The sequence below is a fragment of the Corapipo altera genome, unplaced genomic scaffold (assembly GCF_003945725.1).
Source record: "Corapipo altera isolate COAL_440 unplaced genomic scaffold, ASM394572v1 50, whole genome shotgun sequence".
Taxonomy (NCBI): Eukaryota; Metazoa; Chordata; class Aves; order Passeriformes; family Pipridae; genus Corapipo; species Corapipo altera.
The window spans coordinates 10686033-10746980 of NW_020884889.1; the positions used below are offsets into that span (position 1 = coordinate 10686033).

Here is a 60948-nt window from a genome sequence, read left to right on the forward strand (position 1 = left end):
TTCTTTCATACATCATTCCAAACTGCTCAGATCCTACTTAAAAAAGGCTTGCCTTTAAGAAAACACTGTGCTGACTGACAGAAGACAGAATGTTTCTTTCCCTTTCCTCTATGATTTAATTTTAGCATCAGATAGTTAACAGGCAATTCTACAGGGCCAGAACTAACCAACACATATGTAAAGTACATGTACACCAACCATCTATCTGTGGCACTGCTTCCTCCTCCAACATTCAGTGTGTGTCACTCACTCTGAGAAACCCTGCAAGGTGACACCAACAGAGGCAGCCTGGCCAAAATAAAGCACAGGCACACAGCAAAGTTGTCTTGCAATTTTTCTCCATACTTGTATTTGTCATTAGATATTAAAATATTTTGGTTATGTTTCTATTACACGGAAGAGATACATATGTATGTATAAAGAAAATACAGGTATATAGATACATATCTGAAGCACACTTCTATGAGATAGAGAATAATCCTGAAATGCTGTAAGTAGATATAGGTCAGTTAAATACAACAAAGTGGTGCACATTGACTAAGGTCAAAAGTAACTCTTTGGCACACACTCTAAATACATTTTTCTTGATTAGAGTATGAAGAAAGATATGCTGAGACAAGAAAAATTACTTTATAACTGAAGGTTCTCTGGCATCTGTCCATTCCAAAACAGCAAAACCCACATACTTCTGGAAAGAAAGCGAGCTAAAAGCCTGGCTGGTACCAATAGAGAAAGCTGAAGATCTTGTCTCCCTCTTGAGACTGAGGAAGGCAGAAATCTTCCATAATCAGTTGTTGACATAGAAAACCCTGTGCCTAAAGAGGTGATTCTGACCATGTAAATGGCAATAGCCTTGTGTATTCTATGGGGCTTGTACTCTTTCAGTTTTACAGGTGGGAGAGGAGTTGTTTTGCAACCATCTGTGTCCCTGGATATTTTCTGTAACTTATAAAAGCTCATAAAATGTCTGAAAGGCTTCTGTTGTGTCTCTCTAGACACCCATTCTGACAGGATATGTCCTTCCTAGCACATAACACATTACACGATGTTGCCTCCAAGGATGCTTAGTCCTTTTTCCAAGGCAGCTACCAGAGTATTCCTTGGGAAATCATTCTGATCTATTCCCCAGAATTGCAATTTACTAATTACTAGCAAGGAGGGACAAATAAGAACTTTGGGACACTAAACTAGAAACTGAAGAGTAAATGTTTGAGAACAGCAGAACCGAGATCAAGGCTATACAAAGGGCTTGAGTTTTTGGGGTTTTGACTAGTATAGATTGTCAGAATAGCACCTGGCAGACCTTGCCCCCAAACAGTTACTATAGGAAACAAATCCAGCATTGTTCCAGCCTTTCCTCACACCTTTTTTTCAGTTCTTCTCCTGCATATTCCACTCCTGGGCTAATCTTCCTACTGCTTGTTCCAAAATGGGGAGGAGAGAATTTAATGGAAGTGAAAACTCATTTCTCCTTTAATCAGTTACTGTAACCACAAGAAAAATTTAGTGAATATTTTGATATTTTTAGTAGGTATGTTAGGTTTTTGAAATAGAAAGTTTAAGGTCTGCTGAACGCTGAGACAGAAATACAAGCAAAAAGAATTTACAATTACACCTCACCGGGCAACCTAACCAGGCTGAAAAGTAGCATCATGGGATGTTCCCTCACATCCAACATCACATCTGGTGAGGCCAGTGGTGGTTCCTACCACTGGCTGGAGCAACGAGTCAGAGGCTCCTCAGTTGCCATGACAAATATTTTACCAAATGAATCACAGAACTTACTCACAGCCAACGCCATCTGGCAGAGTTCTGAAACACTGGTGGTTGTAATACCTTATGGATACCACCCTTTCTAAATACAGCAGCAAAGACTATTTCCCTTCCCACTACATTCAGGCAGCAACTGAAGAAATTTTTGAGGCATGGACAAACAACACTCAAAACATACCTGTGTATTTTTGCTGCTCTTTCTGCAGTAAGTGCACTGTCCTCATCAATTAAAAAAACCCAAACAAACAAAAAAAGAAAACCACAACCAAAAAGTCCCACACTAAAACCCAACAAATTAATCACACTGTCTGCACTGGCTTGTCATTTTTTCTCCCACTCCCATCTGTTCAGTTGCACTCAGCTGTAAACAAGAGAAAAAGCCAGCAACATTCAACCATTCTGTTCCTGAAGTTGGAGCAGTCAAGAGACCATTTAAAAATGGACTCATATTGTACATATTTTTTTTACATGCATTAGCAAATTACATTTATATTGTATATATGTCTTTTACCACTAAAAAAATCACGATTGTATCACCACGTGAACATGACTGTAAAATGACTGAACAAAAGTGCAGATAAAATGACAATTCCCTTAGGTCTTTGGGCTCTACAGTGCAAAAAACATAAACCCTCTAACATCTTCTCTGAATTAAAAAAAGAAATATTAGACTCAATTTCAATCTCTGAAGTTGGAAATGATACCTGGTGGTTTTGCAGCATCAGCTCCCAGGTTTCCCAAGTTAGCCACCTTAGGTGGTGGTGGTGGGGAAACCACGTTTCAGCTCAGTGTCTGATACTCCCAAATACTAAAAATAATTATTACTTCGCAGTCCTTTGAGTATTTAAATTCCTGCTCCATAGTTGTTCTAGAATATTTTTCAATAAAATGTTTCAGTTTTCTTCAGAACAGGAATTCCACTCAACAGGCAGTTCTTCACATCAGTACAACTGCACAGACGGAGAATTTACACTGGTGTTAGAGGTCTGAGCACCCAAGCATCAAATTAAGCTGTATAAACCCTAATAAATTACTACACAACTGGATTGCAAAGTGGATTATTTATATCTACTGCATTTCTTGGTGACAGCAAGGCCAAAAAAATCTAAGCATTTGCAGTGCTGACCCATCTCTCCTAAGCATCTCTCTTTTCTATGTTTTAGTCATTTATTTACTTAGGACTAAGACATAATGGGAATAATTAATCTTTGTGCTGGCACTGGGCCCAGTTCAAGAACCAAATGGAAATCACTTTGCTGCTTTCGAGCCTGCCAGGGCTACTTTGACTCTTTGATACAAAGCAGGCCAAATTCAAGGTTGACCTAATCCACTACTGCAGCAACAGCTGAGATGGACTGCGGTGCTAGTGGCAAAAAACTGTTAAAAAACACAACAGTTCATCCCCAGTGTCTCCTGCTCCAGGGATCCCCGGAGAGGAGAGGCAGAAGGTAAGAGTTAGCAACTATTTTTCTCATCACCAGCAAAACACTGACAGATCCTTTAGCTAAGTAACAAACGTGGCAGCAATTGTAATTATTCTATTTGATCTGCTTAACTCTAAAAATCAAAATAGAGACTGCCTGGTAACTGTGACTACAAGGTCATTCTGAAATGATCCCTTGTGGGTGGTTACCTTACCAATAAGATATAAAAAATACTCTATGATCCACATAACAGATTGCTTGTCCTGCTGCCTGCATCACTGCATTTATGTATTCGCTGGAATTGGAAAAAAAAAATAATGTTGATGAGATATAGAAGAAAGTATTATTTATGTAGGTGAAGCTCCTCTACTTAAATTTATAACATCCATGGAATTTCTAAATATAAAGAGTAAAGAGATTTGACCTGAATTCAGAGAAAATAAATATCCAGACAAAAAACAAAAGCAAGTTTTTCCACAAGGAAAATTATACAATTTTCTGCTCCTCTTAATGCAGCCAACCTATGTGAACAGATGGCAGTAGATCTGTGTGATGCAGTGGGCAGCAGATTTCCATATCACGCTGCTGGCAAATATCACCACCACTTAACTCATTTGCTCCTGTGCACACCCAGAACACACAGACACATCCCTACCTGTCAAAGGTGCTGGGCACATCCCACTCCAGAGTAAAGAGTGCTGAGTTCAAGCTTCTCCTTGTATTATACACAATGAACACATAGCTTTTCATCACTCCTTCAATGACTACAAAATCAACATTGCCCTCTGCTTTTCAGGCTAAAGCAAATAACCCCAATTCACCCATTCTCATTGAGTCAAAAAAAAAAATAAATAAACAAGAGGCTGAGACAGGTCAAAAAAGCAGCTGCCGTGTGCATTAGACTGGAAACACTGGAGGACCCCTTTCCTGGGAGATGTTACATGAGCAGTAGGTTGAACAAAGCCCATGGGCTGCCACCTGCTCAGTCCCCTCCCTACTGCCCTGCCATGGCCCTTGTGACATCCACTTTCTCTTTAACAGCACTACTTCCTCTCACTGAAGGTACTGACACCCATCTTCCTCCTGTGCCAAACTGCAACGGCAGTTTTTCCATCAGTGGTGGCCTAATTAAAGTCTCTTTTCTCTATCCTGTCAAGAATTTCCACATTATGTACAAGGCACTTCAGCATTTGATTAAACTGAGGTAGGGAATTCAAGAGTTTGTGGAGATGGAAAGAGGAAACATGACAGAAAAGAGGAAACTAGGAAGTGGATTGACAAAAACTAAGCAAGCACAACAAAACCTCAAAGAAATAAACACAAATTAGAGGAAATCTGATACATTCTTACCAACGACCAAGTCACTGGTAAAACTATTAGTTTACTTAGGCACAAATTTCACCCTTTATCTTGGCTTAAGGTGTATGACTGGATAGCCAGAGTGCACTTTCAGTGTATTCATTGCATGGCACAATTAACCATGGCCAGCATTACATTCATTTCTCATATCCTGTGTGCAGTTGTAGGATGAAGAGGATGTTTTTCATAAGGATACATCTTTATTACAATCTCAGAATGGTCTGCAAGATCAGAACACACAGTTCACATCCCAAAATAACCCGAGAGACTCTCAGTGCTATATAATACAAGGAGTCAAACACATTTCACTTTAACATGTATTGCAGCACTCTGCAAATCAGTTTGAAGATCAGAGAAAATCCACATTTTCTTCACCAATGCACTGACACAGGAATCAGGAATCAGCAATCCTCAAGTGTCTCTGCACTGAGAATCTCCACAGTTAGAAACCTGTACAGACCTCCTGCATTCCTTGGAAAAAAGGTGCAAAGAACTGAGTTGTTCCACATACAATCCTCTTGGAAAAGTATTTAGTTTATTGTCAACAATAATTTGCTTTTTAATACCAGTAATACAAATCCCAAATAATTCGGTCACCAGTTTGAAACTATGAAGTCTACAGAGCTTTGCACATCACATGTGCCATCCTTAAACTCACGTCTTAGAAAACTTACAGTTCATTATTTCAGCAACTGAATACACAGGTAGCACTTTGCCCTTGAGACATCCTCCTTAGACACCACCTGTAAAATGTAATTTACAAATAATACTCCATATACCTTAAATATTAATCTCTTTATGTATTACTGCAAGAAATTTTCAAAGGCTTTTCTGGGGACACAAATTATGAGCAGATATTAAGCCAAGACCTGCTACAAGGCAGCCAAAGTGAAGGTATTTGGCGGGGGGGGGGGGGGGGGGGAGGGAAGGGAAAAAAAAGGTTTCTCCCTTTTTTTTCATAATTTTTCATTTCACGGCAGATTTTGTGTTTTCAACTTCGATTGGAGGAGGAGGGGAGAGAATATCAGACTCTTACACAGTCCTAGTTATTATTAACTATGTGTTCTACATCCTCAGCTTTTTAAAAGTCAATTAGACATGAGAAACTCCCTTAATTCTAAAATTAAACTTCTATACTAAGCAGAGTTGATGAGAGATGCCTCAGAGTTATGCAAGATGGAATATTGATAACTATTTTACTTCACTTCAAATGATTCATATCTGTCTTGACAGGCTGCCTGGAAATGCATAAAGCAAATTAAATACTTGTGGTCCCAAAATTACCCACAGTAAACACATTCACACTGCCCAAGCCACAGCTCAGACAGATAAATTGCACTGGTGAGCTCAACACAAGAAAATGCCCTTGGGTTAATTAGCAATGGTTCAGCTTGAGTATTTGTGCTAGGCATGAGTACTTAAGACTTAATGATTAGAGCCTCAAAAAATTACCAAACCAAATTAAACCCCAGTACTTGGCACACAGTGCATCAATTACACCAAACTGACATGTTGCACAAGGGGCAAATTTAGTCTTATTTTACACACCTCTTTTTATAATGTGCTCCCTGTATTGACAAGAAACCAATAAGATGTTCCAGAAGGCAGTTTGATGACCAAGGGAGGTTGTCTACACAAGCTGTCGCTCACATGTTCTTTTCAAAGCTTCTGCTTCGCATGTTAGGAACAAAACAAATAAACAGTGAGGATACTGTTTTCACTCCTCTTCCTCACCAAATGCAAATATACCTTTAGAATGAAAGACAATGTTTAATATTGCAAACGGAAGAAAATAATAAGAGGTTCCTAGTGACTTTCAGCAGCTAAATGCACATGATTGCATACTTTATTTGCATATGCAGTTCAAAGGAAACAAAACTGACAGTTATAATCTTACAAGGTTGGTTGGTTTTACTTACAACATACTACAATCTTTGGAAGTATAGAAAATATTCCAATAGGCTCAAAGTAGTTAAAGTCTTACCAAAAGCCAGTGAGTCTTAAAAATAGGTTGAATTAGGATACATTCAGGCACCCGAAAACATTAGGCAAACATGTAACATGCAGACATGTGTGTTGTTTTAAAAACAGTGTACACGGGTGCCAGTGAAATGTAAGAATGATACCATATGGAAAGCAAAAAGAAAACAGCACAAAAGAAAAATTATTCCCTTACAGATTCTTTTTCTTATTAGAAGAAAAATAGTTATAAAGCTAGGAGGTATCAGTGACAGGGTACCTTGAAATTGAAGAAATACATGACACAAGAGCTACTAAGAAAGCAACACAAACCTAAACTGATAACACATCAAATGTCAGTCCAAAATATTTTGGTTTAAGTTTCTCAGAAGGGCTTTTAATTCAAGTCTTCCTCAGCCTTCACTGCAGAATACTTCCTGTGGTGCTTATAAAACTGTTGCTGTCGAAGAGCTGGTCTAGGCCTGGAAACAGTCATAGCAGTTCTGGAATCTTCTTCTGGTGTCCTCCAGTTCCTGGACAGGAGTCTGTGGTATAAACAACCCCATGCACACCCTTCATTGCCTCCTTAGGGACAGAAATGTCTGCCTTGGAGAGATGAAGAACTGAAATCCTTACTGCAGCATCATATGACTCAGCAGGTGTCAGGGATTTGAGTTGGTTTTTTTCTCAATTAAAAAACCAGGGGAAATTCCCAGAACATCTTCCATGTACACCTACTGCCATCAGAATACTCAGTCTGAATGCTATTTCCCAGGTGTTTGAAAGACAAATGGAAAGGCAAGATACACAGACAATCAGAACTGAAAGGGTACAAAGTATTAATTCTTCCACTTGACAAAAAATATTTACATTAAAACAACAGTGCCTCCTACCAAGTGCTAGGATCCAGACACTCAGACAATTATTCTGAGCACGTTTGTTCACTGAAAGTTTCACTAAATATCTGTGTAGGATAAGCATTTAATAGGGAGCACACAGAATAAATTCAGCCAACAGAACTAGTTAAGTTAAACTTAATCCTATGTCATTAAAGTCCAATGTCATGCCACATATCAGTACTAGAAGTTATTTATTCTGTCTCTGTTTTCTTAACATTCAAGTATTTGCAACTAAACAATTGCTAAACAACTCAATCCTGTCTTAAGAAAAATCCTATCCCACTCCCCACCAGAAAAATTCTACTGGTCTGGAACTGCCATCACGATTAGACAGACTGGCAAGAAAGCAAAACCTTGAAGCTTATGAAAAGAATTAAGAGACAGCACTACTAGACCTTCTGCCTAACCACTGAAAACATCAGCACCTTCAAGTGCCTCAGTAATAACTACCAGTAATAACAAAGGTACAGAAAAAAAAAAATCACATTACAGTTCAGAAGTTAATAGCAGAGAACAGATGTTGCATCTTATGGATTGAGGAACATGACTGTCTCCAAGCTAACACCTGGTTTGGGTTCTAGAGAAAAAACAGACAAGTAGCTTTTCCTCAGGGAAAAATACAATTCATTCAAGAACCCAGTGAAGATTTGAGACAACCATCATGGATCATGAGGAAAATATTCACAGAATTATAAAAACGTGGTGCTCAGAAGCTCTCTGCATCTTGTGCAAAGGTAAAGCCTTCAGAAGCACAGAAAACCAACAAGGTGGTTGAAACAGAGTGTGTCCTCCAGGTTTCAAGATACCAAGGCTGGAGTGCAGCATTTCACCTTTGAAATAAAAGATAGTCCAGAATACCTATTTATCTGGCATGATGCCTCTTATGAGTGTTGTTTTCTTTCTCTAGGCTGTGTTCAGCACATTTCTTTGATGTGCTTTAGGATTTCTTCCCTATGCAAATCTCACAGTAAAGTCTTTTGAATTTTTTCCCTTCCCAAAAAATAGTCCTCCTGTTGCCAGAAGTTAGAAAAAAAACCAAAACCAACCAAACAAAAAACCCCCTATCTTTCACCACTAAGCAAAAGTACATAAAAATGGTTTGATTTCTTATATGTAATCATGATTTCTATGTAAAAACATTGTACTTATTTCTGATTATTTTGTATAACACCACCTTTTTTTAGCTAAGTGAAAATACTTCTTCCTATGACGAATGGAAGCAAGTTATTTCTCCACAGCATCTGTGTAGTTCAGTGTCTGTTTTCTAAATTTGGATCCCCTTCCTTTCCTTCCCTCTCTTTCTGGAAGCAGCAGAAAAGATTACTAAAGTCTCAACCTTTGAACACCTATAGATTTGTAGTTGGAGAAGTAGAAGGCAAAACAGATTCATCCTCATACATGATGCACACAAAGTCTTGGTAGGTCATGTAATCCATCCTGCTGGACCAAGCCAAGAGACAGTCCTCTCAGCATTCCTGACACATCCTTAAACACCACCTAAGGCAGCTCCAACTGCAGCTTATTACCATAAATTAAATAGGTCTTTTGGTTCTATAGAGCAGCCTGAGGTAACAGAACTTCCCTTCTCACAACTTTGAGCCAAACCAGGGAATTCCTGGGCAAACAGACTCCAGCAGAGGTACTGCAGGTACTTTTGCATAGAGTTAAAAAGAAAAAAATGTAATTGAATTAAGCAACAAGACAGTCAGGAATGAAAGGGGAGAGGAAAAAAATGAAGGCCCCTTGGATTTTATTATTATTATTATTACTTTGTGTATTTTATATATATATATATATATGTAAGTATAAATATATATGTGAGAGAGAGGTTACTTTGTGGTTTCAGGAATAGAAATCACATTTACATGCACTAAAAATTACTTCAACATGGGATATTTAAGCCACTAAGAAGGAATAATTATTTCAGGTAAGTAAAACAATCAGTCAGCAAAACTCAGGGGAAAATATTTGCTTTTGGGAAGAATGTGAAGGCCTTATCTGCAGATACTTGCAGCATTCTGCTCAGAGTTCTGTGCACAAAGCTGGCCATGTCTATAGGTTTTCACAGCCACAAATGGAGTATTTTACTACTAAACCCATTATTTTTCTTAACTTTTACTTTAAAAAGGAAGTTTACTTGCTTCAGGACAACATGCATTCTGTGTCCCACAGTAAAGGCTCAGTGGAATTAAGGTACCACACAAGTCAAACTCTCAAGTTTCTGACCAACCCAAGCAATAAGCTGGAAATTTCTCTCTCAGTTGGCCACACATGAGCTACTGACAGTCTGACCCTCATTAGGGGACAGAGCTCTGAGCTGAAAACCAAAACTCTCCCTCATCATATCTGTACCCAGGAAGACTGAACCAATCCTGCAGGTAGTCTGCTTTCACCTAAGGGTTTTTGCCACCAAAACCGGGTAGTTTTACTACATCTAAGAAAGGAAAACACTTTCCTTTAGATCATACCATGCTCCTATCATTGTCATTATTGGCCAATTCAAAAGCCAACTAGCTTTTTCAGGCATTAGTTGGACTTTGTTCCACTCAAAAAACAAACAAACAAAGCCCCAACCAAAACAAAAAAGCCTCAGCATGCTGCTTTTGTCTCTAAGTCCTGTGGCATGCATTTAAAAAAATAATCTTATTGAAAATAAAAATCAGTTGCTGATTTCTGTGGAAGAGCCTTCAATCAGAAAAGCATACAAGTGGTTTCATATGAAACCGGGTCAACTAAAGATCAAAATGGTTTTTTTCACCTTTTGACCCCAGCTACTGCTCTCTTTAAAAAGGGATTGCCTTTAACAAGTATGGGAGCAGATAAAATCGAAAGTATTGTGATGACAATATTTTTTCCATTCAAACGTACCTTGACTATGTTTTCATTTACCACTATGCTTTGAGTAGCATTCATTTATTCAGTAAGAGATGTACACTTAAGAAGCAATCCAAGGCAAGATGAATCTTGTAGTCTCAGTCAAAACTGAGGTAGACTTTGAAGGAGGTTGAGTTTTGCAGCTTCAATCATTAGCAACAGTGTTACAACTGCAAGACTACTGTATTGACCTAGTACAGGAAAACAGAGGATTTTCTTTACGTATACGCACTGTATACAGAGTGGTTTTTTCATCGAATCCCTTCCAAACAATTTTCAGGATCCAGTCTTCTTCACACCTCTGAGACAGAGAAGGCACATTTAAAGGCTTTAGTTTTCAAGAGTGCTCGGCAGTTATCGCAAACAAAGCAGCAAAACGCTCACCATATTTTCAGCGAGGTCACTTCATGTGCAGAGAATTCAACTAAACACCTTCTCCAAACGGCCCCAGCACCGCGGGCAGGTCCCTGCACCGCCGGGGCAGCTGGAGCGGCGGTCCTGCGCTCCCAGGAGCTGCCTAAGCGCTTTGGGATGTGACCAAACGAGAGGACCCTTACTGAAAACTACTCAAACCATCCTCAGAAGCGCTATATATACAAATATGTATATATTTAAATGTAACTAACAAGAGGCGGGGGTGCGAGCCCGCCCGTCCCTGCCGGCGCTGCCCTGAGCGCTCTGCCCGCCCCGACTCCCGGGACACGCCTCCCCATCCCGTCTCACGCCCGGAGCGCCACCGCTGCCCCCGCAGCTGCTCTTCCCTTCCTTTTCTCTCCCCTCCCGCCGCGGGAGGCGTGTCCTGCCGCCGGCTCACCCTCACCTCCGTGTCCGCGGGGCCGTCCCTGCCTGTGCTCGCTGCCCGCGGTCCCTCCTCCCGCCGCCGGGGGCGCTCCTCCCACTCTCGCTCTTTTCCTCTCTCTCTCTCCTCCCCCCGCGCGCGCCCTTTAACCACCGCCTCGCGCGGGCGCGCGCGCGGCCCGGCCCCTCCCTCCCCGCCGCTCGCGCAGAGGGCGGTGCCCGCGCGCGCGCGCGCGCGCCCCCGTCCCCTCACCTGATTCGGGCACCCCCCCGCCCCCCCGCGCGCGCTCCCGCGGAGCCATCCGGGCACCGAGCGCGGGCCCCGCTCCCGGTCCCGGCCCCGGCGCCGCGGGGGCAGCGCGGCCGCGATGCATCTGCACCAGGTGCTCACGGGCGCCGTGAACCCCGGCGACAACGGGTACTCGGTGGGCAGCGTGGACGACACCCCCTTCACGGTAAGGGGCGGGGAGGGGGTGCCGCGGGCTAAGGAGGCCCCGGCACGGCGGCGGTAGGCCCGGGGAGAGCGGGGGGGACGGGAGGGACCTACCGGGAGGGGGGCGCCGGGGGGACCCGGGGGGATGCGGGGACCGCCCATCACCGCCAGCGAGCGCTCCGCCGGTGCCTGAACCCGGACCGGGAACCCCCGGTTCTGCGTCCTCAAATTTCCCTGGGTGCTTCCTTCCCCCCCCTTTTTTTCTTTTTCATTTTTTTCCCCCCTTGTGTGTGTTTATGGCTCATCTGCAAAGCGCAGGGGGTAGGTCGCACCGGGGTTCAGACGCTCTCGTCGAGCGTTTCCCTTCAATTACTCTGGTTGATAAAACACAAATGTGCCAAATGCACCTCTCAAACGGGAAGGGAGAAGAAACACAAGGATATAAAGAAATACACTAAGTAAATTTCACGAGGCCGGTAGTTTATAAAATAAAATCTGTTTATCATCCACAGGCTATTTTTGTTTATTCCAACGTCAATTTCCACTTCTTTAGCTCACGATCTGCTGCTCTGATTTTAATGAGTGATCAGCTTCTGCAGTGTTTTGCATACTGACATCTAATCACTATGTTATTATTTGCAAATAAATTGTCTCATTACATTTTATATTCACGATTACAAGATTATATCCTAGCCACAAAACAGTTCCAAGCAAAATGATACAGAGCATCCTTTTTGGTATAAGATAACTGTCAGCAGACTTGTCAGACATTTAAAGCTTACTTTAGATTATCACATATGTTATAATTTCAGTAATGAATGCTGGAAAGTCTTAAGAAATAGAAGGTGCCATGTTTGTCTTTATTTTCCCTATTCTGCTGCTATGCAGCTACACTGCTATTAAAGGGACCTCTGATACTTTTGATATTTATATAAGAAGTAATTTACTCATATTCTAATGTTTCTTCTTACTGTGACAATTTAAAAGTCAATCAGCTGGTATTATGAAAGACAATTTTATGCTAATTCTCACAATGCTTTTGATAACATCAATAATGATTATGTGTTATGGTTTATAGAAGGATTTTCCAAGAGCAAAACTTAACATTTTCCAAAACAATTCAGAATTGTTTGGTAGCAAGTTAATTATGGAACTGCATGTAACAGACCTCACTGTCTTCTCTGGCTGCTCCATCTAATTTTTCATAATACAGTACACAAGGAATTAAGGAGATAAGTCTGTTTTACTAAATATATCTTCTGGCCTTCCATAACTGTACCTTTCTTCTTTGCTTTTTCTTCATTCTCTGTATTTGTGGTATTTCCTGCTCTTTTAGACCTTAATCCTGTAGTAAACTATATGGTTAAAAACATCTACCTGCAAACAATTTGGAGCCTTATATCCAGATCCTTTGGATATCAGTCACTTGTGTGCCAGAATAGCATCACAGACCATCCTCCACTGCAGGTGGCAAGTTCATTAGTGCCTAACCTTAAATTCTGTTGCTCAGCATCACCTGTATGGACAGAGCTCTGGGCCCCAAACCATTCAGCTGTTGGGAGTCATAACTTCAACTCAGATCCTGAAGCAAGTTTTGCAGTTTAGGCAAGAGGCCATCAGTACTGGTCACAGAGCCTGACTGTAGACCTGCTCTTACGACCAAGTACCTGTCAACCTCTAGAACATGGCACCAGCAGAGCAGTGAAAGGGCAGGAGGTCAGGGGAGATCTGCACAGCATATGCTGTCTGAATTCATGTGCAGCTGTTTGTGTGCTCATGTGCTCACTTATTTTTTGGTCAGTGTTTGGGCATTTAAAATGGGTGAGAACCAGTTCACAATTGCTACAACTGATTCATCGCAGGGACTTGAAAATACAGCTTTTTTTTGTGCAGGAATGAATCACTCATGTTAAAAATACTCCACTTAACGGCAGAATAATGGCTCGGGGACGTGTATATATGTATCTACTAGTTAACAGTCTTGGAGCTATTTCCCTTTTTTTTGAGGAGGAGTAGGGGAAGGAGAAACTTCCTCTAAAGATAAATGTGCCTTAGATGTCTAACTCCAGCAAACTTATGATTCTGAGACAAGAAACGCATTTTTTTCTGCCCTGGTTAGGAATATCGCTATCGTCAGGTTCTTCTTTTCTTCCTTTCCTCTATGGTTTGTCCTTGGCTTGTTTACATGACTCCTTGCTGGGGATAAAGGTAAGCTTTTTATTTCCCGGTCTGTGTAGGTAGAGCTAAGATGATAACATGTTCTGCCTCAGCTCTTTTAAAGCTTTGGTAATAGTCATCTACTTATTCTGAGAATAAGACAGGGAAAATAAATAATTTTTCTACTGTTTTATTCTTTCCCTGCTAAAAACGAGTATTGGTGTCTCCATAAAGCTAAACAAATCCAAAGGAATAGAGGCACTTGCTGTGGGTTGGCTACAAAGGTTTTGCCAGTCCTTTAGCTGAAATGCTCACAGTGCTCTTTCCTCCCTGTGCTCCCACATGGGCCTTTGGCAATCCTGACATATATCCAGCCTTTCCCAAATAAGGGATGAAGCACAGAGAGGTTTGGTGAGCAAACTGCCTGGTGGACACTGTAGCTGTGTTGTGCCCAGTCTGGTAGAGTGGGTGATACACAGGAAAAACTGTTTCAAGGGTGATTAGAAGCAAAATAACTTCATAAAGCTGTCTTGTGCCAGACAGTCCCTTCAGCCTCCCTTCATCTGAGCTCCAAAGAAGACACTGCATAAGCCAAGGATTTAAGTACTAAATAACAGAAGTTCTGGTAATAATTCTGTGCACTTTTCAACTTTCTGTTACTTCATGTTCTTGTTTTAGCAAATATTGTTAATGGTGTTTCACAAGCGAGTTTACAGAAGGTTGAGCTGAGCTTTAAGCAGAAGGGCCTTACAGCACACACCCTGCCTGGACAGAGGGTTTGGTGTTTGTGCCTCATAGTCTGACTGGCAGCTAATAAGTTTTTCAAGGTAGTAAACTGCATTTTTCAAACCATAGTTGATTTCACTAAGCTTTTGTTCTTAAGCAGCTCTTTTATGTTGAGCCAGTTTCAGTCACTGACCCCAACTCTGGGTGGAATGTGTGTTACCAACCTGACTTGCTGTAAGGGAAGTAAGGTGGTTTCAGAGAGATGTCAAGCTGTTCTGATTCTGTTTCTTTGACTTCTGCCCTTAGTACCAAGCTCAGGGTTGTCTTTTTCCCCCTGAAACTCTGGACAGAATGTAGCTGTTTCTAAGGTTAGTCTAGGTTTAAAAACATATAAATAACTATGTCAATTACCTAAAGGCTGGATTCTATAAGTATAAAAATTCCAAGCATCCCACAAACAGCAGATAATGAATATTTACTTTTTGTAAGAGGTACCATTAAATGCACAAAATACGTAACTCTAAACATTTTTAATTAAAAACTAGAATATCAGATTTTAGGCGTATCTGTACGTAAGAACTTTTCTGATAAAAAGTGAAAAAAATTAATTTATTATTTTTCATTTTTGAAAAAGACAAGCTTCTTGACATCCTCCATGGTAGTACTGACACTGGAGCTGTGTGGAATGAATTTCAGAAGCTGTTGCAGATAAGTCTCCTAGATCCATGTAAACTTTTTTTGACCTCATTGAACACAGCAAAATCTTCATCCACACAGATGTCCACAAGATACAGCAACTGAGAATAGCTTTTTCCTGCTGTGTAGGGTTCTCCTACTTCTTCTCTACTTCTTCCTTCTTAAAACACTTACTTATGAATCCCTTTTAGTTATTACTACTTACATATATCTATATGTTCTCTGCTGTCTTTTTGTAAACTGAATTACAGATGCTTAACATCTGAATTCTTACTAGGTTCTTTTTTCTCTGGAGCACTGTATGTAAGCATATTGTAAAGTATTACAATATATTGAATTTGTCTCAAATGTCGATTTAGGAAAGCCTCTTTTACAGACCAAAGGCTGGTAGTAGGTTGGGAGTTGTTTCTCAGTTATACTGCTAATTTGCAATAAGTGTATGTTATTCTACTACTCCTTTGAGGAAGGAAGGGAAGGAAGTGTAAGTGTTGTGTCCATTGATCAGAGTTTGGAAATGGTTCAGAATTCAGGTGTCTCCATCACTAGCAGGAAGGTGGAGGAATTTCTGCATCTTATGTCTACTATCCATAGCCAGAAACTTAAGGGTGAGTATTGTTTTACTGGAAAACATGGTCAGCTGAAAAAGACAGATGCATGTGCTGCTTTCATATTATCTGAAAAGTGAGGATATAGCATAAACTCTTAGAGTAGGACATAATGTCCTACTTCTGTGTGATGCTCCTGCCTTCACATTTAGAGCTTTGTCATTGCTCATTTCAGTGGTCCCAGATCCTGACAGTTAGAGCAGACATTGGCAAACAACAGCTTATTAGTTGCTTATGGATCCTGCAAGTCATCCTGTCATTCTGAGGGTTTTGCAACTCCATTTAATTTTCTCCTTGAAGTTATCAGTGACATTAGAAATGGAGGTTGGCAGATACTCCATGTGGGTGGTTTTTACTGCACTTGTTTTGTTCAGTCAGTGCTTATAATTCCATTTATTTAAGAGCTCTGCACTCCTCTCATCCATTACAATATCTCAGCATCTTATTCCATTCCTTTTATCACCAATGCTGTGGCCACTGTTTTTTTGGCAGGAGAGACCTGAGGTGGCATGAATGATCTTGTGAGCATGTTGTCAGCTAAAGCCTTAAGAAGGAACTACTGATGTTGTCAGCTGAATCCTTAAAAGAAACTACTGATGTTAAATGTTATGACACTTCCCTATTCTTTGTCAATGTGGGGTATTTCTACTGCATCACCAGCTTGAGGAGAGAAAGGACAAAAGAAAAGAGGATTTAACAGAAATGTATTCTGTTCAAGTATAAACATGGTAATAAATTGAGTACATTAGAAAAGCTGCATAAAAGTTATCAAATGGAAAACTTGTATTTAAACAGAGAATGTGAAATATGGAAATATCTTTTAGTACATGGAAGTATATTGACCTTTTCTTAAAGGTTGAGTTGTAATAAATGTACTTCTTAAAATAATTCTAAGATTTAAGGTAATATACTTTATTATACTTGCAAGAAATAAGGCACATTCTCAGCATAAATATCCACACTTGGAAAATTACTCCAGAACCAAGAGATAGCAGTACTTGCTCAAAGAACCTGGAGCTGAAGGCTGGTGCCCTGCTATTGGGAATGTGTTCCAACTAAGGTCTGTAAATAATGGACTGGATCCTCTGTTGGCACAGGACACTTGGGTGTGCTGAGTCACTTGTTGGTGCAGTGGTAAACACAGGCAAAGAGTAGGATGGATACAGGTGACAATAAGATTTCACAAAGGAAAAATATCTCCTTCCTTGATCAAGAGCATTTCGATGATTCTTTCAGAAAAAAACATTCTCCTGTAAACCACACTTTTAATTCACAACCACCAGTTTACTTAACTTTATAAAAATATGCTAAATCGTATAATTAACTGGAAAAGTACTGCTTTGTTTCTAGAATAAGAAGTGTAGGTAGGGACAGGAGAGATGAAAAGCTGAAGTGTTAAAAGAGGAAGGCACTAAATTCTTTTGCTTCACAGAATAAGCACACATACCCAAGTCTAAAATATTTTCTGTTTTGTGCATTATCAGCTTTACACACACATACAAGTATGCACGTTTAGAACAGTGAGCAAAAGGAAACTGAAGTCGAGAAGTCTTTTCCTTTTATAATTTGAGACACATGTACATGTCCCCTGCTAACAAACCTTCAACTAGTTATAAGTTATGTTTAATTTAGTTTGAAATTTGCAATACCGGCAATGAAAAAATAGGGTAACCAAAAGGTTTAAGTCCTTGTTTCAAGTGGATCAGTACCTCTTTTTACTGATAACAATTTAAACAATTAGATAACAATTTCAACAATTAGATAACAATTTAAATCTTGTCTTTTAGTAGGTTTGTATTAGTAGTTGTGAGATAGACCATTGAAGGAAGGTGAGTCAATTCTTTGCTGTTTTAATTGCTTACCTTTTGAAGTAAAAGTAGGAGAATCAATTGCTTGTGAATATTAGAATTCTGAATAAATTATTGGAACAAGAGGACCTGCTTCTGTTTTCCTATGTACTTCTGGGCATTCACATCCTGGTCTCCATCTTCTTCCTTCCTACTTATCAGCCTATACCATCCTGTCCAGAATTCCACACCACTGGTGGAGTTTGTTTTGCAACAGATTCCATTATGAAATATAGGACAACAACAAAATGACTCTCTGTTCAATGTGAGAACTTATCTCAATCTCACCTTACTTTCTCTGATTTCTGGAAATAATCCTATTCAATTTTAATAATAACTTATTCTCTTCCAGGCTGGATCTAATAATTGCATAGCCTAGTCATTAAGGAGCTGGGATATTCTGTTACACAGATAATCTACCTCCAACAATGTTCTAGCAATCCTGCTTACATTGTGAATCACTCCAGTATCAGTTCCTCAGAGCTTCCCAGAACAACAGCTGTGGGCTTGAGGTCTCAGACAACACTGTGTCACTTTATTTTCTTGAGATGACTTTAGAAATCTTTGAGACAGACTGCTTTATCCACAGTTCTCGTTTCTGTGTGGGCAGTTGTGTGGTGTGTTCATGTCTGAGGACTGAATTTCTGCTTTGCTGCTTGTGTTGCTGTTCCTTTCTTGGTTCATGCACTGACTGTATTTTCACTAAGTTAAGCCCTTTTCTTCAGCCTTTCTCACTTGTTGCTCCTTCCCAGGAGCATCAGAACTAGACACAGAAGGTCATGAGACCTAAATTATCTGTTCCAATTGTTATGTTGTGCCGTTATCTCAGTGTGTCCGTCAGTGGGGGTTGGTCATGTAAATCTCTAGAAATACTCACAAATTCTCATAAGCCTCTCAAAAATTTGAGTAGCTTTAAAATAATTGACCTCAAAGGAGAGGACGAGGACTGACTCAGTATTTTGGAAATTATTTTAAAAGAACCAAGGGGCAAATTAAAATTTTAAAGTAATTTTGTACCATCTCAAATTGACTGTTGAGGACTTGCACTCTCTGCTTAACTCAGCTGTAAAATTTCTGCTGGCTGTATTGGAATCAGTGGAAAACTGACTTTAAGGAAAGAGACTGGTGACTGTAAAAGGCTTAGTGGTAGATTGATGCTAGGGAGGGATTTCTATGCCTGAATGTGGGAGCTGAGTTGTACAGATAATCTGGAGTGATTAAACTTTTTAGAACAGGTGAAAAGGTGGCAGACAGATATGTATTTATCCTGTCAATAAAAAGTGCTGCAGGCTATCATTGTTCTGTAGCTAATTCATAAACATATTAGTTAGGCCGTAGTATGTGTTGCACAACATAAAATATATCCAGAAAAAAAAAAAAAAACAAAACAAAAAACAAACCAGAAAAGCCCTGCAATTGGATTCTTATAGAAAAGAATCACTTACAATTTTTTTAAAAAAAAAAAAAAAAAAAAGGAACTTACATGCAAATTCATTAATAAATGCTCCTGAATAGTAGACTCTTGTCTGCCTTGCTCTAGGAGGCAATGAGAATTGGAGGGGAGAAATAAAACAACAACTAAAACCTAAACCTAACAGAAAGTACACACAGAGCTCAAGTTCTAGATTAAAGTTGGGGTTTGGGTTTTGATGGGGGTTTTTTACAGTTTCTGTCTGGTGATCCTGGTAGAGGTACAATCTCCTGTGCTACTTTGTTTCTACTCGTTGCTCCTTCTGCGGCTGAATTGATGAGGAACAAACCCACTGTACAGTAACAGCTTGTTTTAATGGGGATTTTCACAGCTCTCTTGAAACATCAGTCCTGTAACAGGTATTCAGTTGGTTTTGAAAGTAAATACTTAATTGTATTTCTTTTAAAAAATGTTTCAGGCATATGGCTCTGGTTGTGACATTGTTATTCTGGCAGATGACTTTGAATGTGTGCAAATTATTCCTGGTGCTAAACATGGAAACATCCAGGTCAGTTGTGTGGAGTGCTCCCAACGACAAGGCAGGGTAAGGATCTTAATAAATCTGTAAAGAATTTTTAAAAAATGGAATAAATTAAATAATTAAACAGCAACATAATACATTAATAGAATTAAAGAGTTAATTTTATGACAAAGATCACGTTCTACTAGTCTGTGACTTTCAGAGTGTGTGTTACTCTACGAATTCTTTCAATTTAATAGTAATTTGGGGGGTGGGGCAGGGAAAGGGAAGGGGGTAGAGAAAGCAGGAGTCGTAACAGTGGTTTTTACTCCTTTCTCGGACCTGCAGTAACAGGTCTGTCAAAATGTGAACATACCTATTAATTTCAGTATAGTATCAGAACTGGAATGGTACTAAAATGATATTTATTCTCTCCATTATTGTATTGTCTAAAAAGACAGTTTAGAAAGGTGAGCAAAAAACCACTTTCTAGGAGTTACGGCAGTGCACTGAGCAAAGGCTTTGTCAGGTGCCACTGCTGACTAATATTGGCTGCTTCAAAACTGGTAGCACCATTGAGGAAGCCCTGGTTAGGATTAGGGCAGGTTTAGCTGGCAGTGCAGTCCCAGTAGGACTGGAAAGGAGATTCCAGCTGCAGAGTTGATCCCTGTAAGATCACCACAAACCCCTGGGTCGTTCTGCCTTCAGGACTGAACTCGTGGTCTGTTCTGTACCTGGGGAGTGAGTATGTGGTTGCAACCTTCCCTCTGCTCCCCTTAAAGAAGTAAGATTTCGTAATAAATGTCAGGAAACTTTTGCATTTCTGTGTTGAGTAAACCAGATCCTGAATGGGAAGAACTTAAATGGTTTTTCTTTTGAGAGTCTTTTAAAGAAGAAAAAGGAATTTTAAAGATAGTCAAGACACAGATAAATTCTCAATAAAGACCATTTTGTGTTCAGATGTTTCTGTAAAATAAGTGAGTGAAAGAAACACTGAGGGGTTCAGTGGTCTATATACTTCAGTTTTTCTGTTTACCATTTATCTCCTCTCAAAATGTATTTAAATATTAAAAATAGAATTACATTTCTTGCTGTTTCTTGTAACTATTATTTAGTGATTTAGTGATACAAGATGGAATCTAGGAACACGCAGAGACACAGACACTAATAATTAATGCATTAGTTAGCTGTGAAGTAGACAGAACATGAGCAGAAGCAGTGAAGGCATCAGCTTTCCCTTATACATTAACAGTAGTTGCCCTAGAAGAATATTCTCTATCTGATTGACAGTGTTTATGCCACTGAACAGGATGCTTAGAGTTAAAATCTTAAAGGTGGGCTTATTCAGAAGTATGTATTTCTTATCTGCCTTAAGAAAATATACCTATAACAGTTAATTACATTTGTATTAATTTCACTTTTCTTGAACAATGGTACACAGAAGTAGTACTGGAAAAATTCTTTAGCTATTTTGGAATACTAAGGAATGCTTATTCCGCTTACCTCCTAACCATTCATTTTGAGTCTTCAACTTTTTTTTTTTTTTTTTTCCCAGATTGCAGCATCATATGGAAATGCTGTTTGCATTTTTGAACCACTTGGTATAAATTCTCATAAAAGAAATTGTGTAAGTATGTATTTCATAATTGTAATTTGGTCTAGACTTTTAGAAGAGGTAGAAGTCTGGCTTTTATTAAATTATGTTAGCACACCAAAGATAAATGGTTAAACAATTTTCCACCATTCCTAATAAAACTGGGTGGGTAGAATCTTCCACTGCATGATTTGGACTGTGGACTGCACTTCTCTTAAGTTCACAACATCTTATTCTTGAATCTCATACTGGAATGACATGGTGAGAAGTTGGTATTTCCTATTTGAACGTTGTCAGAAATGTTGTTCCTGTACACCCAGAGTTGTTTTAACAGCACAGCCAGGGCCAAGCACTCGAGCATTAAGTGTGTTCTGAAGCAGGTTTCACAATCTTTGTTGCATCTCTACTGCCCTCCCTTATGTTCTTGTAAATCTGTGACCTCGCTAGTGTAAAGTAGTCTACAGATATATTTGGATGTGAGGCAAGTCCAGATCTGGTTCACAGGGCACCCTGGGGTGCATTTAAATTTTATAAAACAATTTAAAACTTATCAAAACTGGATTTAGCACCCTACCACTGATTGGTTTTGCAACAGGCTTAATAGCAATTTCTTAGAGAAAGAAGTGTGTTTTGCTGTTGATATGAGAATTAATCCTTTACTGTTTTTAAACTACAGCAACTGAAGTGTCAGTGGCTTAAAACTGGGCAATTCTTCCTCAGTTCTATGACTTACAACCTGGCATGGGATCCTCAAGGTAATGCACAGTTTGGGAAGAATTTGTTCAACATTTTTAGTTAGAACAACTTGGACACAAAATATTTTTATTGTAACAAAGTGAGAGCATGAATATGGAAATATTAGATCACCTGTTTTCAGGCAGCGTTGCATAAAATGTGAGGCTACAGTTAAGATTTGTGAAGATACTGTGCCAAGTGTTTTTTTGAGTCTCTTATGCAAGATCCTGGTTTGGGAATCACAGTGTTAAATTGCTAACTGACTTAAATTACTACTAATAATCATCTAAACAGAATTCTATCATAATTAAAGTCAGCAGTGTGCCCAAACACAGATCTTTATAAGATGTTTGTGTGTTTATTTGAGGTGTGAATAGCTATTTAGCATCTGCGATATTCATTAGTAAATATGATTCTGTGATTCAAAGTCACAAAAAACTCCTTGATGTTCTTTCTTAAATGGTATTATAAATTCAAAATGTTTTGATAAAACCAGCTGTATAATTTGATTGAATACCCTATCATATTTAAAATGGACTTGATAAAATTTAGTTTTCAATCTGTTTTGAATAATTTACAACAAAATATGATGATAGGCTTCATCTTTGCATATCCCTTCATCATCTTGTTTCATAGCTTTGTTATTTCTCACTTTCAGGTAACAGGCTGCTGACAGCAACTGACTATTTGCAATTGTGGGCCCCTCCATCTAATGACATTCTAGAAGAAGATGAAGACGATGATCCCAACAATCAGATCAAAGATGATAAAGTTCTCCCAGTTCTAAATGACTGGAAATGTGTCTGGCAGTGCAAGTGAGATAATTTTTATTCTAAGACAAATTGCAATTCTACCTCACATATCAGCAATATCTTCTCTCCAAAACTATAATTTTAAATGTGCTTTTAAATATCATAAAATTCAAAGAATATAAGTTACTCCAAATAAGAAATCCTCACTTTTTCAAGTAACCTACCAGGAGATGGTTGAATAAAACCTAATCAAAGGCTTATCCAAACTGTACCACTGAAAATGTATCAGAATCATCTGTTTTCTCATCTGTGAGAATAATGCTGAATATTAGATGAGACTGAGTAGAGGAGCAGTAACAGGCAGATAAGCTACACTGATAGAGATAAGAACTGCTTCCTGAATCTTAGGAGAGGGGGTACTGAAACTTTCTATTTAGTTCTATTGGAGCTTCATGTTATAGAAGTGTTTCCTGATCATCCATTTCCAAATATATGCAGACTTGGGAAGTAGCTGCCTCTAAACCTGTTTTCTCTGTAGTTTTCTGAAGCCATTTCAGATTTTGCCCACAAAGCACTGCATAGAGAGCATTTCTCTTAAAGACTTCTGACCATAACCTGTAATCACAGACAAATAACATCACATTTATGAGAAAGATATTTACTTTTGTTTCTTCCTACAATTTGTCTCGGTTTCACTGGGAGTAGAGGACAGGTGGGACAAACTTCACCTCTAGGATCTCATTAGATCTAACCTAGGCTTGCTGTACTTAAAACAATTTATTTTATGAGCTGTTTTTCTGTAAAACTGTGAAAATACTATTTTGTTTCATTATAGCAGATATTTTTATGCTTCTGCTATTTGTAAAGTATGCTTAAAGCAACAACTATAAAATACTAATATATTTAATTTAAATAATGAACAGTGACACTTAATCAACTGAAAACCTATGGAATAATACTCTAGAATAAATAGCCCTTACTCAATTTGCTCTTGTGTTCTCTAGGACTGCAACATCAGTACATTTGATGTCATGGTCTCCTGATGGTGAATACTTTGCAACAGCTGGGAAGGTAAGGGCCAAAAAGGATGATTAAATAAGTTTTTGCAATGTTTTGCATTTATTTGACAGAAGTAAGTAATATGAATAGTCCTGGACCATACACTCTATTATAGTCTAAGCAAAAGTAAATTATGATCTCATGTGTAATACTGTGTTTTTGTGTAATTGCATGAATTTCAGCAACAAGAAATTAGATTTAGCTATGTAGTCTTACTGAATATAGTGATACAGACTTGTGTGTGTATATATATACACATATATATCTTTGATAAAATATACTTAGATGTATTTTTAGATATGCATAAACATATTTTTCTAGTTCTGCTGAAAATATTGAGAATAAATATCAGATCATTATGATAGAATACATACACATTTAAACTAGTATACTATGCAGATGTCTGGATAAATTAGACAAGGTTTTCTGTTTAGTGAATTCTGGGTTCAATTGTTAATTCTTAACTTCTATTTCAGTTTGCAATTTTTTTTGTCAAATCTATTATTCAAGCAAGGTTTTCAATTAATAATTCTCTTTAATATCACCCTCTCATTTCAATGATTTCTTTTGGTTTACAAGTCTGGACAGGTAAGCATATGTTGCTTGCACTTAATATTAGTTAAACAATGAGATGAGTTTTAGTTCTGGGCCAAGTTTTCATGAATGCTACCAGAATGGCAGTTTCCTTATTATTTGAGGTTTTCCTTTTGTGACATTTTGAATTATAGCTAGCTAACCCTGTGGTTCTGTTGCTTTTTCTAGGATGACTGCCTCTTAAAGGTTTGGTATCCTATGACTGGTTGGAAATCATCTCTTCTGCCCCAAGAGAATGAAGAAAAGAGAAGATGCTCAGAAGATGTCCAATTCTCATTTGTTTATTTGGCACATCCTCGAGCAGTGACGGGGTTTTCGTGGCGGAACATTAGCAAGTACATGCCCAGGTTTGAAAGCTTTCTTTTTTTTAAAAAAACAAGCAACCTTTGATCAATATTTTTTTAATACTCTGATTAATGTTTTACCATCAAGAACATGACATTTCTCTTCTTATTCTGTCAAGGAACAAAACATATCCACATCTTCCCATAAGCTTTGGTATCACCTATTACAGTAGTGACAGTTGTGTTAACATTTAGTTGGAGGAGAAGCAGAAATTGAGATGAAACAATAACTACTAAATACATGTAAACTCCATTAATTTCTGCTGTGTTCATATAGCTAAATTAATTCCACTGGCAGTAATCTGGATGTGTCTGCCTTAGGGGTTTGGTGTGTAATGTGTTACTCACGTCGTGTCTCGATGGCATCTGTCGGCTGTGGGCAGAGACACTGTTACCAGAAGATACTCTTCTGGGGGAGCAGATCTGTGAAACAAGCACTTCCAGCATTAGCAGCACCGTCTCTCAGTCTGGAAAGCAAAAGGACAAAATACAACAAGCACTAGAGGTACAAGTAAATACTGGATTTGTCGAATTTTAATTTCAGGATTCTTAAAACTTTAAATACTTAAGGATGTAAAACTCTGAGAATGCATATTACGTAGTCTTTACATGCATAGCAGAATAGTCTGAATTATTTCGTATCAGTTTTTGAAGTCTGTTACTAAACATTGAAAAAGTCTGAGACTGCAACTCTGCATTCAAGCTCCATGTTTGTAAAACTCAGTTTACTTTTTCTTTAGCTAACGAACAGTGATGGGAAGAGACAATGATTAATATGGAATAGTAGTGATAGTTTCATTCTGATTGGGTCTGAAGGTCTGTAATTATAAAAACAATGGAAGGAGTAAATAAACTCTTTTAACTTTTAATTACCTCATTTGATAATTGCATTTCAAAAAATGGTATTATGGGGCTCTAAATTTCATTTCAGTGACAGTTTTATCAAGGCTATTAAGTTTACAGTAAGAGAAAACCTGTCAGTATAAAAACAAGGAAAGAAAAGAAAACAATCACTCCTTATTTGTAACTATTACAGTCAGACCAAGGTTTTACTTCTTACATGTCATGGTCATCAACAAATAGGGAGATTGGAATCAAGTGCACTTTGGGCTGCTGAAACAGCTGTGCTCTCCACTTGCTCTCAGAAATTCTCAGTTGTACAAAAATAATTCATTATAAAATTATATTGCAAATGTTACAGCTTTTAGATTGTTCTAATCTTATTTATTACTGTTATGCAAAATAGTGGGTATTTTTATGTTGTTGTTGGAGCCAATATTAAAGAAATTTCCTGGAGACTGTTAGAAGAGCTTTGCCTTTGGCCAGAAACAACATACATTAGGTGTTACTAATCTCTGTTGAAATCTATTTAAAATAATCTTTTTGAAATCACTCATCATTTCTTTGGTAGAAGAAACATAAAAAGCTTTAGCTTTACGTAAGTGTGAATTTTTACCTTACTTTTTTTTTTCAGTATTTCTCAATTTATTTTTTATAACTATAACAGACAATTCACCAGTTGAAAAATATGAGGAAAGGCCAAAGGAGATCTTCAGTTCTTGTTACCCACACGGATGTGCTGCCAGATCAGCAGGGGACTCACGAAGTTCAGCGTCACATTTCACACCATGCAAATGCACTTGGTCACTTCCACATAGCAGCAAGCATCAACCCTAACACAGGTGAGATACAACCATTTGTTAAAGTCTAATATATTTGCACAAAATGAAAAAAAGGGAATTGAAATGCACATTCTTTGCTTTGCCTAATTGAATAAAGAGAATTTGTAGGAAGACTCTTATTTCACAAGTCTGTTACTTGGCATAAAGTTTTGTAAGACAAATGAAGCTGAATTTATTCTGAATACCTTCAGCACTTTTACAAGACAATTAAATTCATCTTTGCATGTCAGAAGGAAATGAAACCTAAATTTCCAGTTTGCTTGGTGTTTGATTCTTGGGTTTTGGGAGCCCATGGTATATGATGAATAGAGTAATTGTATTCTGCAGAATATATAGTAGGGTTTTATAGAATCTTGCATAATATTTTAAAAAAGGAAAAGATTAAAGAGCAATGACATGTTTTACCTAAAATCTGTACATGAATGACAACACTGCAAAATATGAAACTGAGCAATTAGGCCTGTTGAATATCATTTACCATTCACATAAGAATAAATTTTCATGTAAGTTTATTGCCATGAAAATATCTTTACTTTTTTTCATTACAATTGCATGTAGAAACTTGATCTGTCACCTGCCTATTCTAATCTTATGGGCACAAATGATATTATACCTAAAATAAGTTAAATGTGTGTGTGTATGTATATATGTATGTATAAAAGATAAGCAGTTTAATATATAGCTTTTTTATTTGTTTTAAAATGTCCACAGATATTCCATCAGTCTTGGCTGGAACAGCTTTTAATATAGATGAAGGAAATGGCTTCGTTGTCCACTGGTTGAATAATAAAGAATTCAGTTTCACATCCTCCATTGAAGTATTTATGCAGCATTTAAGAAAAATTTCTGAACAACAACTAGAACAAGATTTTGATGTTGAAGTTGAAGAGGAAGAAGAAGTAGAAGAAAAAGAGAGAGGTTTACATATGAAATTAGACCATGGTTAGTTCTTATCAGATTGTCCTGCTCACAGGTTAAAAATATATTGTGTTTTGAATGGAAAGTGATGGGAAAATCTTTGCAATGGATAAAATGGCACAATTCTTTTCTCTTGCAGACTTGTCCATAGACAGAGAATCAGAGACAGGGACTGGTACAGGCTCCTCAGAACATGAAGATGGAGAAAGAGAGGGAAGCCCCAAAACCTCCCTGCTGGCAGGGCCACGAATGCCTCTTCCAACAGTTTTGTTAGATCGGAAAATTGATTTGCTCCTGACGGAATGGAACAGGAATCCAGACATGCTTTTTACTATCCATCCTGTTGATGGGACCTTTCTGGTGTGGCATGTGAAATATTTGGATGAATACAATCCAGGCATCTTCCGACAAGTTCAGGTATTATATATTTGAGATGGTTTTATTATTTATGATCTTAGTCAATAAACAGTGTGTCCTTTCTTTTATAGCTGAACATCAGTATGAATTTAATTAAGTACTTCCTGAGTTTGTGTATTCTAATTTTTTCCTTTTTTATTTCTTTTTTAGGTTTCATTTTCTTCTAGGATTCCTGTTGCATTTCCCTCAGGAGATGCTAGTTCCCTTAGCAAAAATATTATGATGTATGCTTGCCCTATCTTTGTAAAAGATGCCAGTAGTGCTGCACAACAGAAGACAATGGACTTTCCAGATAGTACTCTAGCAAGTAAAAGCTTTGCCCAGGACAGTGCAAATGTGAATATAATTTCTCCCATAGTAATGATGATTTCCAAACATATAGATGGCTCTCTAAATCAGTGGGCAGTTACTTTTGCTGATAAATCAGCCTTCACTACTGTGCTCACTGTATCCCATAAATTTAGGTACTGTGGACACCGCTTCCATCTCAATGATCTCGCTTGCCATTCTGTTCTACCTTTACTGCTCACATCTTCTCACCATAATGCTCTGTTAACTCCTGAGTCAGACAGTTCCTGGGACTCTGACAGAATAACCAGAATGATGGATCCCATTAAACATAAGAAAGGTTCTTCTAAGCAGCAACTTAAAAACGCAGCAACCCGTACATTCCATGACCCAAATGCCATCTACAGTGAGCTGATTCTGTGGCGTGTGGACCCCATAGGGCCTTTATCCTACACTGGAGGAGTGTCTGAATTGGCTCGAATTAACTCTCTCCACACCTCTGCTTTCTCTAATGTAGCCTGGCTTCCAACACTCATTCCCAGCTATTGCCTTGGTGAGTATATGTGGCATGTTTCTGTATAGGGTTAACATTGTCAGTTGCTAGAATTAATTTGTTAAAATAAATTACTATTTTATTTGGACTATGTTTATATTAAGTTTTCAAAAATTTCCTGGTATTGTGCAAATCAAGTATTTTTATTTAATTTGAGGCTAAGATACTGCAAAACACTTCCTGTGGTCTGAGTGTGTCTGCAGTCACTGTGAATCAGTTACTGACATTCAGTAACTCCTCTCTGTGACTAAGCTCTCATTACTCTCACAAAGAACAAGATGATGCCTTTCCTCAGAGCTTTAGGCAGCTTCCCTGAGTGTTCTCTGCATTGACACAGTATTAAAAATGCAGATGTTTTTTCTGATGGCTTAGGTGTCTGGGTTGCTGGCCACATGCAGCTGCAGGAGGCACTGGGTTGAACAGAATTAGTAGTTGGACCATTTGAATATCAGAATTATCGAGAAAGATTTTCAGCCAAAATCTGCATTATCAAATTCTTTTAACATGCTGACTAAAAATTCTGCTTAGAAGATCCTGAAACAACACTGAAATTCTTCAGACCATCAAGGGTTTACAAAAGCCCAGTTAGAACACAGAATATTTTTAAATAAATAGACTACATTAACTTTACAGAACTGCAAGCAATACTTGTTCAGATGTCCGACAGTACAACATCTGATGTGTAATGCCCAGGACAATTCTTTAGGTTTTGGGTTTAATTTTGGGGCTTTCCGTTGCAGTTAGGAAAACTATCTCATTACTCTATTCAGCCACTCAGATACTTTAACTATCACAAAGATGTTGTTATAGTGGTTGTCATCTTTGTAGACAGTACTAAATGCCATTTGTGCTGTGGATGTAATATTACATTTTATACTAATGCCAGGTGATTTTGTTATGCTCAGGCCAGACTTGCCTTTGCAATGATTAAATGGGTGTCAAAGATGATATACAATCCAAAAATCCTAAATATGCTAAATACGCTTAATAAATGCATAACATATCTTTGATTTAAAATAAATATATTTGATTTTCTCTGCTTACATAGTAACATTCTGTGCTGTCTGAATCCCACACAGTGTTCTAAACACGAATAATGAGCTGCTTTCTTCTAGAGGAAAACGTATATCAATATACGAGAATAGACAATCTCGTGCCAAGCCTGTTGTATTTACTGTAGGGAAGCAAAAACTACACAGTTTTTCATATGTTATTCAGAATTACAAATCTATTTCTCCCTCTACTTTTATATCTGCACTTTTAACTGCAGGGCAGAAGGGAATATATATAGAGGTTAATTTTATGGAAAGTACCTAGAGACAATAAACAAGGAAAAAAGTTGTGGCTGATGTAACATTTCTGAGCACTTTAGAGTCATACTCTGAATTGTCTCTGACAGCCCATTCCTTTAGGTGTATTACAGACTGGGCATTGCATGTGTGAACAGTAACATATGTGAATTCAGCTTAGGTTATTGAACTTTAATGAGGAGTTTCATTTACATAAATGAGAAGAAATGGAGTTATTTCCAAGTTAAATAATGGTGGTTTAATACCATATTTGCTTAGGATTTTTGCTTCAATACTTTATGAAAATTATGTTTGAATCATACTCAGATATTGTGGATTGTAATAGATTACCTGATGCCATTGACTAGCACTTTTTTCTTTATGCATTTATTGTGTTTTCTGTCAGGTACATATTGCAACTCTGCCAGTGCTTGCTTTGTTGCATCAGATGGCAAAAACCTCAGGCTCTATCAAGCTGTTGTAGATGCACGAAAACTTCTGGATGAATTATCTGACCCTGAATCATCTGTAAGTTTTAAATAGCAGTGATTTGAAAGTATTTAAATAAAACTGGAGTAATTTATTCCCCCCTCCCCTTCCAGTGGTTTGCCTTCAGTTAGCTGTATGTGATTTTTGTGCCATTCCATGTACAGGATCTTATATGTTGTACCTTGCATAGTTGCAGGTTTTGCACTGTGGGTAAACATTAGCAGAGAGAAAGGCAACTGTTGCTACTAAAAGTGTCTGGACCAAAACAAGATTTCCCAGACACGTTTTTCCAACCTGTGGCAGGTGGGGAAAGGAAAAACAGAATTTCTCTCATTGTCTTCTCAAAAGAGGAGCCTAGAGCAAGGGGGAAGGTGAAGGACAGATGAGCAAGACAAAAGTGTATCCACCTAGGTTACATCTATATACGAGGAAGGACAGAGATGGTGGGATATAAGGAAATCGGCAGGTTATTGCTAAGGGTAATATTAGCTCTTATTTTTTTTCTGTAAGAAGCAATTTTTCATCCTTTTTGTCTTTAATTTCTGTGACTTTAAGCAAAGTAAAGCCTGACCTTACACTGCTATTGTATAAACGCATCTTTATCCCTTTCCCCCCGTTTCTCTGTTCTTTTATAAGCCATCCTGCAAGACAGAGCCTGTCAGCATGTAGATCAGCCTGAGAAATTTGTTCTAGGAGCAATGACTACGAACATTCCAGCAAAAATCAATACAGCCTTCAGCTTATATATGAGCTGTACTCATTTATTTTTTCATATGTGGCGACAAAACCTGAAGCTTGAAAAAGAAATGAATCAATATATTTGTTTCTCATTGCACAGATATTTTATACTGTGTTATGAAAGGATAAATCTTTAAGTAAATAACACTTAGCTTCCATAAAAACTGATGTATCATCCCCATGAGGAGCTGCCAACTCACAACAGTGCAAATGTCTAAACATATTACTCTTGAGTGATAAAGTGACAACAGGAAGAAGTCTGTTACAGTTTCTGCCATCAAAGAAAATTGAAGCATCGATTTATCATAAGTGACTGCAATTTTCTTCTGTCCAAAGGAAAAATACACTAATTTTTTCACATTTTCCTCTGTTTCAGAAACTTATTGGGGAGGTGTTTAATATTGTGAGCCAACAATCAACTGCTCGTCCAGGATGTATTATTGAACTCGATGCAATAACTAACAAAGTAAATAAATGGTTATCTCTTTAAGAGTATCACATAAAGGTGTTTAATACCTTTGTTAATTAATCTGTTGGAAAGAGGTAAAAGAGGTAAAAGAGATGATATTTCTTTATGGTGATAATGACTGTGTTGAATTTCTGTGAGTATTGAGATACTTTGAACATTTTGGTAAGCCAACTTCCTGTGAGCTGCTAAGAGCTCAAAGCTCATTTTTAGAGTATGACAATATTTTCGAAGCATAATTCTTGATGAAAGCAAAACTTAACTAAAGACTGTTTTCCAAGCCATCATAATTTAAAGGAAAATAATTACAATCCCCTCAAACCCAAACAAACAACAACAAGAAAATAACAACATTAAAAAGCCCAAACCTAAAAACTAGATATAACTATTACAAAATGTAAGAATGTTAGCCAGGTATGACTTAAGTTTTTTTGTTTGTCTTGTAAGACAAATTTATATCTATTAACTAATACAGCTATACTTTTCAAACAGTGAGCAGATGTAATTAAACCTTGTTCATACTCAGTTATTTTGATCATACATTTCCAGTGCTGTTTCGTGTTAGGAAGCAGCCTGTGAAAACAATGAGTTTTACCATTTCTTAATTACACAGCTGTGGGGGTTTGACATGTATATTTTTCTATTGTCAATAAATTTCCATGTCTTTTAAGTTCTAATAACGTAGGATCTTCAATTTTAAGTTCATATTTACAGAATATTTTCCTAGAATTTTTATAAATGAGTACAGAGAATATTGTCTTCCCTTGTTTCTCTGGAAAAAAGAGGGTGTTTTGCAAAATGAAAACTTCATCATCACTGTTTTTGGAGAGCATATTTTTCCTTGCCAGCAGGGAAGGATTTCAGTGTGAGCAACCTTTTTGTAGGGAGCTATAGTTACTGCAAAGAAATCTGTTGCTGTCAGAAAGGACAGATGTCAAGATATTTGACAGAAAGAGAATCTGCAATTTGTTCCCTTTTTCAGATTTCCCAAGCAATTCACTGCAGACATGTCTTCCTACTGAAGAGAGATAAAAGTCTAAGAGTTTTTGCCACTGTCATTTCTTCAAGGCCAAAGAATAAAAACCAAACCGATACTGATTAATCTGTCAATAACTGTGATAAGATTCATCTGGGTGGATTTGAATATACAAATAATCGGTTCTAGAATATACGTAGAATATTCTTAATATAAAATGAAAATGTTTAGTTTTTCTTATGCATTAACATAATTTTCAACATTATAAAAGAAAGTGTTCCTCATTAGTAGCTGGATTGCACAAAGGAAATAATTGCATGAGTACAAAATGTTTCTGTACTGTTCTGGAAGCATAACTATTGCTCAATGTTTCAGTGTGGCTCAAACACACAATTGCTTCATGTCTTCCAAGAAGACTTCATTTTGGGATACAAGCCACATAAGGAAGATGTGGAAGGGAAGGAAACTGAGATATTTTTCCAGCCATCACAAGGTATAGCATAAACTGTAACTAATATGAATTAAGTAGGTACCAAAAATGTTCTTAAAGAATACTGAAATCTAGCTAGCATGTGCTAATTTACTTTTAAATGAGAATCTGTAGAATTCAGTAAAATGACTGGTTTGTGTTTTTCATATGCATTACTGTTTACATGGAATTAAACAAAAGCATTCTAATTGAAGAATTTTGAATTCTAAGAACATTTTAACCTGTATGAAAAAGTACATTTTTCGAAGTACTGTATGTTTTATACAAAAATATGAACAAAATAGAACAAAAGCATATTTTCTGCATCAATATGTAGTTCCAGGTCATGATGGGAATATATCTGACTTTCGAGTTAATGCAATAGAAAGTCACTGGGTAATTTGGTTATAGACTTAAAACTTTAAAAGAAAAAGGAAGAAAGCAGGCAGGTGAAAGGAGTCTTTACAATCTGGCAAAATAATTGAAACTGACTGGGAAGGCCAATATCTAATAAATTAGATTTGTCACTATTACTCAGATTGTCTGTAAGTCAGTATCGATTTTTGTAATTCTTCTGTGGTCATAAGCAAACAAAATGTCAATTAAAGCATATTACTAATGGTACTGTTTGAGTATTTAGTTTTATAATCAAACGATTTCTTTCAAAGATGAAAACGGGATTTTTTTGTTATTAATAGTTTTTAGAGAATCCTTTGTTATGGAAAAATTATTTAGGTTGAATGTAAAATTCATGACAGTGATAATATGTTTAAATTACAGGGTATCGTCCACCACCTTTCTCAGAGAAGTTTTACCTTGTAGTAATTGAAAAAGATAGTAATGGCTGTTCTGTTCTTCAGATGTGGCATCTTCATCTCAAGTCTGTGCAAGCCTGTTTAGGTGAGTGAGTGACTGTAATATTCTTAGAGAGAGACATTTCTTTCATATTATTTCAAATAAAACTTAAAGTTTGGTGGTTTATTTTAAAACAATTAATCAATGCAGTAGAAGCAATGAGATTCCTTACAAACACTGGTTGCATTCTATGCCAATGACAATATATAATTTTTTTGATGGAGTAACGTACTTAAGCACTGAAATCTTTATTTCAGACTATCAGAATTTCAGAATGTTATGGATATCTTAAAATTAATAGTCACAGCATGCAATAAAACTGACACTGCCTGTACACATCATATAATTTTCTGTGTAACTCGAGCACTGATAAAAACAAATAAATTTGATTAAAGGGTATTCATGTCTTGTCCTTATAAACAATTTTTTTAACATTCTTAGCATTTTTTTTTATACAGCAAAACCGACTGAAACATCTTCATCAGATAATAAGCTTAGTGTACCTGAGCAAAAGACTGTGGATTCTTCTCCAGATGTATCACCTGGCATAAGTCCCATCCCACGATCTTCATCCATTGCTAATCTTCAGACTGCCAGTAAACTCATCCTGAGCTCCAGACTCGTGTACAGCCAACCTCTGGATCTTCCTGTTGGTGTAGAAGTAGTGAGAGCAACTCCTTCAGCAGGTAGCTTTAACATTTTTTTTCTATCCAGTTGATCCACTGATTTATAGGATTTTATAGGATTGTATCTCCCCAGTCTATCACATTCTGAGTTACTGATACAGGAAGTTCAGGACTAAAAACATGCTTTCAAGTCATTGTGCCCATGTCATGTTCTTCTTCAATAAAGGTATCAAGACCCCACAGGAGAGCTATTCTTGAAACTTACTGCTCTAATAGGTAGAAATGTAACTTTTAACCTTAATTTATTAATAAACAATTTATGCCTGCTTGTTCATCTGTCAGCATTACTGTGTTTGGTACGTAGTGCTTTTTTTCATCTGATACACTTACAGCTTCTTCTGTTTGTCTGTCTTTCTGTCTCTCCTGTTGTGTTTTTTTTTCCCTTTCCCTCTTAGGTTTCATTTTGGTAGGCTATATAAGCCTAATTTTAATATCCTTAATCTCATCTGATTAAGGCTTTGTATTTCTTTTGTTGTTCAATTCCAATTTATCATATTTGAATAGTGACCAAAAATGCAGACGATAAGTATTATTCAAGCTGTAAGACTATTACCAGCCTTAATGTTACTTACCCTTACCCAACTCCAAATTAAAAAACTAATACCAGGTTGTAAGATCTCTTGCAGTAGGTAGACACTGTTATGTCTGCCTTATTCATGCAGGCATCCTACTATATATTACTAAAAGTAAATGTGTTTGTTCTAACTTCAGGTCACTTGAGTTCTTCATCAATATACCCAGTCTGCCTTGCACCTTATTTGATAGTAACATCGTGTTCAGACAACAAAGTGCGGTTCTGGAGATGCACTGTAGAGACAGACCTGAACAGCAACAATGAAGAAAAGGAAACATATCACTGGAGAAAATGGCCTTTGATGAACGATGAAGGAGAAGACAACAGCAGCACAGTGAGCTTAGTAGGAAGGCCGGTTGCTGTGAGCTGTTCTTACACGGGACGTCTCGCAGTAGCCTACAAACAGCCCATACAGCATAATGGCTTTGTTTCCAAAGAATTTTCCATGCATGTTTGCATACTTGAATGTGAGTCTACAGGAGGATCAGAATGGGTTTTGGAACAGACAATTCATCTGGACGATTTAGTTAAAGTTGGAAGTGTACTTGATTCAAGGATCAGTGTAGATAGTAATTTATTTGTTTACAGTAAATCAGATGCGTTTTTGAATAAAGACAGATACCTGGTGCCCAGTATCAAGCATTTGGTGCATTTGGATTGGGTTTCAAAAGAAGATGGTTCACATATACTGACAGTTGGAGTTGGTGCCAACATCTTCATGTATGGAAGACTTTCGGGAATTGTAACAGATCAAACGAGCAGCAAAGAGGGAGTAGCTGTCATTACCTTGCCACTAGGTGGGAGCATAAAACAAGGTGTAAAGTCAAAGTGGGTGTTGCTTAGGTCCATTGATTTGGTATCATCTGTGGATGGCACTCCTTCACTGCCTGTTTCCTTGTCCTGGGTGAGAGATGGCATCCTGGTAGTGGGGATGGACTGTGAAATGCACGTTTATGCCCAGTGGAAACACGCTGTCAAGTTTGGTGATGGAGAAAGTGATGTTTTTGCTGCTGAAGACTCAGCAACACAAGATCCACTTAAAACAAGCTTGATAATGAAGAAGACCAGTGTAATTGATGGGGCAGGTGTTGTGGATGATGTTTTTGGCACTCCAACAGTAATTCAGGATGGAGGCCTCTTTGAAGCTGCTCATGTTCTTTCACCTACTCTACCCCAGTATCATCCAACCCAGTTATTAGAACTTATGGATCTGGGTAAAGTTCGCCGAGCCAAAGCCATTCTATCCCATTTAGTTAAATGTATTGCAGGAGAAGTTGCAATAGTTAAAGACCCAGAAGCTGGAGAAGGGACTGGTCCTAAACGCCATCTGTCTCGCACCATCAGCGTCAGTGGCAGTACTGCAAAGGACACCATCACTGCTGGGAAGGATGGTACTCGAGACTACACCGAGATAGACTCGATTCCCCCACTGCCACTGTATGCACTGCTGGCTGCAGATCAGGATGCCACCTACGTGTCTGAAGAAACTTCTAAAATACCTCAGGGCTCTGAAGACCAGGCTAAGAGAAAAACAGAGGATCAGTACTCGGATCTGTTCCAGATTCAACCTGTTACAACCGAAGACTTTATAGATTTTGAGCCTGAGAAGAGGGAGAGTAAATCCAAAGTTATTAATCTGTCACAGTACGGTCCAACTTACTTTGGCCGAGAACACGCGAGTGTCCTTTCAAGCCACCTGATGCACTCCAGTCTGCCAGGCCTCACTCGACTGGAGCAGATGTTCCTTGTAGCTTTGGCAGACACTGTGGCCACAACGAGCACTGAACTAGATGAGAACAGAGATAAAAATTACTCAGGTTAGTAACTGACATTATTGAATTAACAAGAATGTTAATTCAAAAAAATTCAAAACCTCAGCAAAGGTAAACTTAGTCCTTGGGTATTTGGGGATAACAAAGCTGAAATCTAGCATCAGTTATTCAGAGTAGATACTGTAAGAAAGAAAATGAAATATGAATCTCTGCTTATATTTCATGCATAATAAATAACTTGTGGTTCAGGCTCTTGGCAAGCTTAGAAACACACATTCCTCATACACTGTATATGATAACTTGTATATATCTCTTGTAGTTCAAAAGTCAGTATTTTGTATTTCACAGGAAGAGATACCTTAGATGAATGTGGCTTACGATACTTGTTGGCGATGCGCTTGCACACTTGCCTTCTGACATCGCTGCCACCTCTGTACCGAGTTCAACTGCTTCACCAAGGTAATACTTAGAGAAAGTATTGCTTCCATTTGATCCCCTTGAGCTGACAGGCTCTGGTTATGTTTTATTTATAATATATTTATATTATCCGCATATTAATTTTCTATTTCATTAAGGCCATTATCTTGCAAAGACTTAGTACAGACTTCCCTGTGTGCACTGTAAATAGCAAAAAAAGGATAACTCTAGAGCAGATTCTGGCCTATTCAGTTTGAGGCATAAGTTCTCCAACCAGAGAAAATACAGATTGTATACGTAATTCAGTGTTTGTGCTGGAGCAATGAACACTTCTTTACATTAGCTTGGCTTTATCTTACCTTAAAGATTGTTTTATCATTTTCATCACCACATTTTTTTCCCTTGCTCAATACGAGTAAACGCTGTTGTAAAATACAGGAAAGAAAAGCAGTTACCACCTAAAAAGCAGAGACAAGCATTTCTGGCCCAGAATGAGTCTGCTTCTGTGATAACAGAATGCTTTTCCTTCAGTCTTTCAACATGTAAGTTTAGTACATTTATGAGTGGGGTGCTGGAAGGTTACAAAAGAAGCACCAAGGAGAGGTTATCCCTAACAAGCAAAAAAGATATCTCAGCTGTTCCTTTAGCAGCTCTACTTCCTGTTGAGGGAAACAGTCTCTCTAAACTCTACCCAACTCTTGGGCTGGAGATCCCATTTTTCCTCTCTGACATATTCCATTTGCTTATTAACAAGTCAGTCTTCTGAATGTTATTGGTTTGTGTTATTGCTTAGGCCTGTCTACTTGCCATTTTGCATGGGCTTTTCATTCTGAGGCCGAGGAGGAGTTGATCAATATGATTCCTGCTATCCAGAAGGGAGACCCACAGTGGTCTGAATTAAGAGCTATGGGTATTGGTTGGTGGGTCAGGAATATCAACACGCTCCGAAGGTGCATTGAGAAGGTACTTTTTATTGCTCACAAATTCTCCTTACATGCTGTTAGTTGTGCCTTCACAGGTGTGCATGGTGAGTTGTGTAAGCAGGTTCCTTTGTACTCCAGCCCAGCCAGGAGACTGCATAATTAGTTTTTCTATACCAGCTGCATGTTGGCAGTCCTGCCTTACAAATGTCATTATTCAGTAGTAAGATAAAATTCAACTGATCTTGGGAAAAGCCATTTTTGAAATGGTTAAATTCTCTCCCCCATGTATTTTATAGTATGTTAAAGATCATATTAAGTACTCTGTTTCAAGAAAAATCTTGCTTTCAGGTATGAGACAGTCTACAGATTTAAACAGGTAATAATGCTTTCAGTTCAGCAGTAGGTTTTCTATGAGAAATGTATCTATCTAAAAATATTAGTCAATAAAAACCTATATAAAGGATTTTTTTGCAAGTGTTGTATTGTTTATAATGAAGTCCTATAGAACATAAAATAACTGAACTGCAAATAAATGCAGATTTTACTCTTCTGAAGAGTTATGAAATTACTGGGTTTTGGCAATATATACCTATATTTATGTAAAACCAAAATAACAGTAAATCTCATTTGTGTGCACTTTTCTTGTGAGAGGTCTGAAATGGATAAAGTGCAATGTATTTTCGAAATAATAGCTAAAACTGCTTCCCACAGCTACCAACAAAGTTTAAATCTCACTAAATAATACAAATTTCATCTTTCTTATAACTTGAGGTTTGCTTTGAATTACAACAAGAAATGCAGTCTTTAAAATATCTGTGGAACACTACTTACTACTCTACTAAATTTGCATTTTTTTAAGTTACAGGAAATCAAAGAATCCAGGAGCAAAACAATTATCCTAGTACTCCAAATCAAATGCAATTACATCGGATTCCTATATAAAACCCAAACTGTTCTTTAAGCAAATACTGTTATTAGCTTAAGTATTTTTAAATAATGGCTTGTCAGATGAATTTCACCTAATAGTATTAGTTACTGTAACACTTTTGAAGCAAATATTTTTTATTTACACATTCATAATATCCCGCTATTGCTCTCTGCAATAGTGCTAGTTTTCTGACTCTTAAAAGCATTTACAGGAGAGAGCTCTGTTACATATGAGTAAAACATTCTCACAGAAGTTACTTTGTTGGTTTGTAGAGATAATGCAGTCACTAAACCATCCTGCCTGTTAAACAGCTAAAGAACACGAGTTATGTAGGTAAAGGCAACCTTTTATGTTTCCATTAATAATAATAGGCTTTATTTATTACAGGTTGCAAAAGCTTCATTCCAGAGGAACAATGATGCCTTAGATGCTGCACTTTTTTACCTTGCTATGAAGAAGAAGGCAGTGGTGTGGGGTCTGTTCAGGTGAGTTCTGCTAACTGTAAGTTTGATAAAATCTTAATTGAACCAGGAATGCAAAGCAGAATTCATTCAAGATTAGAGTTTAATTTCAAGTAATGTTGCTCAAGTGATAGGATGCTAAGGTTATGTAATAAATAGCTGTATACATTGCATTTCTCTATGCAGGTCCCAGCATGATGAAAAGATGACTGCCTTTTTCAGCCACAACTTCAATGAAGATCGATGGCGTAAAGCTGCTTTAAAAAATGCTTTTGCTTTGTTGGGAAAACAACGTTTTGAGCAGTCAGCTGCATTTTTCTTGCTGGCAGGTTCACTAAAAGATGCTATAGAGGTATCTGCTTTTGAGAAATTAAGTTTCAGTTTCTAATTTGACATATGTAGCTACATCCTTGCACGCTGCTCTCTGATGAAGTTTTCACAAGTTGTGGCAGCACAAAATGGGATGGTATGTCTACACAGGAGCCCCTTGTGCCCTGCAGACATACCATTTACCTCCACACTACTGTGAAAAGTGTCATGGAAGCCGATCTGAAGGCTGGAATAATTGTTCAGATACATCAGTGCTCAGTGGAAGCACTCTTGGGAATAGTAGTAGTGACCTTTCTGGCAAAACTCAGTTTGATCAGCACAGTTAAATTGTAGCAATGTGTTCAGCCTCCAGCTATTCTGCATGACCTATTGATACTACACTGAGTAGGAAAAGCAGTCAAGAGTTCTCTTGAAGCAGCCCAGGGATCCCTTTTCAGTGGAGCTGTGATGTTCCTTGCCACATGGGAGGTGGGAGCTGTAACCAGGATCATAAGCTAAGCAGTACCTCTCAGGAGAGTATGGGAATTAGAGAATATTTAGTTATCTTGCCTATTTCTATGCAGTATGTTTGTTTTCACTGGAGAAGGTATTTTCCTCTGACATGTAATTCTGCACACAAGACAGTGTGAAAAATATCTTACCAGTGATGTAATAACATTAAAGTTGGAGGGTACAATTATACTCCTAGATAGAACAAAAATAGACATTTTTGCTTCTGCCATATTAATTTTTTACATGCTGATGTACCACTATGCCTATCACAATTCCTGAAACAGGGAAAAGTACACCTCCTTCCAAACAGAAGAGAATATCTTACTTGGATATAGACTACTTGTCACGGTTTTGACCCAAAGATTAATTTATACTTTAAAGAACAGATTTAATGAGAAAAAAAAAATCTGCTTTGTAAACATATATTGCTATTCACTTTATTTTATAAAACAACCTTTTCCTCGTAAAACAACCTTTTCCCCACTGCTTATCATAGGTGTGCCTTGAGAAAATGGAAGACATTCAGCTGGCTATGGTCATTGCTCGTCTGTATGAATCAGAGTTTGAAACCTCTGTCACATACACCTCCATCCTTTATGAAAAGATTTTGGGTTGCCAGAAGGATGGAACCGGGTTTAGTTGTACTAAACTGCATCCTGATCCATTTCTGAGAAGCATTGCATACTGGATAATGAAAGATTACACACGAGCACTGGATACGTTATTGGAACAAACACCTAAAGATGATGATGAAAACCCAGGTAAGGAATAACATTAGTGTGTTGGGACAAACTTATTAAGAAAAAGAAGAAATAATAAATAAAAATATAAAAATCTTTTTCCAATTTTTTCTGAGGATTCTCTCCAACCCTCTAACACCAGACTTGGTTCCTGGTGTCAGCTAAGCTCAGGAGGGCTGTCTTTGTTTGATAGTTCCTTACAGTACTTCTCTAGTGCTGTTTACTGGCTGGTCTTTATTCCAGTGGACTTAAATTCTCATTCTTGCTTCTAGGAATTAGCAGTATTCTAGCAGTATTCAATATTCTATCTCATCTCTTCAAGATTAATGTTTAAATGACAGGTGTCTATATAGGTTTCATATTGCCTTTCTTGGGGAAATCTCTACCTGGCTGATAATCTCAGCTGTGTTTAGGCTTAGTGAATGCAGTATAACAGTGAGGCAAATGAGAGAATTTAGTATCTTTCTACTCATTCAGCTCATACCTTTAATCTTTTTGTGGGGAGTAAGTAATTCTTTCATTTTGTTTTGGTAACTAGACCCAAAGCTGTCTATGTTCTTGTGTTTTGGCAAATGTCTAATGCAGGAAATACTGCAAAACAGAGTAATACCATTTTAAAGCCATTTTCAAAAGGTGTCTTATCTGTTTAATTCCTTAGTTATCGTCAAATCATGCAACCCTATGGTATTCAGTTTTTACAATTATCTTCGTACCCACCCTTTGCTCATCAGAAGATATTTCAGCTCACCAGAAGGAACCCTGGCCACCTTAGGTCTAACAACTGAGAAAAGCTTTGTGGATAAAATTAATCTTATAGAAAGAAAATTATTCTTCACTACTGCAAATGCTCATTTCAAAGTGGGCTGCCCTGTGCTAGCTCTTGAAGTTCTTTCCAAAATTCCAAAAGTAAGAAAAAAGTCTACTGTAGATGCAGAAAAAGATTTATCCAGTCCTCCTATACAGGATGGTGGTTCAGATTCCAAAGCCCTACAGGATGGTGCTGGAATTGGCAATATAGACTGGTCAAAGCCCATTTCAACTTCCTTTGCTTTGGATAATACTGCTGAATCTTCAGCACAATTTGACTGGAGTCAACCAGCAGTAAAATTTGATGATGAGCCCCTTACTCTTGATTGGGGTGAAGACAAAAATGAGTCAGATGAAGAGGACAAGGATGTTGGTTTAATGATGAAAAAATCCGATTCTAAGAGTGGAGAAGATGAGAGAACCCCAGACACCAGCATGGCACAAACACCACGTGGGGAGGTTTCTGATGCAGGAGACACTGAGGTCGATGTTATTGCTGAACAATTGAAGTTCAGAGCCTGTTTGAAGATCCTTATGACTGAACTGAGGACTTTGGCTACGGGTTATGAAGTGGACGGAGGAAAGCTCAGGTTTCAACTGTACAACTGGCTTGAAAAAGAGATTGCTGCTATGCATGAAATATGCAACCATGATGCAGGGGACAAAGACTATTGTAAAACCTATACCAAAGTAAATGGGGATCTACTTGACCATGAAGATATTATGGATAAGCCAGATATTGGTTCCTATGAACGGCACCAGATAGAGAGACGGAGGTTACAGGCAAAACGAGAACATGCTGAAAGAAGGAAGTGGTGGCTGCAGAAGAACCAAGCTCTGCTGAGAGTTTTTCTAAGTTACTGTAGTCTTCATGGGGCACAAGGTGGAGGCTTAGCATCTGTAAGAATGGAGCTGAAGTTCTTGCTGCAAGAGTCACAGCAGGTAAAACAAATTCAACTAATTTCTATTCATGAATGTGAACAGTTCCAGACTGTCAGTTATGTCAAATGCCTAAGTTTGTGCCTAGATAGATGCTGCTTGTGTTCTGCAAGCCTAATGATCAAGGTCATTTTAATGTTCTCAGAGAAAGAACTTTGTATCTAACTGTGCTGCTGTTCCACATCCTGATTACTTGGTTCTTAAGAACCTGTTATGTGACACTGAGCATCAGGCTGCCTATGATTGTGGAATATAAAAGTTACTGTTTATATTATAGTTCCACCATTATATCTATGTTACAATAGCATAATTTTGGTCACAGTATTCTAGGTACCTATATAATAAATCAAATTCACACTTACTGAAATACAATAAAATCTCATTCCCTACACCTCTGCAAATCATGCAAGGATGCTACAAGAAATGGGGTTTTAGCTGCAAAGTTCAACAAATAATATAAAGTCAGACAGGGTAGTGCTTTCTTTTACTATGTTATGGCATTTTCTACATTTATTTGATACAAAAAGAGATATTTTATAGCAAATGTTAATGACTAACCTGAGCTACAGCAGATAATCTGATACTGGGAAAGTAATTTAACATGCTCTAATCCTAGATTTCTCATATTTCAAGTAGAAGCAATAGACAGCTGTTTTGGTGGTACTTGGCTTAGCATTTTAGTATTTTTTAGTACATTCTTAGTACTTTTAAGAATAAAAAAAAGTTCTGTTCATTTCCCCTTGAGAAACTCAGATGAGTGCAAATTTGACTTTGTTACTAAACTCAGACCAGTGAGTATCATGTCAACTTATACTAATGCAAGTACAGTTTTAGTTAATAATATCCCTTGATAGACAATCTCAACACTTCCTAATGAACTACATGAAAGTACTCTTCCTGCACTTAATCAAAAAGCAAACTTGGCTATCAGGTCTGAACCTTGTTATTATAGTAAATAAGAACTTACTTTTGACAGTAAAATTCCGTCTGTACTGAGTGGACAGGAGTGGAAGAGGACAAATAACCTGGGAAATATATTTAAGATGTGAAATTATGTAAATAAATAAATTATGTAAATAAAATATGTAAAATTATGTCTATTTCTAAACTTGTTTTTCTCAAAGCAATAATTTTAAATACAGTCTTTTCTTTTAAACAGGAAACTACTGTGAAACAACTTCAGTCTCCACTTCCACTACCCACAACACTACCCTTGCTTTCTGCAAGCATAGCATCCACAAAAACTGTGATAGCTAATCCTGTGCTGTACTTAAACAACCACATTCATGATATTCTTTACACTATTGTGCAGATGAAATCACCACCACATCCTAATGTTGAAGATGTCAAGGTAATGAAAAGCTTTCAGGAGATGCTGAATGATTTATTTTTTTTTTTTTAATAAAATGGGGAGTGAGGATGTGAAAAATAAAATGTAGTGATTGAGTTAATATTTCAGCCCTTACCTTTTTACAATACTGACCTTCTCCTTTAAGTCTGGTGAAGCGTGCTGGTTAACCACTTGCTTTCTGACATCTTTTTGGGTGTAGTTAGTTCCCTTTCATCCAGATTCTGGCTTTTCTTAGGAAACTATTCCAAATGTGAATGTTCATTGAAGCACTGAATTCTTGGCTCTTAAAACAGCATGATCATGGAAGTTAACTAATTATTATCATTCTGATCGAATCCTGTAGGGAGACTAATGAAAGTAGAGGTGAGACTGTAAGTTATATTATAGTATTCTATTAATAAAGATACTGTAAACCTTACTGTAGTGCAGATTTCCCCAACTGTACGAGGGTTTTTTACAGAATTGTGGTGAAATACTATAATTGTGGTGAATAAATTCTATTCAAATTCAGTAAATACAGGAGGGGAAAAAGCCAAAGAGCATGAGACTAGGACACAGTTAATTAGCAAGAACCTAAATAATTATTTTGTATATTTAATGAACATGAATACCAATCTAAATTAATTTGACTAAATGAAAGTAGGGAAAAACAAGAAAGTAAATGGGATGTCCCACTGCAAGGCAGTTAAGTTCTAAAACTGTAACCCAGGCTCATTTATGTCTCATTTTCTCTCTTACATCTTGACTTCTTCTCCATTCTGCATTATGCTACAGCAAGCATCATTCTTACTCTAAAAACTAATAAATTCTTAAAAGAGAATTCAGAAAGAAGAGCTGACACTTCCTAACTACAAGACAACCATTTAAATAATTCATAGTTTTAATGTAAGACCTAATATTTGATTAAATGGAAAGATAGTAGGAAAGATAGGAACAAACACAGGGTGAGTTTCGAAAAGTTTACTTTTTTAACATTTTGACAGTACCATTTTCTTCACACTGTGGATTTCATTGAGCTTTCCAAGAAATCCTTGCATTTCTTCTGTTTAAGAACTGGACTGTTTCTGTTGCATTGTGAGGCAAAAATGGAGTTATTCTTGTTACTCCTGGAGACACGGAAATTTATAAGCACATAACTGAGGTAAAAAAGAGATTTTAGATAAAATAATTATATAATGACTACACAAATTTTTGTATTTTATGCATATTGAGCAACTATTACTACATTGAACTGCAATGTTATATAGTACAGCTTCCAGGTACCATTCCATCAAATTCATTATCATAAGAGGACATACTAATTACTCCTTCAGTGTGCTCATTTACTGTGGCTGTTCTGTATTATAATCAAGTTAATTATCTTGACATAATACTAGAAGGTTGTGACTGCCATCAAATTATCTTGAGCAGACAGTTGTGATTTTCTTAGCACTACTTTGTAAACTTAAAGTAATGTTCAGTTACTATTTCTTGCACTTGGTTTAAAACTAGGACAGCCCTGCAGAACACATTTCCAATGTTCTTTAAAAAGAATTGTAGTTTGCTCACATTTTATATAAAACATGTAGCTTATTGGTTCTTTTTATTTTAGGTGTACACACTTCATTCTTTAGCAGCTTCACTTTCTGCATCCATTTATCAAGCACTATGTGACAGCCACAGCTACAGGTAAAGAGGGAAACTTTATCTTACAGTCCTACCTTTGGAGTATATTTTATAAATCCTAAATGGAAATTCTTCCTGCATGTGTGTAAAAAAGGGATTAAATGTTTGTGTGTGGATATACTTACGCAGTTTACACATTGCTAGCTTTGATACCCACGATCAGTTTTGCGCAAATAAACCATTCAGGTTTTGTCAATAAACAATAGGAAAACCTGATGTCACTGTCACTTGGAACACTCACTTTCTCATCAGAAAAAAATGTATTTGTATTTAGCAGCCAAACAGAAGCCAATCAGTTTACTGGGATGGTTTACCAAGGACTGCTTTTGAGTGATCGCCGCAGGCTGAGGACAGAAAGTATTGAAGAGCATGCAACTCCAAACTCATCTCCTGCTCAGTGGCCTGGTGAGACAAATATAAGGTTATTTTTAGCACCACTGGACCAGCTCCACATTTCAAAATTACTTCACTGTCCTGTAATATGATGTTTCTGATTTAGTTCTCAAATTAATGACAACCTTTAACTTTTTCACATATCAAAACTAATTAAAATAAACTTTCTATATGGCAGACATCTTGCTTGAAGAAGAAACTATGATCTTTAGGATAAAATCAATGATCATTTGTCATTCTAAAATGTTTTCCTCCAGCCTACCTAACCCCCTAGCAAAGCTATTTCTGTTAGCTGTCTCTGCAGTACTGTCTTAAATATATGCTGTAGTTGGTATAGCTATCAGAATAGCTACTTCCAGTGTATGAGCATAAATTTAGTTTTTTAAGGTGAACTGTAGAAACAGTGCAGGAATTTCATAGGTATGCTGAGCTGCCCATAGTATTGGCAGAGAAGTTCAATGCAAAGGTCCCAGACCCAAGAAGGCTTTTTGTCATTTTGATCTTTTATTCTTTTAAAAAAAGTATTAGCATATTATATATTAGTATGTGTGTATATATATATATATATATATTTATATACTAAGTATATTTTAGTATGTTTTGTCTGAATAAAAGCATCATGCATTAGTGGATATTTACCATAAAATGTAGAGGTGAAACACTTCCTTTTTTCCCTGTTTGTCCTCCTACTCATTTAACGCAGAATTTTTCCTCTTTTTCTCTTTGCAGGCGTGAGTTCGCTTATCAATCTGTTAAGTTCAGCTCAGGATGAAGATCAACCAAAGCTCAACATCCTCCTTTGTGAAGCTGTGGTAGCTGTCTACCTGAGCCTCCTCATCCACGCCCTTGCGACCAATTCCTGCAACGAGTTGTTCCGACTGGCCGCCCACCCTTTGAACAGTCGCATGTGGGCGGCTGTTTTTGGTGGGGGAGTGAAGCTTCTTGTCAAACCTCGAAGGCAGTCGGAAAATATTCCAGGTACATCCTTCTCTGAAGGTCATACTAATGATTTGCATGGTAGGAAAGGTTTCTTTCCTTTTAAAGGCCGAAACCAAGCAAGCAGGATTTAAGAATGTACTGGCAAGAAAACTGTTACATTAACTAAAAAACAGAAAGAAATATTGGCCTTGCAGTTGTTGTTTGTAATGGCACCCAGCACATTTTAAATTTACCATAAAAACTGTACAGGTGTTATAGTACTTACATTACTATTAGATGCTTACTTATAACCTTTCCAGGACATTCGGTCATGATTTTTAGTGAAAAAACAGACTATATAAATCAGTGTTAATACCTCTGGGGTTTTGGTTGTGAGATGAGTGTTACTGTTTAATGACTGCAGTAAGTTGGAAACAGTATTTCTGAAACCAGTTTCTGTAGCAAGGTAGGATTTCACCTAGCACAAACCACAGAGCAGAAATATCAACTTCATCTGTCAGAAAAACAGATTATGCATATGTAAGCTCCAGCTAACCCCAGGATTTTTACAAAGACAGATGAGCAAGTCTTAATATACTACTTGAGGAAAAGCAAAAATGGAGATTGAATTCAGGCTCTGAAGACAAAGAAAAATACAACCATTTGTTATAGGACTTCACACTGCAGCAATACTGCAAATCACATCACATAAACTTTCGAATCAACAATAGGCTTGAAAGTTATGCAAAAATTAGACATTCCATATCCAAGATATAAAATCAAATAGTAATAAGGCATGGCACCATTATAAGTATGCACAACAGGTTTTTGTCATTCATGGAATAACTTAAAGTCATTTAGGGCCATTGTTTTCACAAGGTGTTAATATGAATAAGTTATATAAGTTGTGTTTATTTGAGATGTATTCTGTTTTCCTTTAACCTACAAGCTGCTACAGCTTCTGATGTTTCAGAGGATGGTAATGAAGGTTTGTAAAGACTTGCAGTGTAGATGAGTGTTGGTAGTGGCTTTTTGGGAAAAAAAAAAAGTTTTTAAGTATCTAGTTCCCTTGTAATAAAGTAAGTGTGATCTTTAATGTTGCCTGGCCAATAATACTTCAAAGAACAAATTCCACAATAAAATTTTGGTAAGTGTTATGACATCTTAAATCATAACACTTTAAAATAGACTTCAGGTGTCAAAAAGCCTGTCTCTATTCAAATTTTCTTCGCTATCTTAAGAGTTCCTTGGCTTATATTTTGATAACTACTGCTAATAGTGCAGCTTACTGTTTAGTGATATTTTATATATTACTTTCTTTCTCAACAAAATTTCTGAGTTTCTTAATTTCTTTCTTGAGAAATTTTTAGATAAAAGATTTTTTCTTAAAAGGTACATCTCCTGAAAACTTAATCCAGTATATAAATGTAAAATAAAATGTACTTCTCATAATATGTCCAGTGTCTAAATGCCACAGTTATTGAATTTATCGTAAGTGAACTTTTTTATGATTACACTTACTTTATTTAGGCTGCCTTTGATTCTGAGTCAGTAGAAATTAGTACCAATAACAGTGGTGTTAGTTGCTTCAGTTACAAAATACAGCCATTTTAAAGATGCAGTATTAATATCAGCTTTTTTAATGACCTGAATGTAGCACCTCCTCTTCCATCAGAAGAAATGGATAAACATCGCCGCCGGTTTAATATGAGAATGCTGGTGCCAGGAAGACCAGTGAAAGATAGCAATGTACCACCACCTGTACCTGCAGAAAGACCCTCTTACAAAGAAAAGTTTATTCCTCCAGAACTCAGCATGTGGGACTATTTTATGGCAAAGGTAATTTAAAATGGAAAGCGAAAGTTACAGTTCATAAAAGGATATTACTTCCATTAAGTTTTAAAGGATAAAAATAATGTGAAAATTCTGCTCTTTCTTGTAAGATGCAGAATATTATCTTTGTAATAAAAGATGAAGAGCCTGCAAGTCTATTACTTCACCTTCAAAACATGTCTCTTATCAATGACAGAGATTAACACTTTTCCCCTTGCTATTTGCTTATACTATAAGGAAATTTATTTCTAGGTTAAATTGCTGTCATTTAAACTCAGTGACAGTGATAACTGAAATAAGTGTTGAATATTAAGAAATCAGAAAATAGCTTTTATAGTGGACTTTTACTTTGCATTGCAGCCATTTCTTCCTTTATCAGACAGTGGTGTTATATATGATTCTGATGAAAGCATTCACAGTGATGAGGAGGAGGATGACGCTTTCCTCTCTGATGTACAGATCCAGGAACACACAGACGCCAATTCTTACAGGTTAGCAGAAATTGTCAGTGTTTTAGAACAATTATGTCATGTGCTTATCTTTGCTTCCAAATCTAAAAAAAAATACAGGTCTTCAGCACCATCCAGTTTTAAGTCAAATAACTTTAGTACTGTGGGTAGATTTGTCTGTGGCAATGGGATTACCGAAGTGACCGATTCTCATCACAGTTTCCCATTTACTTGCCAAAAAAAAAAGGGATTAGGAAGTCAAAGCTTTGTGGTTTTTTGGGGAAGGGAAAACAAATAAGAAACCCCTATCTTCATTTTTAAGACACAAAGAGTATAAAGTACCCCAATGCCAGCTCCAAAACAATGTTTTAGGCTACTGATTCAAGCATGTAGGTTTTGAATGAGGTGTAGATTAAATAAAACACATTTACACTGTTACTCTAACCCTGATTGAAGAAAAATATTCTGTAGATAGCTCTTAATGTTATTTTAACAAAACTAAATCTATTCTTTTTATACAGCTGGGCTCTTCTACATCTGACAATGGTAAAATTAGTTCTGCACAACATTAAGAATTTCTTTCCCATTGCTGGTCTGGAATTCACTGGTACGTTAAATCCTTTACATTTTATTTTTCTCTATATGTGGCTCTCTGTAAGACTTTGCTTTTTAATTTTAATTTTAAATTTTAAATAACTAAATACCTTATTTTTTACAATAGCCAGCACATACATTTCCTTTCAGGTTTATTTTTTTGGATGGCTGTATTATTCAGGGGTTTTTATACACACCATAACTTAGATTATTTTTTGTCTCTTAAGCCTTAATTGAGTCATATTTCTGTTTAGATCTGCCTGTAACGTCACCACTGGGCATTGCTGTAATAAAAAATTTGGAACACTGGGAACAGATTCTTCAAGACAGAATGGACCAATTTGAAGGCCCACCACCAAACTACATCAATACTTACCCCAGTGACCTTGGTGTGGGTGCAGGACCAGCTATTCTCCGCAACAAAGCAATGATTGAACCTGAAAACACACCGTTCAAGTAAGTATTCTTTTCTTAGCAAAGACACCTTCTCTGATCACAGAAATTCTAAAGAGTATTTCCTACTAATGTTAAACATGTCAGCCAGGAGGGCCAACAGTGTCCTGGGGGACATCAGGCACAGCATCGCCAGGCGAGGGAGGGGATTGTCCCTCTCTGCACTGGGGTGGCCTCACCTGGAATATTATGGCAGTTTTGGGTATCACAGTGTAGAAAGGATATGAAGCTATTAGAGAGTGTCCAAAGGAGGCCAATGAGGATGCTGAAGGGCCTTTAGGGGAAGCTGTATGAGGAGCGGCTGAGGGCACTTAGTCTGTTCAGCCTGGAGAAGAGGAGACTGAGAGGAGACCTCATTGCAGTTACAACTTCCTTGTGAGGGGAAGGGCAGGCACTGATCTCTGCTCTGTGGGGACCAGAGACAGGACCCGAGGGAACAGCATGAAGCTGAGTCAGGGAAGGTTTAAGTTGGATATCAGGAAAAGTTTCTTCAGCCAGAGGGTTGTTTGGTACTGGAGCAGGCGCCCCAGGGCAGTGGTCATAGCACCAGACCTGTCTGAGTTCAAGAAGTGTGTGGACAATGCTCTCAGGCACACAGTGTGACTCTTGGGGCTGTCCTGTGCAGGGCCAGAAGTTAGACTTTGATGATCCTGATGGGTCCCTTCCAACTTAGCATATTCTCTGTTTCTTTCCTCCTTCTGTTTTATCCAGATCAAAGGATTACTCAGCTCTTCCAGCAAAAAGGCTCTGGCATTTTCTTGTGAAGCAAGAACTTCTTCAGGAGACTTTCATAAGATATATATTCACAAAGAAAAGAAAGCAGAGTGAGGTAAACAAAGGATGTAACTTTTTTTTAAAAGAAACTTCAATTATAACTGTTCCTCAGTCTCCCCAGTATTTATTTTGCTTTTTCTTTCCATTTTTCATTAACATTTTGGTTTCTTTCTTTCTTTTAAAAGTGTTTGGATTTTTTTTTCAAAATCAACGTGACTACCATGTTGTTGATTGGAATATCAACTGAACAGAATATATGTAGACAAGACATAGCTCACCTTTATGTATCTGAATACTGTCCTAATAAACAGAACATTTGTGATAATGGTAATAAGCAAAGAAATTTGAATATTCATGTAATATTTTTTTAGTGTGTCATACAGAAAAAGAAATTTAAATGCACTATTAGTTTGTGTATATGTATATATGCATGAGTAATATATACATATAAGAGTAATATTATATAGTAATATATAATATGGGGCTTTACAAATTGTACCAGTTACAGCTGCTGTAAGTTTTAACTGAAAACTTAAACCAACACATAACTATCATGGGAAATAAGTATATGATGTAGTATCTTTAAGAATTCCTGTAAGTATGGAGTTTGTGTGTGTATTACTCCTCCATTTATTTACTATATCATACATCTTGTGTTCATCTAGGAAGCATTACATTTTAAGTGAGTTTGTTTAGATTCCTGTCTTAGTTTCTGTGCCTTTTATAAAAAGTTAATACATTTGTCATCATTTACTGACAGAGTGGCCTTTAAAATCTAGTTTGGAATGTTTCATTCTTTTTTTATATTTGTTTGTGCATGTGTTTTGTGTTTGTGACTGTGTGATGTTATGTAGTCTGTAGAAGATCGTGTGGAGCAGGTCAAACAAAACTGCGTAGCAGAAGATCACAAAAACAAGGTAGTATCCCTTCTCCCAAACCTCTAGCACATTCTTAAAAGTTCTGTGGAACTGGCTTTCTTTCTCTAATGTGACTAACAGAAGCTGTATGTTCTGTGTAGTCTGTGTGGCAGGCTTTTAATCACTGAACTAACTTCAGATGTCCTGATAATTGGGATGAGTGAACACCTCGTAAATAGTGTTGCACACACAACTTCTGTTTCTTACGCTCAAACACAACTTTTGGCTTCTAGAACACCAAAGAGTATGAGAAGTCTAAAGTTTAGCTTCCGAAACAATGCTGAGGCCACTGAACTTTTCTTGCATGAATTTTGTACAGATTTTTGCACTCTGAATGTACTGCTACAAAATGGATTTTCATGCTAACTGAAGTTTTTTATAAATGTTTTGTAGGTTGAAGCAGATCTTGGCTACCCTGGAGGAAAAGCAAAAATCATTCACAAAGAATCAGATATGATAATGGCATTTGCAGTTAACAAGGTAAGCCTCAAATACTACAAGAAGTGTAATAAAAAGATCCTAATTATAGTTAGTATAAATTTTGTATTTGTGCTGCATAGGCAAACAGCAATGAAATTGTTTTGGCATCTACACATGATGTTCAAGAACTTGATATTTCAGCTCTACTGGCTGCTCAGTCGTTTATATGGATTGGGGAAGAATATGACAGAGAATCTAAAAGGTAGGATTGTTTCTTTGTGCTTATATTAATAAGAGCATTGGTTTACTGTGAGGCTGAATATATAATACCAGTGTAGGCACAAATGGAGCCTACCAAAAAAGTTATTTAGTAATTTCTTCTTCAGTAAGTTTCAGGTTGCTTTACAAATGGGTGAGGGAATGCAAGAGAATAATTAATGTCTTTAGGCATGTTTGCACTGCACAGTGAAGTCAAATTCCATGGTGCATAAGCTAATAAAGGAATACCTTAGAAACAGTGTAGTTCTCTTGCATCATTTCAGTGTGGAGGGTAGTTGTGGTAGCTGATGCTGGTTGTATAATACAACAGCCTGGATTGCTGTCTGCTCCATTACTGTGCTGAGATCTGTGAGCACTCCTCTGTACCACATTCCCTTGCACGCTGCACACACAGGTCAGGAATAGTACAACAATATTCTTCTCAAGAGAGCTTATATCCTTATATTAGAATCATCTCTTGAGATGAAAAATGGATAGCTTTGGAGTATTTGGAAGGAATTTGTACTATGTAAGTGGAGGAATTATCAATTTACAGTCTTATTATAATCATTTCCTCTACCCACTGCCCTTAGGCTCTTGACAAATAAGCAAAGAGCATGAGAAGCAGAGAAACATTTGTTTAAAGCAGAACACTGCTGTTCTTTCACAGTTCTGATGACATTGACTTCCGTGGTTCCACCACAACACTCACTCAGTCAACTGCCCCATCGTTTGGAGTGAGTCAGATACAACCATCTCCATCTATGCCATGGTTGGGCACTGGTCAAACCAGCACTGGAGCTGGTGTGGTAAGTACTTTTCTGTGCATGCAACTCAGGAGAGCATCACTTCTTTTGTGTGTTGTTTAGTAGAGAGACCTAGTGTGCATTGGTCATCTTACTGTTAATTTAATGTTGGCATAAAAGGCCAATGGTGACCAATAACTGGCCAAAAATAAAGCCAAACTAAGCATTTTCTTGTATACTGTGGCACAGAATTATTGTGATACAGAAAACAATGGTACAATCAGGCTTTTTTTCTTTCTTATGGGAGCTTTGATGTAGGACCATGCAAATAATGTTAGTTTAACAAACGTTTTTTAGCTGGGGGACACTCACCATGTAGTAGTATAAACAAAACTGAAGAGTGTGTTTGTGTCTTTTTTCAAAATTATTCTGATTTTTCTTTGTTTTATATTAAGCTTATTAAAAGAAATCTGAATAACGTCAAGAGAATGGCTTCACATCCAGTCCACCAGTATTGTAAGTGAATCATACTTACTAGTATGGAATAAAAAATTTTCTACAAAATACCGTGGTATTAGTGAACATCTTTCATCTTAGACCTTACAGGAGCACAGGACGGCAGTGTTCGAATGTTTGAATGGACAAGACCACAGCAGCTGGTTTGCTTCCGACAGGCTGGGAATGCCAGGGTCACGAGGATGTATTTCAATTCCCAGGGCAATAAGGTAAGTACAACATTTAGGGGTTTTGGGGGAATGTTGGGTTTTTATTCATAAGGAAACATTTGATTGTGCTGTGACCTCTAAATCAGTTGTAAATGGTGACGTGCAGAACTGTTATGGTGTCCTCCAATGAGGGCATGAGCAGTATCATTCATTTTGTCTGCATGTGCGAGCTTTGTAACAAACAGTGACTGACCCTTGTTCTCCTTTCTCTTCTGTCACTTCACACTGCTATCCCATATCCCATTTGCTGCATTTTCACACTTTTTATTCCCTCTGTTCTGAAATCTCTGTTCCCATGTGGTAACCTTTTTAAATTAAATATTTAAAAAAACTATTGGGCATCCTTATTTTATAGAAGCACACTTGTATCAGTAATAGAATTGTAGAATCATTAAGGTTGGAAAAGACCTCAAAGATTGTCAAGTTGCATAAAATGTAATTTAAACTGATTTTAAAATTCTGGTTTGATTGTGTTTTGAGATATTTCAGTCTTACCATCACATGGGAATCAATCTTAAGTCAGAAATTGAGATGTACTAGTTGTCGCCATGCTTCACAGAAAGGTCACTCAGGTGGGACTCATGAAACCCAACTAAAAGGAGAAAATATAAAAAATAATTCTAAATATTTCTAAAATTATTTTGCAAAATACAGAATATGCTGTGTGGGATATGCAGTATTAATATAACTCTGTCATTTTACCATTCATGATAGAACCCAGTCCTTCCACAATTGTCCTCATCATGCTTTTATGATGTTATGCATTTTCCTTTTTTAAGCATTTTCAAGTAGAGTCATGGAGTAATGATACCTGTGTAAGCCTTAGCATTTAACATTAGGATTTGAAAGATAAGCTTCCATGCTTACAAAGCCTCCATTTCCAGAAAGAGTTACATATGCAGGAGAGCATCAATCCTTAAATAATCATTAAACATTCAGCACTGAACTCACTTGGCTTCTACACTGTTTTTTGTATCTGACCATCACTGTTGTTGATATTCCATTTACAGGTGAAGGTTTGGTAGTTTAGGTGGGTTTTTTCCTGAAGTTGGCAGTTTGCTATTATTAATTATTATGAAGTAAACATCCAGTAACCAGTACATTATGATAATAAATGCAGTTCATTCCTTGCAGTGTGGTGTTGCTGATGGTGAAGGTTTTCTAAGTATTTGGCAAGTAAACCAAACCACCTCAAATCCTAAGCCCTATCTGGTAAGTAAACAGAATTAATTTTTTTCTTATTACAGAGGAAAGGGAAGTCTCTGAGACTTCAGGCAGGCTAAGAGTGTATATGACTTTACTGAGACATTTTTTATTTTGCTGCTTTTTACTTGGCATACTTTGTCAAAACAACTATAGAGTACCAGTAGTCCATCTCTGGAAAACTAATTGCACAATAACCGTAAGCTGCAGTGTAATTTACAAATACTACTTCAGCATTACCCTTGATTAAATTAAAAATCAGAGCTACAAGTAATGACTTTACAACCCCAAAACTTAGTGGAAATACACTCTTCAATTCTTTTCACTACTTCTTAACAGTCCATGAAAACCATGCTTAATTTGAAATTCAGGCTGTTGTCATACACTATATTGTGGATTTGCTAAAGGTCACTGATTTCAGTATCTTTTTATTTTATACTGGATTTTTAATTCATTGTTCCATTCTCTGAGGTTTCAAACTGTCAGTTTTGAGCTTTGTGTAAAAGACTGCTTGTGTTTTGCTGTCACTGACATCAGAGTCATAGTAGTAACTTTTGATGCAAACAACATCTGGTAAGATTGCACCTTTTTTGTTTGTTTTGTTTTTCAATAGAGTTGGCAGTGCCACAGTAAAACCACAAGTGACTTTGCATTTATAACCTCTTCAAGCCTAGTTGCTACATCGGGACAATCCAATGATAACAGGTGTGTTTAAAGAAACAATGAGAAATTTCACCAAAACTACCTCTTCATTAACGTGGTAGCTCTTGGGCATTAATGTGACTGACATTCTAAGGCTCAGTGTTCTAAGCTTTGTTACAGCTGGAACATGCCAGATGATTTCTTTGAACATCATTCTTTCAGTTACTTGCTTCCCAAATTTAATTTTTGTGAGGGGTGGTCAATAGTTAACCAGTTTTTTCAAGTTGTATTGCAAATGCGATGTGATGTGATGCCGTTGCTGGAGGGAGAAATATATTTAGCAAAGAGGACAATTCTTTTTGTCCAAAAAGAAAAACTTCTATAATGTCTTGGTACAACCTGGGGTTGGTACACAGCTTAAAGGCAGAACATACAGTTCCGCTAAAAAGCATAAAAGAGCAGAGAAAGGAATTAAAAGTTCTTAGTTCCTTGCATATGTTCTGCAATGACTGCAGAGTGTCAAGAGCTGCTTGTTCAGTTTTACCTTCTAGACTGACATAAAATGTGAACCCTTTCTGAGTCATGTCACCCCATGAATCACTTAGTAACAGACCATAATGACTTTCTTTTCTCCCCCTCAGAAATGTGTGCCTCTGGGACACTTTGGTTTCATCTGGTAACAGTCTTATACATGGTAAGTACTGCGGTGAAAATTAAACCTCTGCTTCTTACTGACTAAGGAAACACAGCTTGTGAATATATTTGATGCAAAGGAAAAAACCTTTCCTGGGGAACAGGTCTAAGTATGTATTGCATAGGGAATCATGAACCAGAACTGGTACTATGTGTTCTCTAGCATGATGTTAATCTCCTCTATATAGAAAAGTCATAGGTCATAGAACCATGCAAAGGTTTGGCTTGGAAAGGACCTTAAAAATCATCCCTTTCCAACCCCCCTGCCATGAGCAGGGACACTTTCCTCTAGACCAGGTTACTAAGCACCCAATCCATCCTGGCCTTGAACACTTCCAGAGATGGGAGAGGCCATAAGGTCATAAATAAAGCTCCTTTTATGACAGTATTAATAAAGTCTAAAATATCTCAGTACAGTCCTGAAAACAAAACCTGACAGCAGACTAATTAAGGTTGCATTATCAAACTCTTATGCTTTCACTTAAACTGGCACTTAATTAATACATCTCAAATTATAAATTCAGCTATGTATCTGTATTCTAAAATAAATTAAACTGCATATCGTATCTTCTTGTGCATTAGATCTAGATAGCTCTTATGTCAGCTGATAAGGCAGTACCTATATGAAGGAATGTATCTGTAAAAGTAAAAAACATTCAGATAATAATTTATAGAAGAAATACTTCTTAAGTTTGAAAGCTACTTACAGTTTCAAGTCTATTAAATTCTGACATCCTTCTTCTTCAGCCTTCACTTGTCATGACCATGGTGCCACAGTACTTCAGTATGCACCCAAGCATCAACTGCTAATTTCTGGAGGTAGGAAGGGATATATCTGCATCTTTGACATCAGGCAGAGGCAAATCCTTTTTACCTTCCAAGCCCACGAGTCAGCTGTTAAGGCCCTTGCCCTGGATCCTTCTGAGGACTATTTTGTCACAGGCTCAGCAGAAGGCAACATGAAGGTAAGGGATTGGAGAAGCTGAGTTCTATAGGAGAGGGTTGAGCTGAAGTAGTGTATTGTCATATGTTGATCAGCATGTTGCAGATAGCTAGATAAATGCAGTAACAAAACAAAAACAAACCCAAAAAACCCCAAACCTACACTTGATATACAAGATGCTTGCTTTACATTTATAATATAAGCTTAAATATACTAGCAGCCTTCTAAAGCAAGTAGGTTTTGTCCTCTTCTAAATATTAGTCTTTTTAAAGTTGTGAGACTGAATTTTAAGTGGATAAAGCAAAGTGCATCGTTCTGAAATCTTAGCTTTGTTTTTCCCTCTCTCTTAAAAATGTTCTGGTTTTGCCTTTGGACAATTCTTTGTAACACAGGGGGCGCTCAGCAGCTTCAACATTGTGTAAAGTTTCTGTAACACCAAGTTGTATTTTTTCTCTTGACGTCCCAGACAGCTACTAAGATGTCAGAGTAGTAAGAAACAAACATCAACATAAAAACAAAAAAAAACCAAACCAGAAACACAGTCTCTGTTTTAAAGGGCTCTTTTCATGAATACTAAAGGAAGGAAATACAAGAACATGATAAAGAGAAGGAGAAAAAGATTTCTTTCCTTTTAGCTGGGCTGCAAAGTGTTTAGTAGGTGCTTTCTGTGCCTCTGCACAGATTGTGGCCTGCCCTTGATGAGGGCTCCTGCTGCTTAGGACACAACACACAGCCGTGCTTCCTATGACTCTGCATGCTTAATAATTGTGAAGCTTACTCCCTGCAGCATTCCTTAGCAGGAAAGCACTTCCAGCAGCTGGAAAGCTGTCCATAGACATCTTGGATGAAAAGGCAACCTTATTTCTGCAGCTTTCATGGGGGGAAGCTGGGAGTAGGACTCTGATCAGGTGCCACAGGGTAGCTTCACCCTGCCCAGTGACCAGCTGGTCACTGCATCAAGAGCCTCCCAAGAGTCTTGGACTTGTTGTAATTGTTGCTACTAGACAACAATAAATATCCTTTATCTTTGCTGAATAGCGTTTAGAACAACCAGGAATCTGAAACATTAGGGGGGAAAAATACATATCCTTGAATTTTCATCTCCTTTTGTCATTCTTTTGATACAGGTGTGGAGACTGACTGGCTACAATTTAATTCACTCATTTAAAAATGAACATGCAAAGCAGTCCCTTTTCAGAAACATTGGTGCTGGTGTCACCCAGATTGAAACTGTGCAAGGCAACCGAATCTTCTCCTGTGGAGCAGATGGCACTCTGAAAATGAGGGTTCTTCCCAATGCTTTCAATGTACCTTCAGGCATTTTTGACATTCTGTAGCGTTATGTGAGCTAATCCTGGTTTTATATAATGTCCCTTTAAGTAGCTAAAAACACAGTGATATGCACTGTGGAAAGAAAACGTGTTTCCTTTCAAAGCAGTTACTACAGCATTAAGTATTGTGGGGGAAAAGATATTTAAAAACAAACAAACAAACAAAAACAAGAAAACCAACGCTTTTACAATGGGTATATTTTGAATATGCCCATAAGGATCCATGGGATGGAAATGCATGTACTATATTGTGAAAGCAAAGAATTCAACTCAGTACAGTTGGACAGAAAGGGGTTATAGTTCAGTAACCCACAAGCTGCATTTAGTAAGTGTCTTGCAAAGATTCTGACAGTTGTCAGTCACTTAACAAGCACTGTGGCTCTACAAGTCAGTGAGCATTTCTGACATGATTCTGATTACTTTTATTCCAGTTTTTCTCACTAATTGAAGCATGTGTACAACTTCTCATTGTAAAATAGTTTAGTTTTAATTAAGGGTACTCAGTGTATTTGATTTTCGCCAGAAAGTGTAATGGATGCAAATGCCGTGGAACATGTGCAATCAAGGACGTACTGTGAGAGATGTATCATTTTATGCTGAGATTTTTTTTTCCAGTTAGTATTATTGCACAGTTGATACTGTAACTTGCACATCAGCATATTTTTAAATGCGATGGTTTTTAATTTTGCACACTATTTTCCTTTCTTTCTGAGAGCTATGTTTTCTATTGGACACCTGCCTTTACTTTAGGAATGTATTGTAAGCACTAAATGTTTGCAGTGAAGACATCCATCATTCTAGTCAGCTTTTAGTTTTTAAAGTCATTTGTCCAGAAAATACTTCGTTAAATGAAGCTGTTAAGAGAATACCAGTGGAACATATAATGCCACATTTCAGATGAATGTCAGGCTTTATGTGGCCAGCTAGTAAATAGTGGATAAAACTGGTAATTAAATTATTACCAGAGTATATTGTATAAACTATGCAGAGTTCAATATTGTTTGCTTGTAATATAACTAGCTACTGTTGTCAGATGTATTTTTCTGTTGTAAACAAAACCCATGTTCTTCAATGACTGGAAAGGATGTCTGCGTATTTAAATGTTAGCAAACTGTCTTATTCCTCCAATGAAAATTTTGATGTCTGTGCTGTATTGTAAGATATTCTAGAATAAAAAGCACCTTTCTCCAAAGGTGATTTTAAATTGCAGCCTATGAAGTATGAGAATTATGAGAAGAAAGAAGAGTAAGTGTCATTGTTTAGTTTTGCCTTTGTAAGTTAAATAAATTACTTTTATTCCATTCCAGAACTCTTGCTTATATTTAAACAGATTTATCTAAATCTCCAGTAGATTGTCTGGATGCTGCCTAAGCTAGCTTTACCTTGACCTCAAACTGTACTGAGCTAAAAAATATTTTATTTTCAGCTGTTCTAGAAAAGCATAAAGTTAACGGGATTTAGTTCCATAGCTGCAAGAAGCACAGGCTAGTCCTGTCACTGAGAAAAGAGGCAGAATTTCCTGGCCTTCCTCCTCCAAGAGGTTGATCCAAGTGCTTCAACAATGTCATGCAGAACTTTACCATGTTTTAAGATAGGCACACTATCTAGAACTGTGTTTGCCCAAGTATATTGCTGACTTTTGGAGGAGGGGTTAGCCAAAAAAGCTTACTTTATTAGTACCACAACTCAGTTTTTAAAACACCACAAAGAAACATAAACATGAAAAAACTACCAAAAAACCCCACACCCACAGAAGTCAAAAGCAACCCATAGAACTGTAGCTCTGGAGTGTGAAGTGTCACATTCTTTATACAGGTATAAATAGAACTGTTAATCTATGAGGTTTTGTGCATATACTAGTTCAAAGTATTA

The 60948-nt window shown here is 37.3% G+C and overlaps 1 protein-coding gene across 4 annotated transcripts; it reads left to right on the forward strand.

The window, feature by feature from the left end:
- Positions 1 to 11420: 11420 nt before the first annotated feature.
- DMXL2 (Dmx like 2) lies at positions 11421 to 60378 on the forward strand. Of its 4 annotated transcripts, none has more exons than XM_027644170.1 (44): positions 11421 to 11541; positions 19440 to 19565; positions 21037 to 21108; positions 21752 to 21830; positions 22469 to 22625; positions 23567 to 23633; positions 24384 to 24562; positions 24881 to 25064; positions 26067 to 26241; positions 26953 to 27183; positions 27299 to 27576; positions 27727 to 28417; positions 30113 to 30234; positions 31310 to 31399; positions 32751 to 32868; positions 33625 to 33744; positions 34158 to 34385; positions 35097 to 36776; positions 37080 to 37190; positions 37942 to 38111; positions 39387 to 39484; positions 39647 to 39812; positions 40779 to 41043; positions 41681 to 42771; positions 43928 to 44119; positions 45711 to 45787; positions 46059 to 46189; positions 46907 to 47155; positions 48753 to 48934; positions 49289 to 49419; positions 49899 to 49984; positions 50226 to 50427; positions 51136 to 51253; positions 52053 to 52115; positions 52509 to 52595; positions 52676 to 52797; positions 53464 to 53602; positions 53995 to 54055; positions 54137 to 54264; positions 55399 to 55476; positions 56081 to 56172; positions 56751 to 56803; positions 57550 to 57767; positions 58873 to 60378. In XM_027644170.1, exons 1-44 carry the CDS (start codon positions 11455 to 11457, stop codon positions 59080 to 59082), a joined length of 9204 nt encoding a protein of 3067 aa, XP_027499971.1. In that variant the 5' UTR covers positions 11421 to 11454; the 3' UTR covers positions 59083 to 60378. The 4 variants fall into 4 exon arrangements, with proteins under 4 accessions (XP_027499971.1, XP_027499972.1, XP_027499973.1 ...); XM_027644171.1 differs by having other exon boundaries at positions 46062 to 46189; XM_027644172.1 differs by lacking the exon at positions 52053 to 52115.
- Positions 60379 to 60948: the final 570 nt, after the last annotated feature.

Bases quoted from the DNA above. Each gene is read 5' to 3' on its own strand.
- DMXL2 (XM_027644170.1), top strand. From the start codon at position 11,455: ATGCATCTGCACCAGGTGCTCACGGGCGCCGTGAACCCCGGCGACAAC. The intron at 30,235-31,309 runs GTAAGTTTTAAA...CCTCTGTTTCAG, and splicing joins TATCTGACCCTGAATCATCT to AAACTTATTGGGGAGGTGTT. The intron at 51,254-52,052 runs GTAAACAAAGGA...GATGTTATGTAG, and splicing joins AGAAAAGAAAGCAGAGTGAG to TCTGTAGAAGATCGTGTGGA.